Genomic DNA, 57711 nt, shown 5'->3' on the forward strand with positions numbered 1-57711 from the left:
CAGGTTTTGCCTTAAAAGCCCTTCCTCCCTCCCTGAGCTTCCCTGATGTGCCATGTCTTGCCTTTTTTCAACAGGAATCATGGGACTGCTTTCCTGCATGCGTGCTGCAGTACACAGAGCACTGCCATCACCTCCAAAATCACCATAGCTTTTGCTAGCATCTCACAAAGAGGAGGGCTCGCCCCTGCATCCTCCACTTGGAAGAGGACCATCCAAGAGGCTTGCAAGGAGACTGGGACCAAAGAGTGTAGCTGGAAGCAGAAGAGGCACCAGAACCATCCCTGGCAAAAGGCTCCAAGGTTCACAACAGGTAGGGACACAGCGCCTTCCCATCTCATGGCTTTGAGCTTCCTCCTGCTGCAAGCCAAAGTCCACTGAGCAAACACTTTGAATGGAGGGTTGGAACAAGGTAACACCTCTGTGCCACCGGACATCCCTACCACCCACATGGTGGCAAACAGCTCTTCCCTAAGCAATATAAAGCTTGATGCACCCAGCCAGGCTTGGTGTGCTCTGAAGCATGCCAGGCTGGCCCAGAAGCTACCATTTACTGCTGAGAAGAATGGGATCTTGGGTTTCAGCTCAGCAGGTATCACTTCCCTGCAGGGAAGTTATCTCTTGCACGCTGGGCCAGAAGGAAAGGCTCCCTTATGGGGGGGGGGGGGGGCTGTTGTCAGTCCCACAGACAGCTCTCAGTTAAGCATCTCCCACACCACAAACACACACGTGCACCCAAAGGCAGTGGGAGTCCCCTTAAGGAACTAACTGTACCCCACGCACATCGTGGAGAGAGATGTCCTGGAGATAGATCAGAGCATAAAAACCCTATCCAGAAGGGTCTCCCCACCGCAGAGACTCTCCTGCCCAGGGTATAGGTGTAACAGCAGCCTGCTTAAAAGGCTTGGAGCTAAACATGCATGAACTGCTCTGCAAAGATTGCAAACAAAGACCCCAAACAGTGCTGGATGGACTTTTCCTTGCTCAAGCAAAGGGACCCTCCATCCCTCAGCCAGGGTCTTCCCAGGCTCCAAGTCAGTCCCAGCTCCGGAGGGACCTCGTGTACCGCTATCACCATCGCTCACTGCACAGAAAGCACACACTCCGCGGAACCCCGACCCGATCCTCTTGCCGACCCCCGAGGTGTGATGCGCCAGCATTCCCACACCGCAGCCTTTGATCTCCTCGGGGAACCACCGTGGGAGACGGGACCGGCGGACAGCGCTGCGGGTTTACCCCACCGCATCCCTCCTCGGGGCTGGGGGACCACGGATGGAGGCAGGCTCCCAGCGCACACATCCTCCTCGGGGAACCCTCCTCCCGGCACCTTCCCCTGCTCGCCGGGGAGGGATGCGGGGCCGGGCGCCCGAGCCCTACCTGTCTGAAGTCGGCGGTGAGGGTGACGAGGGCGCCGTCAGCCGTGCGCAGCTCCAGGCTGATGCAGTCGGAGCCGCTGTCGGCCTGCAGGCTCTCCTCCGTCACCTGCCCGCCGGGCAGCCGCACCCGCACCCGCAGCTCAGCCCTCGCCGCGGGGCCGGGCGCGCCGGGCAGCGGGGCCAGCGCCAGCCACAGCAGCGCGGGCAGCGCCGGCAGCCGGTGCCGCGGGCCGCGCATCCCCGCCCGCCCCGTCGGGGCACGGAGCCGGGGCCGGCCGCTGCGGGCTCACGGCAGCGCCGGCATGGGGCGGGCGGCGGCGTGCGAAGGAGCCCCGCCGCGGCCCCAGCCCCAGCCCCAGCCCCAGCCCCAGCCCCGGCCCCGCTGGGGTGGCTCGGCGCGGAGACCGCTCGCCCTTTTCATTCAAGCCCTCGGCGGGCTCTTCCCTCGCCCCCCGCCCGTCACTTCCTTCCCCAGGCCCAGGGACCTGCCCCACCGAGGCAGCGCGCCGCCCCGCCGTTAAAGGGCCAGCGCCGGCCCACGGCTGCGCCCGGACGGGGAAGGGAGAGCGGGCAGAGCCCGCAAAACGGCCGGGGTAGGCAGCTCCGGGCAGGGCAACGGCCCCGCTCCCTCCCGTCCGCTGGGTGCGGCGGGAGGATGGAGACAGACGTCCCCTCCGGGCAGCTTCGGGGCAGCCCTGAGCTTGCTTTGGGTGTTTTGCTACGCAACTATCCACAAACTGCAGTCGGGAAGGAGAAGAGAGGGCAGCGTTAACAACAAAGCCCGGCTCTCCCGCCTGTGCAAACGTGCGGTTGCAGTGAATCAAACGCCATTTACATGACTGCCCAGGCAGCGCACCGTTACAGGGCTGCCACGACCCGTGCTGGATGTGTTCCTGCCCCTGAGCATGTAACGTGGGCCACTTCAGGTAGTCTTTCCCAGGCGTGTGGACCTGGGTCGCTTCAGACTCTGCAGGTCACACTCGAAAGGCTCCCGATCTGCCCTTCACCACCATCACCCCCTCCCCGGTTCCGCAATCACTTCCAGATGGGCAGATGCTCGTGAAGGGCCCCTTTGATTTCAAAAGGTCTCTCTGCAAACACAAAGGTCACTTGTGGCAGGCAAGATCAGGCTCTCAGTGAAAGAGCTTTGCGAGGAGGAGCACAGAAATAAAGAGGAAACAACCGTTTAAATCCATGCTTCCAGGCAGAGATCACTCTTCTCCAAACAGTGCTTTTTGTGGGACCTCACGCAAGTTTTAACCCTAAATTTTCGCAGCCTCCTTCAAATTGTCTCCTTGAAAGGCCCTTCAGGACAACGGCAGTGCTAAGAATGAGAGATGGGGAGAGGAAAACGTTAAGGGGTACGCACAGGGGAGAAAAGAAATGGCTCAGCTTGGACGCAAGAGAGGGAGGGCCCACAAGGTAGAAACATACAAAGAAGGCCCCTCTCACAGCGTATTAATTCAGAGGAGATTAGGCATAAAGACAGGAGGACCCCAGCAGGGGCTGGAAGGAGGAGTGCCATGAGGTCAGTGGGCACAAATAACCCTTGGAAGACTTCCAGTCCGTAGGGCTGTACTTGCTTCTCAGCCCAAATCCGGAATCCACTTCCCTGTGGCACAAGGGCTACTTCAGGTCCATCAGCTTGCAGCTAAGCCCCAGGCACCAGAGCACAGCGCGGTCCCCTCTCTGTGCTGGATGTGATGTGATGAAGCACAAGGAGTGAGAAGCCTGTCCTCTCTGCAGCAATACACATTTGTAGGAATACACTCTTTCAGCAGTGCCCACTGGGTACCTGCATCCTGGGCTGCAAGAAATAGTTCAGGAGCGTTCCTCCCGTGTTGCCAAGCTAAGATTCCAAACACTGGCAGGCGAGCAGAACTGAAGAGCAAGTAGCTCTTTGGCACATAGCAGAGAACAGAAGAGTAATCAGGAAGGAGTGCTTTGCTGAGATTTGAAAGAGACCGAAAGCTGACAAGGGAAATGGACAGACACTGCTGGTCAGTATCCCAGCAAGAGACTCTGAACGGGTTAGTGGCGAGTGGAGGTGTACTGAATGGCAAGCACAGCTCAAAGACCCTGGGACAAAGTGAGTGGCCAAGCAGTACTTTACTGGTGTCGCTCAGCCTCTTTATCTTTGCCGTTTGCTAGCGTGGGACAGTTCTTCGTGCACACAACCTCTTCTCTGAACTGCAGGAAAGGTGAAACATGCCTTACAGTTTGATGTTCCCATTGCAGGTTGAGTTACTGAGTTACATTTAGTTTTACTGACTGTTAATGGTCTGGGCCAAGAGTTTCTGTTGCGTGTGCACACTGCAGTGTTTTTCCTGGGAGGAAAATTCCATTAAAATACCTCAGCCATGTTTGAGAGCAAGGTTAAGGGGGAAAAAATGCTGTTAAAACACTCTGTGCTGTGCTTTGTTGTGATGTTCCAGCAGGGCAGTGCGTGGGAGCAGGGATTACAATCTGACACAGGGCTTGCCTTGATGCCTTAGATGAATTCTTTGTCATCCCCAGGGAAAACCGCTGATGTTTGGCCAAGCTACAAACCTTCCTTCCCTCTTCCTCGAAACTTCATTTAGAGAAGCTCAGTGTCACATCAGCACCTTGGAAAAACAGGAAGGATCTTTACCTGGGCTTAAAGACAGCCCTTGCTTACAGCCCTCACAGGCAGGGGATAAACAGAAACGGAGAGCGTGAGAAGTCCGACAGCATCCCACACTGTGGGTAAGCTGCATGCAAGAGCCCTGCTTTTCCTGCATGCAAATACACCAGGCAAACAAAAATGCTTGTAGCCACCCTGTCTTCACCACTTACCACCCACTTGCTATTGCGTCCAGGCTGTCAAACTGGATGATGCATAAATACCTGCACCATCGTCTCCCTTCGTCCGTTCCAGGAATACATCTGTCCTGTTCCTCACCATCCCAAAGAAATCCACAATCAGACTGTTGCAACTCTCTCTTACGCAGCCTAGGATGCTTTCTGCCCAACCAACCCCCTGAATACAGGAGCATTTAAGACCAGAGAGAATGAAAGCCCTTTTCCCTTGCTGTTTCACCCCAATGTGAGTAATCAGTCAATACTCTAGAGGCCATTAGCATCTGAAGTTTACTCTCCCATGGAGGACAGTAATAATGACTGCTACTTTCTCATCAACTTACTGAAAGGCTTTGTGGGCAGTTGTCTTATTATGAGCATGAGACCAAGGTATTTAAAACACCACAACAACAGTACCACCAACACATCAAAGAGTGAGGATGTTTGTTCCGAAGGAGCTGCTTATTCTAAGAAACAATCCTGGTACCCGGGCAGTGGGGAAGAGCACCTGACCTCAGTCCCACACAACTGTGCTGTTGTGGAGACAAGCTTCGTCACTGCCGGCGTGGTTCCCCTCAGACAGCATGCTGAATCAACAACCACAGTGGTTCCCAAGAAGCTCTAGGGCCTCCAGGTTGTCTCTGCTTCTTCAGAAAGGCCTCCTGTTTGCCATTTCAAGCTGCCTTTGTCTTTGGAGGCATCACGCAATCTGTGGGACAGAAATGCAGGACAAGAAGCCACAAAGCAGCTAGGAAGCCCTGGCTCTCAGGAAAGGTGCACCAGTGGGGTTGCACTGGTGTTAATCTCAGCTGAAGCTGGTGCAACTGTGGTCAGGGATCAGACCCAAATGTTCTGCCTCCATCTCTTTAATCTTCCGCCCTTCGTTTTCATGCCAAACTCTACTTTTAAAGCTACATGAAAGAATCATCAGTGCTGTTTGAAGGATTCAGTCAGGGCAACTATTTTTGGGATCTGAACACACAAAACCCAGCTTTTTACTATTGGTCACAGCACTGCAGAGCCAACAGAGCTCTGGGAGAGTTAACTGGATGTTTTTTACTCTCAGTCCCCACCTTGTTGTCTAAATCCCAGCTATTATCAGGAGTATTACTACAGAGGACCTATGGCTTGATCTGAAGCTCTGGGAAAGTATTTGTGTTGTGGTGCTCAGTAAAGATCTTACTGTTACAGAAGGGAATGGGGCTTCAAGTCATTTTTCATTAATTAAAAACTATTCAGCATCCCTTTTGAGTCTTCCCTGCTGCCCCTCCTGAATGCCCTCCTTTTCTTGGCAATTACATAAACCAAGCTTCTGAATGGTGTTTAAAACAGCTTTACTCTCTAAACAATGCCTATCATCTTCTATTTCTGACCTGTTTACGACGCTGTTCTCTGTCTTGGGCAATTAAGAGGCTGAGAAGTACAGCAGCCTGGGTGTAATTAAATGAAGAGGCCCCAGTGGTGGGGCACTGGGAAGTTAACTGAGTGCTCAACCTCCACAGCCCATGCAGACTCTCTTCCAGAGATGCTCATGTCCTGATGAGATGCACACTAATTGAGATCCCATGCTCATTCGTTCAGAGGCTGGATGCAACTGCAGGGAGGATGAGAAAGGCAGAGGAAAGGGGGAGGAGAGCAGTTGGAGAGGTTCTTCGCCTGCACAGAAGGGGTTCTGCCCCTTTTCTTTTGGATATATTCACATGAAGGGGCTCAAAAGCATGAGCCTGCTCCTGCTGTGGTCTGTGTGATAGATAGGGTAGGATAGCGAAATGCCACAGAATATAACACCCGTGAAGGCACAGTACAGATAAGGATCCCATAAGAGACAAATCCTCAACTATGGGAGCTAATGGGGATTGTCCACTAACAGTAGTCAAGATCTGGGCTGCCCTTCCTTGGAAAGGCCACGAGAGCTGGAAGGATCGTGTGGAAAAGTCTGGTATGTCTGAAGGAGAGACTTCAGAGTTCAAGCTGATGGTGTACATCTGGGACCTACTAAGAAACGCTTGGGAAACTCTCCCTCATGATAGACACTCTTCTGTAGCTCCTTATGGGAGCAATAGCTGCTTTTGTGATGCATTGGCTGTGGATGCCTTCTCCTCTTGGATCAGGAGAGTAGAATTTAGTAGTTTTTGCAAGGTCAGTCTTTCTTTTGCACTGAAGATTTGGGCAGGCTTCCCTATTGGTGCAGCTTCTGGAGGCAGAATAGAAGTTGTACCTGAAGAGATGAATTCATACTCTTTTTGTGTTCAACTGGTGTAATGGGGAGCACAGGCTTGGTGCTCCTTACTTTCTCCTGCTCCAGCCTGTTTCTGTCCCGCTCTCACAACTCTGCTCCTTCCTTTAACATCTGGATTCAACTACCAAGCAACAGGCTTTCTGTAACACATTCCTGGCCTCCCTCACTGCTTCATGCCTCATAGGGTTTGTCCTGTTCACAGAGGGAATAAACAGAAAGAGGGGGAGGGCAGAGAGAGACAAAGAAGACGCAGCAGGATGAAGGCACTGGTAGGTGAAAAGCTGTTTTCCTTTCCTGAACCCAGCTCTTGGCCTGTTTGACATGGGCTCCGAAATCCCATATGAATACAGGAATCCTATTCAAACCCGCTGCAGAAGTCTTCTGAACCTGTCCCATGAAAGCTGCCCTGCAGTAATCACTGCCGTTTCCAGGGGTGGGGAGGATGCGATTATCTCACTCAGAGGTTGGCTTTCCCCCGAAGCACGTGGATTCAGATCCCTTCTAGCTGATTTCTTATGCCAATATGATCAGAGCTGGGCAGGAAATACAAAACCAGGTCCTCTGTGGCTGTTAAAAGTGGCTTTCCTCCGGGTGTGATCTTGGCCGGGATGCTGGGGGACAGGCTCTTGCACTGGAGCTTCATGTCCTGCAAGACCTTGGCTCAAAATGAGGACTGAAGGGGCATGGCTTCACCCTGGTGCCTGCTTCCCTTGCACAGATACCATCTCAGGGGTACCAGCAAGTAGAAATGCTGAGGAGGGGGATGCCACTATGGCTGGGGTTAGCAGCTCTGAGCATTCCTTGAGATATGAGTATTTTCCTGGAAAAAGTAAAGTGGAGAAGGGAATGCTTCCTCAACTCCCATTTGCTTCATGGTTAGGGCACTTGCTTGGACAAGAAGACTTGCTTGGAGCCTATGTCACCCAACTGGATGCTGATCCCAGAGTCTTGCATCCTGGGAGAGCACAGTTCTGGTTCCCTGTCATGCCAGGAAAGTGTGCTCAGCTTCCCTATGATGGTGTGATATTTAGTGTACAGGAAAGAAAGGAATAAAAATGGTATCTCACTAACTGGACTTCCACTGGGTATTCTGAGGAATCCAGTTAGCGAGATGGTCTCCATTACATTCCTGCTGGTGCTGACTTGGAAGAGGTTAACTTAAATCAGCACAGTTTGTGCTGGAATGATCCCAGTGGAAATTAGTGGGGGAAAAAGCAGGTGGTGAGTTCTTGCTTCATATATCTAATTGGGATGCTGACCAAAGTCTAGATAAAGCAACATCGGTGTTGAGTTAAGCAATATCCTTTAAAACAAAAAGGATGCAAATCTTCCATGCAAGACAAGCTTAGTAAAAGCGATACTATAAATCTAAGTGAAATCCTCAAACTCCAAAGGGATATAAATCTAATTAAAGTGATATACACTGTAAATTCAGCCAAAATGATATCCATCTAAAGAAAGCAATGCAAATGCACCAGAAGCACCATAAATAAAACCAAAGCAACACGTAAGATGTAACGGAAGCAAGCTGAAGCCTAAATCAAGCGATAGAAATAGAATGATATGAACCTAATTAAAGTGATTTATAAAATGGACATTTTGAGAAGAATACAGAAGATGAGAAGAGCTGAATAGAGGGCCCAGGATAGGTTCACGAGACACAAACACCTGCAGCTACAAAGACTAAACCAAGGTTAATTAGGTGCTGTGCTTCAGGGCAATCTCCAGTTGCAGAAGGGGTCAGGAAAGCTGCTCTTCTCTGAGTACAACACTCGAGTCGCTTCTGACCCACATTATGTGAATGGCATGAAAGGAAAATGGGGACGTTTTGCTTTGGGTAAACGTAACAGAGCGAAGATAATGCCAGCTCTGTTCACAGGAACCCCCGAGTCTTCCAGCCCAAGCTCCTGGGAGCTTTGGGGGGTAGTTAGTTAAGCAGGAGTTCATGGGAACAAGCATAATCCCCTTGCACAGTTGAATGCACTCATCTGACTCCATCAGACCTGACGCAGCAATGTGGGCTGGGAGAGGCAGCCCCATGTTGAGGGTCGGCTCTCGAAACAGTCAAGAGAGATCGGAATCAATTTAAGCCCGGAGCAAAATTGTTCAGTTATGAACAATAAGCCCCTCCTTCCCCCTTTCCCTCCCGTAATTAAAGGCCAAACTGTCCCAAACCTTCTGTGTTTGCACAGAGCCACTGGTTACTATTTTCCCTTTAAACTGCAAATATCTCCTTGGTAGTTTCCATTCCCATAAAGGATCTTTTGCTTTTCACGTACGTGATTTAATAATTGAGCTACTATGACCCCAATACAAATAATTAATAAGGCTGTTGCTTGACTGTGGAAAAAAAAAAAGATCACTTTCAGAGAACAGATCTGCTCAAAATTCTGTCTCCCTTTAGCTAAAAGAAAGCTCTGCCTTTTCATTCTGAATAACAAACCATCCTCGGTTCGGCTTTACAATTGAGCTCTTCCCTTCTAATCTTATTCCAAAGCAAAGCGCCATATGTTTTATGCTTACGATTTCAACATTTTCCCGTGCTTGAATGTAATTTGGCATTCGAGCATCTGCAGCGGCCTGAATTTCAAGTTTTCCAGAAGAAAGGAAAACATCCATTTTGTGCACACTTAGAGAAAAGCAGCAACCCCCAACCCCACCAGTTTGGGTTAGAAATCAGCCTGGAGGGAAATGCAAATATTTCTCTTGCAGATGTAGCTGGAAATGTTTCCTATGCTTTCCTGGAACATTAATGCAGAATCAGGCAGCCTGTTGGACTGATGTGCCCACTGAATCAAATAGCTTTATAAAAACCCCAAGTTAACCAAAATGCCTCTTCACTGTGTGCACGGACAGATGCACTGCATTCAGTGTCACCTAATCTTGCGTGCCTTAAAGCTCATTGGAAATAGCTTTGCAAGCTATTGTTATGTTATATTCTTCTCATCACAGCCATGGGTCTAACCATAAGTGAGGCTGGCGGCACTCACTCCCTGCTGTGGGCTCCAATGGGGGAGAAGAAGGGGTAGAGCTGGTTTGGGTCCAGGTTACAGTGCTAGAGTTGATCATAGCTCTGTCCTAACTTGTGCTGGGGGCTGCCAACAAGTCATCAAAAGAGATGATGGAAAGAATCCCCCCTGCCCTCCTTGTGCCAGCTCCTGCAGCTCCCAAACCCTGCTGCTGCTTTGGCTCCAGCTCCTGGGTGCTGCTATCCCTGCGCGTGGCTCCTGGAAACAATCCACCCTCCCTCATCTCTATCTTCCTTCCCCAAGGTCCTCCTGCCTGATGTCCCCGCAGGCAGCGAGATGGAGGCAGGCCAAGGGACAATCTGTTCCTCATTGAGGTCATCCTGCAGCTTGCTGCTGATGTGGCGTTTGGGGGATGGAGCTAAAGAACTGTGAAATAAAAGATCTCTGCCTCCGTTCCAGCACTGCTGGGGACTGCTAAAGTGCGAGAAGCACCAGGCCAGCAAAGGAAACCGAACTCTTCCAGGTGACCCTTTATACCCCCCATCCTGCTCTCAGACCAGTGGCATCCCACCAGCTGGGCACACTACCAGGACTTAGAGGAACGTTTGCTCTGTCTCTATTCAGTCTTTCCGAGGTCTGTTTCTGGTTTTGCCTCTCCCCCAGTTCCTTCAGAGATGGGGCTTCCCCCACCCCTGCTCCCAAAGGCCATGATGGGAAACTGCCCTTCCCCACAGCCCATTGGAATGAGCCAGCTCTGAGTGCAGCTGCAGAGCTCAGGCAGTTACCAGTGAAAAATCACAGTTGTCTGAGAGTTTCCTGTTGCTTTGCCTCCCCCCCATTAGGAGGTGGGGAAAGCAGGAATGCAAGAGCTTCAGAGCTGGGAAGTTTATTCTTCCCTCCGTTGCATCAAAGGCAAGATGCTTCAGCCTTCCGTTCTGTGGCATGCAGGAGAGATCAGCAGCACGAATTGGGAAACATCCTATACCAAAATCCCGGAGCTCCCAACTCTCCCTCATGAAAGGGCTGGGCTGTGGGTTTCAAATACCCCAGAGTGTGAGGAGGTTTGGCTCGAGCTGTTCCTCTGGAGCTCGGGATGCGTCTTTGCAGTCATGTGGTGGAATAAAACCAGAGCCTGCTATTACATAGCGATTCATGGGAGCAGAGGAGTGTGAAAGAGAACAGAAAGGGGGCACGAGAGCTGGAGGAAGACAGAACTACTGCTGGGAAGACTGGCAAGTCCCCTTTGTGTGCCCAGGGCGCTGCGGCATGGAGCTCAGTGCTTGGCTAAGGACAAAACAAGATGGTCCTGCTTGTAGCTGCCCTGCCAACCCCTTCCAGGCTGGGCAGCAGGCGAGTCCCCAGGAGCGCCAGGCCTGAGGGAATACATCCCACTGCTCATGGGGCGCTGCTGGAAGGGAGCCTGTAGCCCAGAATTAATTGAGCGACTCTCAGCACCGTAGGAGAAATCACATTATATTCCCTTCACAGCTCGTGGGGCAGGATCGCAAGAGAACAAGCATCCCTGACTGGGATGGAGCCACAAAAGGGTCATGGCACTCTTGTCTATATTGGCAAGGAAAGAGATACCTTTTGCTTGAGATAAAAGGCACTAACCCCAGCGGGAGGGAGGCAGAGCCTGGCACTTTGTGCTCTGCCCCTTCAGAGCAGAGGCAGGAGAGCACAGAAGCTCATGAAGAGCATGCTGTACCCTGCACAGAGGGGGTCCACTCCCTGCAAGCATGCTTTCGCAACCCAGGGCTGGATGAGGGAGGAAAGCTGCATCCCTGGTGATGCCAAGCAGGTTTGTGGAACCGTTGGCAGCAAAGCCTGGGTTGTGGAAAAGAAATCTCCTTTTCCTTCTCACTGACACTCCTGCCCTAGGGTCCTAAGGTCTGCCCCAGCTATCTGATGCTGGAGTGTTTCCTGGCCCTGACCAAAAGCTGCTCCCATGGGAAGAGGCCAGCCCAGCTGCACCAGGGGATGAGGAATGACCCCTGATCTCCAGCTCCAGGAAGCCATCCCACTGGTTTATGATTCACGGCTACAGGAGTGTGGAGGCTGGTACGTGCATGTAGGCTCTTGCGTGCTAATCGCAGCTGAGGATGGAGAGGCGGAGAGGTGGGAAGTGTAGGGGGATGAATTCCTGATCCCTGGCATGAAGAGATCCAGACAGCCCGCTGAGTCAGCGCAGGGTCAGCAGGGTAAGGCCAGACAGGCTTTTGAGTCCCCCAGCAACTGGCTTTCAGCTGGTGCCTCCCCACCACCCAGCTCAGCCCTTCGCACAGGAACCACGTGTACGAGGGGAGCTAGCTTACCCCTTCGCCTCCCTTTCTCACCCGTAACCTTAGCTGGAGCCTTTCCCCGCAATCACGTGGAGAGCATGGCTCCGTTTCAAGGGACAAAGTGCAGGAGTTTCTCATTAACAGGGAATGAAAACTGCCTGCTGTGATCCAGCTGCAGCGACTCCACCGAGGAGGGAGAAACAGCGCTGGGGGGGGGGGAGAAAGAGGTAGGGAAGGAAATCAAACAAGCAACTGCATTGCAAAGCCTGAGCCTTGTGGTGCTGCCCCTGCACTCCTTTCCTCGTGCACCCCACTGATGCTAGCATATCGCAATGGAGAAGACCTTGCTTTGCTCCCTGAGCCTCTCAGGGGACCAGAGTTGCAATGATCTCGACTTCTCTGGACACACAACATCTGTCTGGGGCTTCCCTGTCTTGCCCACGCACCTGCAGCCCATCCCATGATGTGGGGAGCAGGAAGAGCACTGCCTTCCCTGGGTATTTAGGAGCAGGGAACTGCCTGAAGAGGAGGAGCAGGAGAAAGGGAGCAGTTGCTGCAGTGTTTACGTCTCCCCCTGTTATGCCCCCCAAAAGAAGAAACTGAGATTTGATTTCCCTGAGGCAGCTTGTGAAGAATTTACCCGGCATTCAAAGGAAAAGGCCTCTTTATTTCCCACCTACAGACTTGGCTGCAGAACCAGCTTCTTGCTCTACAAGAGGAAAAAACCCCATATTGTTAGTGAGAGCCCACTACTGCCAAACAGACAGACCCACGTGGGCCGGGGCTGGGAGTAGGAGTGAGACAGGGAGGGAATGAAGTGGCCCTTTATCTGGTGCCTGCGTTGCCTGGGCTGGGGCTGATGCATAGCTAACATAACTGGAAAGGTCATGTTTTGTAACAGCCTGAAGAGGGGGATCTTCCCTCTGGGGGAGCTAGGGGAGGAATAAGGAGGAGCATCTGATAAGGAAACAGCCAGATGGTCATTGACTTACACGTGGCCTTTTCATACTGCAGGGGAGAAGAGGTACTATGGTAGGATGTGCTGTGTGCCTCACCTAACCTCGTGAAGGGATGGGAGAGTGTCCCAGCCAACCTCCTGCAGCAGCAGCAGATACCCAAACCATGGAGATGAAGGAGAGATGGAGTGGCTGCAGGAGAGATGGGGTGAGAGCGCGGGGCGGAAAGGAAAATGCTGGGTTTGAATAAAGAGGGAGCACTGTTTTCCTTCCACTGCACTGGCTCAGCATCAGGGAAACCCAGTCCCAGGGGGACTGTGCTTGTGATTGTTTATGGTGAAGTGAAAGGAGCTGCTTTCCTTTTACCCCCAACACACACATCCACTCACTGGCACTTTCTGTTAGCGAGCTCATCTAAAGGGAGCGAGGACCTGCCAGCATCTGCTGCAGCATCCCCAGTCCTCCCCTGCCCAAGGGAAGTTACAGACAGTAGAATCATCCTTGCATTGTCCTCCCAGCAAACGCCTCTGCTTTCCCCCAGGAAAAGGTGGTGGTGTTGGCCAGGGTGGCAATACCGTTCCCTTCCCACCTCCTGGTAGAACCTCTTGTTGAGGGTGAAAGGCAGGTTGCAAGAGACAAAGCCCTGATCCTATTGCCATGGAGATGTTAATTCAAGCTGAGTTCAAAGGAAATTTGTTCCAGCTAAAGCTAACAAGCCTGGCAGGAAAGCCCTGCTGTCAGTTGAAAGAGGCCAGCTTCTCGTAAAAGGGGAAAGGAGGTGGGGTCAGAAAGAGGGGCCCCATTCAAAACACAGGCTCCAGATAGATGCAGTCCTATTCCCTGCCTTGGAGCAAAACCTTCCCCCACCACCAAAGCCACCAGCGGGGCAGCGAGACAGCAGAAGATGCCGGGCAGCCTTCCCATGCTTGGAAGCAGCCAGGAGGATGGAGAAGCTCGCAGAGCTAGATCCCACCCAGGGCAGATGTGGCGAGCATGCACGCAGGCTGTATCGTTTTGGTCCCCCTGCTGTGGTCATGCTGATGGTGACAGCAAGCACAAGTCCCAGGCAAGGCTGGCTGCCTCCTGCCGTGCACCAGCAAGCAGCGGAAGCACAGAGGGAACCCCTGACACCAGTGGCAGAGGTTTTGGTGCCACGCAAGCATTAAATGCACCATGTGATAAGCAGGGCAGGACAGCGAAGGGCAGGAGAGCTCTTGCTTAGCGCGGCACTGAAGTCGGTCAGGTTTTCACGTTGCCGATGCAGTTTCAGGGTTAGTGGAAGCATTACATTTGGGGTAATGATTAATCCTGGTAGGTGAGACGTGTCAGCGGGGATCAGCTCGTGTGGTTGTACCGGGCTTTAGGGAATGCTTTGTCTCTGGGGGCTGGTGGTGAATATTCACAGCCCTTCTGAGGATGGGTCGGACTGACCTGGTCGTTGTTTGGCACTGCTGGAGAGCGTAGGGGTCCATACAGAGCATCCGGGGAGAAAGCAGGTGTGCTCTCCCCCTCAAAACACCTCCAAACTGAGGAAGTGACTCAGGGAGGTGCGGGGAAGGCAGAGGGCACCCTCTGGGGTGGACAGGAGAGCGCAGAGCTGCAAGGTCAATAAAGAGCTTTGCAAGAGATGATGAGGCAAAGAGCTGCCAACCCCCTCCCCTGCCCTGCAGGAGCACTTTGAACATCTCCTACCCTGAGTCAGAGCAGGAGCGGGCCTGCTTAGTGCAAGATTTGGAGGAGAATTATGAGCAGCCTAGCTTAGCATTAGAGACATTAACTGTGGTTAGAAATAAAAGAGCAAAACCCCAAATTCAGAACAGACTCTTCCAACTGAGCTCCAATATCTCCCCATCTGCTGCTCCAGTGCCAAGAGGCAAAGCAAGCACTGGAGTCAAACTGCTGCCTGCCAACCAGGACAGCAACAGGAAGAGAGGAAGCTTTTGTCTGTAGGAGAAAGGCAGCCCTGGAGAAACTCCTGGCTGGCAAAGAGAGGAATTAAGGGAGTCCTTTGCAGCTCCTGCCCACTGCTGGACCCCGAGATGCCTTCAGGGCTTGGAGGAAACTGCTAGCTCTATTTGCCATAGCATCCCCTCCCACTGGCCCCTAATCCCCATCTCCCTTCCCCTCCTTCCCATCTCCAGTGCCTTCCTTTGCTGCTTCTTTGCTTCCCCTTCCTTTCTCTTGTGAGCTCACCCCGCTGCCGGGCTCAGAACTACGTGGCAGGGAGCAGTAAGAAACTGCTGACAGCCGGTTAGTGCTACGGGTTTCACATCCCTCTGGTTTAGCAAGGCTTGGGCCCTCTCCCACCTCTTCCTTCTCTTTCATCTTCCCCTGCTTCCAGGCTGTAGCTTGAAGCAAATGCAGGAGGAATTTGCTAACGGACAGCACAGAGACTTCGCACAAATCAGAGCAAGGAGCGTTGTCTCTGGTTCTAAGCTTTTCCTCTCCTCCTCTCATCATCCCTTCCCCAACCCCAGGCTCCTCTCCTTGCCAGCTGGCTCCTCTCCTCCCGTGTCAATGCTGAGAGCACGAGGGGCTCCCTCCCGAAGCAGCGCTGACTTTTGGCCTGCTCAGCAACGTGCCTGAGCAAGAGAAGAGAAAGTAAGGAAAAGGGGAAGGACAGACTCGAGTTACTGCGAGCTCTTAGGGCAGTGAGAGTGCGTGCAGTGAGGCGGATGAGGAGACCTCAGTAACAGCACTGATAGTTGGCATCCCTCCAGCCTCGCTCGTCTTTGCACTCGGACGGGGTCACAGCATGCCCCTGGCTGCACAGCCCAGTGGGAGGAGAGCCAAGAGGAACCCCCGTAAACCAGAGCCTGAAGTGCCTCTTCACTGTGCAGTTAGGAAACCTCCAGACACTGAAGGGCACTGCTGCCTCTACTGAGTCCAACCTGCTCACCCTGCCTTGGACAAGGCACTGCTGAAGGTACGGGCAGCACAGTGATTCAACTGGGAGCCCAATGCAATTAAACCCCAGGGTAAAGCACCTCCGTGGCCACTGCTACCAGCACAGGCGTGCATGTAAGCTGATCAGCAGCAGTGCTTCTCAGGAGCCCTGTCTCCTCCTCCAGGAACAGGAAAGGATCTGCCCAGAGTCATAGGAGAAACTACATCACACACTTGCTTCCTTGAAATAGCTTGAGCTTCATGTTAGAGCAAGTCAGAGAGGCTGGTTATTTCCCCCTCCCCCCTTCCCCAGGCTCTATCTACAACTTGATTTATCTTAGGGAAGAAAAACAACTAGGTAGAAAAACAACTGTCCCTCCTAGGCAGCCATAACCCATTTCATTTTCCATTCACATGCAGCCTTAACTCTTCGAATGAGGAAAGAGGTGGCGTTTCTGTAATCCACTACACCAATCTCTCCCAACCCAGTCCCCCTTTTTACTTGTAGGTATTGAATGAGGTGCTTTGGTCCTGTGATAACTGCACCAAATGAGACGACACGGGGCTGTTAAAAACCCCCATGGAAGAGATGTGATTTCCTCTGCTTTTCTAGAACCAGGGAGGAGAAGGCATTCCCCCACAGAAAGTGAATTCTATTCCTACCAGGAACTTGTCATTTTCCCCTTGAATACCTTCACTTGCCCCTCATTCACCCCTTTCCTCCACTGATGATGAAGTCATCATGAACAAGGCAATATTTAAGACCCTCCTTAACCTCTACCCCATGCTGATTGCAGAGCATCACCATTTCTTCCTTCCTTCCTTGCTCTCTTTGTTCTGCACCTGAGGAACTTAGGGCTAGTTATTTTAACGCCCATTGCAAGGCTAGCCAGGTTGGCTTTTGACAGCTCTCATTGATTCCTCCACACGCCAACCTCCAAGCTGCTGCTTTCTCTGCTGATCTGGCTTGTTTCTACATCCCCTGCAGGCATTCTGGTGGCTGTTAGCATCCTTTTGAGGTGGTTATTCATTTAGCTGGAACTGGAAACCTCCCTTGGAAGGTGTCCCCACCCCCTGCATCTCAAACAGCTTAAACTTTGGGCTTTTTTGACTTAGGAATATTGCAAAAGTCTCCCCTGAGCTCCCGAGTCCAATTTTCATTCCTGTGGATTTCTTTTAGCCAACAATGATTTGCCTGTTTGAAATCCAGAACCTTATTTGCAAGCTTTGTTTATCTTTCCCTTTCAATCTAATTGAATCAGGAGTTAATCTCTGCATCCAAGGCTGAATTTCTCAGTACGGTGCCCTCATTGCTTATCAAAATCCAGGCCAGGGCAATACCTTTCCTCACTGGTTCAGTGAAGAGATTCACCCTCTATCACGTGCCAGAATATGTTCCTTACTGGTATTAACAACACTGATTGTTCATGCTAAATGAGAGACTTTCACTTCCTGAGGAAGAACACACTTTCACTCTGTATCAGGCAATAGACTCTCTGTCCATGTCCCAGTCTGACCCTGGAAATCTACACAATGCCAGGACCAGCCCATCTCTCTTCCCCCACTGATCTTCAGTCTAATAGATCCCTTTTATGGCATGTCAGGACATAGAACTCCTTGCCGTAAGGTTCTGTATTGCCCCTTCTACCACATATACCCCTAGGGAACTGTAATTATTTCAGATCCCATCTCAGAGCAAGGTTTCCAGCTAGCCTGCTGTTTCTGCACCTCATCAGACAGATACTGCAGGGCATGGTGCAATGTATCCGCTGCCTGGAAAGCAGGGCACACTGCAGACCGGGATCAAATGCAGTTCCCTGAAGTAGGGATCCACTGAAACTGGGATTCAGCACAGAATGGACAAGGCTTTTTCTCCTTTCTCATTTCTAATTCCTCCAGCTCCAAAAAAGCAGAGTTAAAAACCAAGGCTCTATGCTTAGAGCACTGTTTCTGTTCAGTCTTCCTCTCAGCTACCATAACAGCAACTACTACATGCATAAGTGTAAAGAAGCAATGCAGGCACAGGGCGATAGTACAAAGCATGCCACGCACCAGTACCTTGCTGTAATGTGTGGCAGGGCTCATGAAGCAACAAAGAAGTTTGCTCCAGTGTCCTTACATCACTGCAAGAAGCAAACAAAGATAACCGGTGCAGAACGCCAAAGGGATTTCCTTTCCTCCCTCTTTGATCTGTATTTGAGTTCCTTACTCAAAATCTTCTGTTTCACCTCCTGATGTTTCTGCCCCTTCCCTGCTCTTTAATGGATTACTTCAGCCTGCTAAGGTGGGCATCAGGCCAGGCTGCTGAACGATACTGTTTGCTTAGTTTAGCACTGGCTCCTGTCAGAAGCAGCCCCGCTGGCTGAACATACCGTTTGTGGCCATATGTGGTGTTATTTACATGGGGAAGGGAAGAAAAAAACCCCATCTCGGTGAAATATGGGCTGAGAGAGAAGAGAGACACAGCAGAGCAGGGTGGGAATGTGCCCGTCTGAGAAAGCCACCCCAAGCCAGACTGTGGGAAGAATTAGCACAGTGCTCATGGAATGGAATGCTGCTCCTGAAGCAAGCTGCGAGGGTCTGCAGCGAAGCCTGACAATGGGAGAAGGAATTGCACAGGCTTCTGGAATCACTGCACGGAAGCTCAGCTACCAGCTGGGAGACTAATTTAGTTTCTGCTTTTTTCCCTTGTCCCCATCCTCCCTCTTTCTCTCTTTGAATAGGAGAGCAATGCAGCCAAGGGCTCAGCTCCAGCCGGATTGTGCAGGCTCAGAGGGGGAAGACTGGGTCACTCAGTGAAGGAGTAAACATCATGGAAAGCTGAAGGGGCTTTCTTAGGCTGCGCTTGAGCTAAAATGCTGAAGAAGAGCACAGGAAGCACTTGAAATCCCCAACAGGTCCCAGCCTGTCTGCATCCAGCTGCGTTACCCGTTGAGAGGTAGAGCAGCCTGAGGACTGCTCTAAATCCCACAGCAGCCATGGCAGGTAATGAAAGCAGAGACAGGCAAGGGCTGAAGGTGGTGAGTGCTCTGTTGTCTTCCTGCTGCTTAGCACAGCAGTATTCTGCTCTTTGAGTGGTGCCCAGCTCCAGCGTTGCAATTGTGCCACCCCAAGCCCAACCAACCTCTTCCCAACACAGCCCGTGTCAGCATCCTGATGTGTTTGCCGAGAGATGCTGTGCCAGCGGAGGTGCCATCCTTTGGAATAAGATGTAAACCCAACTGTCTGACAGCCTGGACTGTAAAAGTTCCCTTGGCAGCTCCTGCCAGTGTTATCTTCCTCCCTCAGCCAAATTCCAGGTTAGAAACCGAACAAAGCAGCAGTGATGAGCTGCCAGTATTTTAATGAGCAGTTCCCACAGACACCTTCCTAGCCCTGCCTGTGATGAAACTCCACAAGAGCAGGTGCACGTGTGTGCTCCCAGAAAGGGAGCTGTATTTACTCCTCACTTGTTCAAACAGCAGCAGTTACAGAAACCCGCTCTCATAACCATCACTCAAGCGGGGAAGTGGCTTATTTGGCAAAGAAATTGCCATCAAGAGCAGTTTGCTGGAGATGTTTACATTGTGTTTCTGAGGGGATAATGAGTGTGCTGATAAGATAGTGTGGGGAACTAGCTGACTCGAAGGAGGGGGGAGTATGTAGATGGGGAAGCTGCAAGCTGTATTCAAGATGTTTGGGAAATACCCTGCTGACACCCTCCAGGGGCAATAGCGTTTGCTCTTGAGCACTGATTTCAGGCCGCTTAGGGAGAAGGTCTTCCCAGGACAGCAAAGCAGGACTGGGAAAGCTGGGATTCCCAGGATTATGTATTTCTCCCCCAGGAAGGAATCGGGGATGTTTTCTCTGCTGTAAACCCAGTCATCCCTTCCCTGCAGCTGGGGCATTCCAGCAGGGAGGAGGAGAGGAAGAGGCACTGGGCAACCCCCCAAGGAGCTGGGTACCTCCTGATGATTAATCATGGATGCACCCGCCCTGTCAGGGACCTTGGCAGGACAGGCATGGACCAGGGGAGCAGCACAAGGAGAGGCTGGCTCCAACACAGGCAGATCATTGCTCCTTCTGTGCTTCGGGACCTGCCTCAGCAGCTCTCTTGCTCCCGAGGGCTGGCTGCGTTTCAATGGCGGTGCATTTAACTCTCTAGCAAAGCACAGAAAAGCCTGGAAATGAGCTATAGTAAAGCTCGGGTCCTGTCCGGACCTTCCCCCTGGCCTCGGGGAAGGCTCTTCCTCCTCCTCCTCCAACCCATCCAGGACACGGAGCGGGTTCCCCCATGCCCGCACTCCGGAGGCTCCGCTCCCGATACCCGTGTGCGGGTTACGGGGGACACCTAGCGGCTGGCAGCCGTACCGAGCAGGGGGCCCCGAGGATGCTCACCCCATGGCACCCCCGGTGCGAGCTCCTCTCCCACCGTTCATCGCCCTGAGCTGCCCCTCTCCATCTTCAGTGCTCGCACACAAACCCCAGGACCACGGAAATCACGCAGGAGGAGGAAAGTGGGGCTCAGCATCTCTGCCATCCTCCCCAGACCACATCCTTGCACAAGCTGGCTGTGTAGGAGAGTATGGTGTAGGCATGTGGCTGCAGAAGGTGAGTGGGGAGGAATAAGCACCTCCCGTGCACATCTAAGCTGGACTTTCACATCTTCCCCAGTACGGTGCAGGGCATGGGGATGGGTCAGAGAGATGTGAACACTGAGTCTGGGAAAAGCTGTGCACTGAAGCCTGCCAAGCGAGCGACATGGGAACCTTCCACGGTGTCCAAGAGATGTTCAACCACCAGAAACACCCTTTTACAAGTCAGCAGCTCTTCAGGGTGCTGGGTGGCATGCACCCTCCTCAGCGAGAACCAACGTGTACTTCGTGTGTGTCCACACGTACACGCTGCCTCGCTCCCTGCTGCCACGGGACCAGGATCTCCAGGAGAGGTACAAGCAAGTGGGTGAGGTGGCCCTGGGTGGCACTGTGCCCCCCTGACATGGGAACTTACCCCAGAAAGCTGTGCCAGCCAGCCCAGAGGGCAGGATCATCGCTGCCAGGGTGCAGGGAGACAGGCAGGGAGTGTGAGGCAAGGGCAAGCATGCCCTTCCCTGTACCAGAAGAGAGCTGCAGCTCCCCCAGGCTTGCAGCTTTCTCACCCCATCTTCCTCCACCCCCTTGGCTTTCCTTCCTGGGTGCCAGCCAGCCCCATGACGCTACGTTAGGCTGCGTTTGGACTTGATGGAGCCTCAAACTTAAACGCAATTAATGTAACAAAGGCCAGCAGCTAGCGCATGCATGGAGCCAGCCGGAGCAGCAGGGACAGCTCCCCGAGTTGCCCAAGCTCCAGGTGTTCCCTGCCCATGCACAAGCAGCATCCTTTCTCCACTCCCTGGCATTCCTGCAGCCCGCAGTGCTGCAGTGCCAGCACATGGCTCAGAGCTGCCTGGGAATCTCCCCCATTAGTTTTCCCTCTTTCACAACTATACCACCAACGAGGAGGCCAAATCCTGCCTCTCTGCCAGTGCTCGATGCTGGAGAAGCAGGCTCTGCCAGGAGGTAGCGAGGTGGGGAGTCAGGAATGCAGGAGCTCTGGGCCCTCTGGGTGCTGGGCACCTTCCAATGCTCACATGCAGCTGCAAGAGCTCCCCAACCTGACTGCCCTTCCTGTTCCGCAGGGCCAGCAGCAGTGACAGTGCTGGCTGGCATGCAAGGCAGTGTGGCAGATGCCTGGCCTGAGGCTGTGCCCCTTGCTGCTACTGCCAATGTCCAGCCTGCTACCCTGCACCTTATTATGGGCACTTAACTGACCACACAGAGCTGCTACCGCAGTGACAGAGCTGCCACCAAGGCCAGAGGAGAGCTCCACATGCTAGCCACATAGAAAGCCCTGCCCTGGGGAGGTAGGCAAGAGGATGAGATGGACAAGCAGGTATCCATGGGCAAGGATGCAGCGGGTGGCCGTGCCCGGGCCACCAACAAGAGGATGATCTCCCCTGACTTTGAGTCAGGTCCAGGGTTCTGGAGCTAGAGAACCCTGCACAGGTTTGCTTTGTTGGGTAAAGATGGAGAGAGGAACAGCTTTTTCTGCCACCAGACCACATAGGAGCGAAGCAAAGAGGTCCCAGTTGGCAGGAAGATGGAGGCCGGTTAGAGGGTGGTTGTGAGGGGGGATTCAGGGTGAAGGGGACTCTTCTGGGCTGTTCAGAGCAGTGAGGATACATCTGGAGAGAGGCAGTAGCCAGAACAGAGAGCTGGGATGGCAGGATGAGAGGTGAGCCTGGAGCTCAGTGGGGCTTGGAGGAAGGTATAAACAGGTGCTGAAGGACTGTGAGCTCAGTGCCAGTGACGTGAGAGCTACCGTGATCAGCATGTCCCCAGCTCCTTTCCAAGGCAAACATCAGACATTTTCCATCAGACGCTGCTTTCTTTGCATGCCAAATTTCACTCCCATTTGTGCAAGCCAGGGCCAGTGTCCACATGCTCCTGTTGAATGGCACATCCCTTCCCAAGCCCCAGACACTGAGCGGCCGCTGACAGAAGCAGATAAGGGACCGAGGAAGACAAGCTGTGTCAAGGACTGCCTTCCCTCTACTCCCATCTCCATCTGAATGCCAGCAACCCAAATACAGTCTTTGTACTGCTACCGGGAACAAAAGCAGCCTTGCTTGCTTCCCTGCACCTTGCTGATCCTGTTGCTGTCCCCTGGAGATAGGGATGGCATGACAAAGTCATTTACCAGGCAGTTGCCACCACCCTAAAACCAGAGGGTGGGATTCAGCTACAGAGGGATAATGCTGACCAAGGGCAAGCAAGCCCAGGCAAGGCACGCAGCGCAGCACTGCTCCTGATGAGTAAGAGTGGTGGATGCTAACCCTCCTCGAGGTCTGGTCCTGACCCAGCTTCTGTCACGTTATCCTGTATTCATGGCAGTGAGCAAAGGAGGCTCAGGCCCCAAGTTTACTCTTATCTAGGTTTTATACTTCTCTCCCAGGGCTGTTCTGATATCTTTCTCATTCCTCCTTTTCCCAGTGTTTTCCCTCTTCTTTGTCTCTCCCCCTTCACTTCTGCCTCGTTTTTCTTTTGCTGTCATATTTTTTTCCTTCAGTATTTATAGGGGAAGAGGGGAGTAAATCAAGACACACACGCACTGGATGTTTGTCTTGCTCAGTCACAGAGTGAATAAGCGCCCTTGTTTCAACATGTTTTCCTAGTGAACTTCCCAGGGGCTTTTCAGAATGAGAATTCCTCTGAACAACCAGACGCAAGAGCTGAGCTCTCACTCATTTGCCCTGCGTGGTGGCCTCATTCCTCAGGCTTCCCCCTTGTCCTGCACTCCTGATTTCCAGGAACCCAGCAATGACACAGAGCGGGGCCCACCCACCGCCTGCCCTAAAGCCTCCCTGGCAGGTAGGGAAGCCCAGTGAGGTGAGGCTGCAGCTTCCCAAGTGCTGAGCTGTCTCCTGGTGTGATGGAGCAGCAGGTCTCACATGGGCAAAGCCTCCAATGGAGGTTTCTGTGCAGGGAAGAAGCTATGGGCAGCCAAGACCTTGCCTGCTGGGGCTTTTCCACATCTGCCCTGGGTGGGTGAGGGCTCCCCATCCCTCTAAGCAGCATCCCTCTAAGCAGAAGGGTCTCTGAGCCTTCAGCTGGGATCCGACTTGAGACACTGAAGCTCTTGCAAGAGGTGAAGGAACATTTGGGAGGGATGACACTTCCTCTTAGCAAGGAAGACACTGACCTAGAGCTGATCCAACAAGCACAGGGGCCCCTCAGCAGCGCCCGGACTGTGAAGAAGGACAGGGAAAGAAGCATCTACCCCTTCCTTCACCCCGTTCTCACTCCTGCTCTCCCATCATGCTGGGTTGCTCAGTGGCCACGCAGACCTGGAGACACCTCAGGAGGGACAGAGCCACAGTTTCTGTCTCCAGGGCAGGCCATGGCAAGGGGTGCTTCTCCGTGCACAGCTCTCCATGCTACCCTTGCTAGAAACAAGCACTGCCTGGAGGGAAGCTTGGCTTGATATTGCCAAAGACAGGTGATTTCAGAGTAGTTTGAGTGTTAGGGAGACTTGATTAATAGCTCTCTGTCCTTTTTTCTGCTCCTTTCAGCATTTCTTGCTGAGATGCAAACCTACAGAGACCTGCTGCTGTGGACAACAGCAAATGATGCTAAAAGTTACTGTTTCCAAGCATCAGAAACTAAAAAAGAGCATCCTCACAGAAGAGTACACTAAGAGATCCTGGGGGCTATGTGCTAACACCTATACCACAGGTCCCAATCTTTCCTGGAAGGAGTATAGTCTGTTGCATCTATTTGGGTATCAATAAATCCTGTTTTGCCAGCTGCTAAGCGTGGAATGTTTTATTACTTCTTCTCCAGTCCCAAAATCATGAGATGATACGAGCTGTCAATTTTACATACATAATATCTATCTCTTGTAGTAGGCTTTGTTCCTGGAGATCCCAGAGCACTTGAGAAGATTATGAACAGGTTGGAGCAGAACAGAGAACTGAATCACAGTCTCCCGAGTTTGCCTGTGGAACCATCCATGAAATCACAACCGTGTGGTTACTGAGGCTGACTGTGCCCAGGCTGCCAAGAAGCCAAAAAGGAATCTGCTGGCCTACAGCAGAAGGTAACACAGCTCCACACTGGCCATTGCCAATCCAACCAAGGAATATTCCTTCCCGATCCCAGATTTGGAGATGGGGTTTTTGTGCTGAGCAGACAGCTGAGAGGTGCACCCAGCTCCACCCAAGCTCCCCATCTCCGGTTGTGCCAATCTCCAGCGCATGAAAAGGAGGTGGAAAAGAAAACAAAAACTGAAAACCAACGACACAGAAACCAAGTTAATCATCAAAGAAGGGGGGTGGGAGCAGGAAATCCTTCCTGGCCTCTACAGGCAACCAGCAGAAGCCTTGAAACACAGGCTTAATTAATGAATTAAAACCAAAATGGACATGGCGCAACAAGCCTTGTAAGCACATTGAAGGCATGCAGTATCATCCATACAGTTAGGCAACGTGTTGATGACTGCAGCAAGCTGAATACAGTTCAGATCCTGGTGCCCAAGACTGTTTCAAAGGCCATGCCTGAGCTATGCCCCTGTGATGTCTAGAAATCTTCTTCTAATTTCTAGCCTATATTTTTACATGAACAGATTTACCCTGCTTGATCTTACATGAGAAGTGCCCTTTGATTCAAACAGATGTTCCTCCTTAGCTGGTATTCCCTTCCTTGTCCTCCCTCCGAATTTAATGCTGAGTAGTCATTTTCCCCTTCAGCCCTTTCAAAGTTGAAGACTCAGCATAACCACTAGAAAGGGGTCCTCCCCCAGGCAGCACATATCCTCCAGTTAATGCCTGTGTCCTGTTACACACCCTCTCACTCCTTCCGTGATTCACCCTCCTCCTGCACGCTCACTGAGTATCGTTGTTACACAACGGGCACTTACATCGTGCCTGTAACTTGTTCCAATAATTAAGATTCCCCGTGGTCCAGCTCATAGCCTGCAGGCCTGATATAAGCCCTGGGAAGCTTGTGATTGTCCTGTCATGGTACCCTGCAGGAGCTATTCAGAGGCTCATGCTACCCTAAGAATTCACACCCTCGTATCTGAAGCCAGGTCCTGACCATCTTCACTGAGCTCTCAATGCATGCTCCCTAGCATGAAAATGCATCCCCCTAACAACTTGGTTCTGTTTTCCTTCCCTTCATCGCCTACCCTGCAACACACAGCTGAGTATCACATGAAGGCGGTCAGCCCATGTTGTCACAAGTACCTGAATGTAATTTTATGCCATATAAATTGAGTCTATCTTCTATAAATCACCTGTATGAAGCTCTGAGAGTATCTGTAGATCTGCTTTAAGCACACCTGCAGCATTGTTTTTTAACCCTATATACCAGGGTAGCTCTGCTGATCTATCTGGATGCATTGCTGACTGAATGTGATACGTGTGAAAGCAACACGAAGCCTTGAACTTGTTTTGCCTGCTCTGCTCTTACCCTGGGAGCTGGTTAATGCATGGGCATTGCTCAACGGTGTCTACATGCTTGATGGGTTGATTTCCTGTGTTTTCTTGTAGCAGGAATAGCCAGCACACCATTTTCTGGGCTGTGGATTTGTGTTATATAAAGGTGCAAGAAATGAGAAAGGACTGAAAATATGTAGGATGTGAAAGGCAGTGTGGATTAGTGGGTAGAGCACAGAGAAGGCAATTAGTAGGCAGGTTCCCTGCTCCTAGTTTGGTTGGAGTTACTGTGAGAACCAGGGCCAGTGAATCACGGGCTGGTTGATCTAATTCTCTGTGACTCCCCATGACTTCATCAGTCACTGGCGTTTGAAACTCTGCTCCGGAGCCTGTCTAAAGGAGTGCCCCAGGCTTGGCTTAACTGTTTCTATTCTATTTAGTTTGAAATGGACCCAATATTTTCACTTTTTCCATCCTGGGGAAATTTTTTCTAGCCACGAAGATTTTTGTGAGCACATCACACAATGGAAACACTTGAGTACAAGCAATAAAGTACTTAAACTTACTGGTTAACAATGAAAAAAGAACCCAGGTTCAAAACAAGAACAAAAGCATCAGCAAAAACATACCGAGGATTTAAAGGGGTCACAAGCATGAGAAATAAGAGAATGAACCAACAAAAAGGCTGCATAGCAACTTCAGGCAAAAAAAAAAGTGTCACTTTTTCCCTGAACCGTTTCAGGCGGTTCCACAGTCCATGCCTCAGTTTCTCTAATTGCTCCATGGGGTTAGCAACCCAGACCTATTTTGTGAAGGTGTTGTCAAGTTTAATTTGTGAACCTTTGAAAAACGCTCCGATTTTTTCAGATGAAAGGCACTGCAGATGCCAAACGTGGGTGGATGCTCTGAGTCAGAGGCATAGACATGGGCATATTGTGTGATCGGCTTGACGCAGTGCACTAGATAGGAGACAGTTGTCTTCTGCGGGAAAAGTAGGGATAGCTAGCACAGAAATCACAGAAGATGCTTACACAAGTGTGAACTCATGCTACAGAAATCAGGAACCTCCCTCCGGGAGGCGGAAAGATAAAGCCTACAATAAAGGAACGTCCAGTCTGTACTTTGGCTTCTAAATTGCCTGAAATACACGTGTGTGCACAAGTCTTCTAAATAGGGTTGGGAACCGAAGCACAGGTTGTCTGAGAAACTACCCTTTAACTAACAAACTGCCCTTTAACTGCTGTAGTCCTCCTGTGATTCCCAGGCAGAGTTAGCCAGCAGTGGCAGTGGTTGCAAGCACCATGTGCTCCTCAAATCTCAGACAGGCGTGAACAGCAGATTTCCCAGGCCAGAAATAACAAGAGAGACATGAGCAAACAGTCCTTTGTCATGAAAAAAACCACCACGATAAGGTGTGATGAAGCGCAGAAAGAGGCTGGGGAAAAGGTGGGCTTGGCCTTTGGCTACAGATCAAAGTAGCAGGGTGAGTGGCAGCAGAGGTGATGCACTTAGCTCTTGCTGGTCACATGTGGGCCTGCCACGCTGTCACAGGTATTTGCAAGCAGGACATGCCCAAGGCACTAATTCCAGGCACGCGGGATGCTTGAGAGTGAGCTGAGGGTAAAAGGGGACCAGTGAAAGTGTCCCTGATACTGATAGGGGATGAGAGGACAACAGGGCTGGGAGGATGACAGGCGGAGGGAGGCTGACATGCCATGGGAGGCCAAAAGGGGGTGGGAGACCTTCAAGGAATCCAGTTCGCACTTGGCTGCATTAGTCTGCGTGTGTGATATGTACAACCTCCCTCTTTCTGTCTGACACAGCATTTAAGCTGAGGATACTCCAAAACTAAACAGCAAGGACAGATGCCACCCCTTCAAAAGCCAAAGAAGGACCTGCAACTTTATGGAACATACCAAATGTTTTAAAGGCAGACAACAGCCCATCTGATTCTGACTGGAGCAGCAGATGATAAACATTACAACATCTTACATCTCAAGCATGGCCATACTTCACCAGTACTGTGACAAATGGAGGAGCTAATACCGTGGCTGGCATCAGGGTAGGTCAGGCAAAGCACAGCCATAACCTGACTTACTGCAGGGTGCCAGGCTATATGTGCCTCTGCATGGACAGGAGAATCAATAATTAACCTCCTCCTGGGTCCAGATACTCCCAAGCCTGCCTCAAGTAACAGGATTAAACTCATTTACTCTGGATTTGCATCAGTAAAACCAAGATGAAAAAATTCGGTCCTTAATCTTTTGACTGCCTATTCCAAAATCTTCACAATCTTTCCTGCCAGGAAAACAAGAGAAATCAAGGCCACCTTCTTCCAAGTTAGACATTTTATAAGGTCTTAAGTTTTAGCTGTTTTTCTTCCTTAAGTATTAATGCTAGTTTGGAAAAGCTCTGCTGATTCTCTTCTGTACACATGAGAACAGGCAGCTCCACCCTCCAGGGTTTTTAATCACTTGGAGATCTACAGGACTGTTAATGCTATGAAGATCAGCTCAGCCCAGGAAGCTGGGGGAAAGAAATACGTGACTGTCAATCAATGCCTTCCTTGTATGAAATTTGTTTTGAAAAAGTAGCATTGCCCTTTGCTATGCCATAGAATGAGGAATGACTCACAAAAGACTATGGTCCTCTTAATAAAAAACCTCTCCATTCGAAATTACTGAAGAAGGTGTGGCCTTTTCCAACAACTATTATCCAAAAAAACCACTGTATACTCAATCATTTCTCATATATAGAGAGCTATAATGACATACAGCCTGTGAGAGGGACAGGATCTATGAGCCAGGGGCCCCAACCACATTTCTGTTGAAGAGGAGAATGTTTTCTCTTTCCTTATCTCTTTTTGCACAAAGCCCTTAGAAACTAGATCTGTTAGACAGGCGCTTCCTGGCTATCTCATTCTCATATCAGACCCAAAATGTATGCTGCTCTTGGTTGGGGTTGCACCTCTATTTCTTCCACACCTCAAAAAGTGGTGCTAAATGTAAACCTGGCTTTTTACCTCCAGTACTTCAGACACTTCCAGCCAGGCTTTTGTTACAGGTTTAAAAGGAGACATTATTAAAGCCGGAAAATCATATTCTCCAGCAACACCACCATTGCATTCTGTGACAATTAGATTAAGCATAAATCTTAGGCATGCTTAATTTACAGGCAGGGCATTAATCTCAGAGCAATCTCTCTGAAATTCAGAACATAATCTATGCTAAATTGATACGATACGAGTGGAAGATCAACCTCCTTCTTTTCAAGATGATGGCATTCACAGTGCTCGTAAGAAGCCTTTTCTTCTGAAATCTTCTGTGAGTCCAACAAGTTGAACATTTCCCAGGAATACAGCTACTGGAGACAAATCTATTTTTAAAACCCTTTCCCAGTTCTTTTTTCTTGCAAGAAATATTTTTTGCCTCTTTAGCTGTAAAATATTTCTCCTTCCAGGTACGTTACAGGTGTGTCTCAGTTCAGTAGACATTTATGGGAAGAGCTACATCAGATACACCTGAACCCTTCCCTCAGCGAGACCATACAGTGAAATAGGGAATGGGGGGTTTTATTCTACTCATCACATTAGTGGAGATTACATGGCCTGTGGGAAAAACAGCACTAGCCCATTTTAAGTTCAGGTCAGGCTGTGTTCTTCTCTGGTTGGGTTATTTCTAGGTCTGGATGGACGGACCTTGCACAAACCCAACATCAAAATAAATATAAAGGTAATAGGGTCTTTTAAACCCAGTATTATCCCTGTGTTTCCCCTCCCTGTCCTACTGAATGCAGTAAGCCCTCAGGGGAATCGAGTTTAAGAATGCTTTATTCTAGGCGTTCATTTTAATTACAGCCATAATTATTTCTGTGCATGGGTATGACCCAGTTAACAAACCCATCTTCTGCATCTCATGGTCTCTCCGACCCTGCCCATCTCTGCGAGGAGGTAACCTCAGCTCCTGGCAACAAGGAGCAAACTTATTTTTGAAACAAGCGGTCGAACTGGTTGCTGCATCTTAATGAAAACGATTTTTAAAGAACCCAACACATTTCTATGTATATAAACAGCCCTTCCTCCCAAACCTGGTTAGACAAGAATGTTCCTGGGTGTGGACTGCCTTGTATAATTAACTGCACAGCTGTAGCTTCTGATCCCTGGTAACTTCTTTCTTTCTCCCTGCGTCTCCCCAACATAATCCAGGCGTTCTCCTCCTCCCTGCTGGAGCTCCAGGTGCGTCACTTGGGCAGAAACTTTCCAGCATTCTATCGTCATTCCTTGCTGAGACAACGACTGGGCAGACATACCCACTTGGGGCTGAGAGGCAGGAACTGGAGGATAGATTAAGTGGTGAAGCTCATTTGCCCTGTTCAGACGATGGAAACGGGGAGCGCAGCAAGGACAAATGGTACCACTGGGAAGCCAGAGGATGTGAAGAGCCCATCTGCCCCCAAAAAGGAAGAAGAAGTGAAGAAGAACACAAACGCTAGTGGAGGCGAGAAGGAAGCTCTGAAGGGCACCGGCAGCGCATCTTTGGAGACAGGGCAAATCAAGAGCTCCCTTTTCTCCGGGAGTGACTGGAAGAGGCCCATCATTCAGTTTGTGGAGTCGTCTGACGAGAAGAGATCAACCTACTTCAGCATGGATTCGGCAGATTCAAAGAAGATGCAATATGCCAGTGGACAGATAGGGGAGATGAGGAGACCACCGCTCTCCTTTGCAGAGAAGGGCGATCTCAGGAAGTCCCTCTTCAATTTGGATTCCAAAAAGAGCTTCCTGCCTAGCGAAGGGGAAGGGAGGAAGTCATTGTTCTCTGGGGGGCAGATGGGGGACCTGAAGAAAACTTCCCTCCCTCTGGTAGAGACAGGCGACCTGAGAAGACCCCCCTTCAACAAGCCTGACAGAGCAGCCGGGTCACGGCCCAGGGTGAAGCTCGAGGATGTTCTGTGCGATTCCTGCATTGATAACAAGCAAAAGGCTGTGAAGTCCTGCTTGGTGTGCCAGGCTTCCTTCTGTGAGCTGCACCTCAAGCCCCATCTGGAGGGAGCAGCTTTCCGGGACCACCAGCTCCTGGACCCCATCAGGGACTTTGAAGCAAGAAAATGCCCTGTGCATGGGAAGACCATGGAGCTGTTCTGTCAGACGGACCAGATGTGCATCTGCTACCTCTGCATGTTCCAAGAGCACAAGAACCACAGCACAGTGACAGTGGAGATCGAGAAAGCAGGAAAAGAGGTAATGCTCTTTTTATTGCACGTTGCCATCAGTCTTTCCAATGCACCTCAATATTACACCACAGCTTTTGCTTTCCAGTCTCTCCTCAAATCATGTCTGCAATGTAATTCTGGGATGCAGGGGTGGTGGATGGGAAGTGTTTACTGGAGAATGGGTATTGCCTCGGTTCTGCTGCCATGGGGTCATTGTTCTAATGGCTGGTTACAGCAGCATAGCACTGGACTGACGGGGTGGAGAACCTGGCTTCCACCCCTGGTTGCAGCACTGACTTTCAGCAGAAGCTGAAGCAAAGCCCAACGTGCTAAGTTTTGCTTAGTGATCCGCACAGCCAGAAATGTGGGCACGGCTCAAGTTCGGGACCTCCAGAATGCAGGTAACTGGAGGGGTGGCTGCTAAAATTACTACTGGCTGCTAGGTTACTATTGGAAATCGCCATCTCAGCTACTTAGAATGAGATGATGGGTGTTTGTTTTTTCTCTTCTGTTCTGGATATAGTAGTGCCAAGAGCACCTATGGGAAGAGTATTTTGAAGCTTAGGTGCAAATACAAAACTCTGTAACTTCCTCTGACATGTTACTAAAATAGGTTTAGAAGATGGATATCAAAGGAGATGAGGCTGGTGTGGGGGGCAGTGCTCACTAATCAAGTCTTCCACCTTTGTTTGCTTCAAGTCTCATGCTGTTTGATTTCTGGGTGGACATATGATTAGTCCACTAGATGTAGTAAGGATCAGGGTCTCACCGTGTTTGGTGCTGTACATCCCCATAGTAAGAGCATGCTTAAAAACCTTCTAAGCAGACAGGACAAGAGAGATTACAGAAAGGAACCCCACGACATGCTAATGTAAACCAATTTGCCTAGAGTCACACAGCCAGTCCACGACAGAAACTGGAAGGGCACTGAGTAAGATCTGCTAAACCCTACTCTTAGGCACAGCGCTCTGATGTGGTGAGCAGGCAAATAAAAGTGCCCGCTACTAGAAATTCCAGAGTTATCCTTAACTTGGAAGAAGGGTTGAACTCTCTCTAAGGTGGTAGGAAGATGTATGTCATAAGGCTGAAATAACACCTTCTGCAGAGCTTCCCTCCGTCTTCCTGTGCACGTATTTTGTCTCTTCTTGCAATGTCATCTCCAACTTGCAGACTTACTGAAACCAGACAACATTTCTTCCATGTCTCAACCAGTCTTTCATAAAGAAATTCCTGCAGGGCTCGCTAGCCTGCTGTTTGTTTCATAATTGCTTATTCTTGTGTTTTTGATGTCGGCTCTCAACATAGCATATGCTGACTCTCATAAAGCTGAGTCTGGTGTCTGCCAGGTCGTCCAATTCCTCTTAGCTGTTTTACCGAAGTTAACAGCTGCTCCCTGAGGAACCAGAGCTAGTCACAGCCTTCTTCCTGTGGTTGGATGGACCTAGAACACCTTGCTCTTAAAGGAGCTGGGCTTTACCTAAGATTTAAATGATGTTTGATCTCTTTCTCAGAATCCTTTTGCCATTCTTGTTAGCTCCATGCTTCAGTTCCTGTGCTGCCCTTTGCTGTTTCTGCTGCTGCTAAGCCTAAAGGATTTAGGGCTTTATCAACATGAATCATACACATGTGCAAGTTTCTCCTGACAGCGAGTTTTGATCATGTTGTGACTTGAGTATTCACTCAGACAAAAACAATTAGCAGGATAGCTGCTGCTTGCAAATGTTTATTCCTAGCCCCGATTTATTCACCCTAGGTGGAGCCTTAGCAAGAACCAGAAAGAGGAATGAACATTTCCAAGTCCCTTTTTTCCCCCCACCTATTCTTTTCCAGTCTTGCAAATCAGCTGAACCGGGATGCGACCACAAATTGGAAGAGTGGCAAAGTATGGTTGGTGCTGCTGGCCTTTGTGAAAAGAACAAACGAAAACCCCACTCTAGGTCACCCCCGTCCTTGACCCATTTTACAGCTTGCATCCAAGCATCTCTAGGGTAGCTTTAGTACCTCCAAATTCGCTAACTGTACCCCTGGCTGGTGACCAAAACACAGCGTTATCTACAGAGGCCCTTTCACACAGTGTGGGTTGTCAAGGAACAATAGGTTTATCTGCAAAGGTTTCCCAGTCCTTGGCCGTGCTGCAACTCCAAACCTGGAGAGGATTCCAGCAGAACTTGGTGTGGGGGGACGTATGTGTGTGTGCTGCGATGCACCTAAGCCTAACCCTCAATCTGGGTGCTCAGCACAAAACTGTCACGTAATAAGGTGTAACAAGCTTGTTTTAGGCAGATCTATTCCTTTCATATGGCAGAATTAATGCAGGTTACAGTCTCTCTCATGAGTCTACCTTTGTTATAGGGCCTGTAGGGAAGAAAGGTGCTTCGGTTCAGGGTTGGGAAAGCAAGGGATAGTTTAAGATCCTTGTGTAAAATTAGGTAACTCTGCTTGCTCCACAGTGCAGACAGAGACAGTACAGCTTAAGAGAAAAGGAATGCAAACAAGCCAGTAAACAGACACCTACTAGTTAGAGCATTTAGGCAAGCAGTGGAAAGACTGATTTTTGTCTGTGAGACAGAGGGAGAATGCAGCAGCATATTCCACTTTTCAGGAGCCTGGGGTAAGAGGCACTCATCCCCCTTTTCCTGCTGTGCTGACAAGACAAGAGTGAAAGGCACAGGGGGTCAGAGACAGCTTGGCAGGGAATCCCAGTCTTTTTTTTCCTGATTTTCCACACAATGGTATTTGTGTTTTTTTTTACCCAGCAAACCCTTAATGCCTTCCCCAGAGCCACTTTGCATTAGTTTCCTGTTACAGATTTAGAAGCAAAGGAACACCCCCACCAGAATCAGCACAAGAGACAACCAAGAAAAAGGCTGTGAGGCTGGGTAATAACCACACACACAGCTGAAAAGTGGAAACTGTCAATAGCAGCTTGTACACCCAAATAAAACCCTCTGGCCAGCTTGATTTATCAGCAGAGCCAGAGCCCCCCTTTTGGACAGCATCCTTCATTTTGAAAGGGGATCCTTCATTCAAAACCTGTTTTACAGGCCTAAGCTCAAAATGAAACAACTTCACATATGCCTGCCAGTCACAGAGCTGTAAATAACCTGTCCTTACTATCCAGCACCAGCCTTAGTACTCAGCACGTCAGGTCAGTTCTAGTGAAAAGCACTTTGATTCTCTTCCTTAATTCTTTACCTTGAAAGCAAAGTTCACATTGCAGAGCAGGTTTAAAGAGGCAGCAGAGAACTGCTCTGCAGAAAAGGGACCTGGGTGTTCCTGCTTTCAACAAAGCCACTTTTAAAAGGGGAGAATTCACAACTTGGGCTTTGGAGTCAACCATCCACAGACATGCACCCAGAGGGATTTCCATCTGAGCCCTCTCTGTATTGCTTTCACTGTCTGAATAGAGAGCAAACACGAGTGTGTTGGCCCTTCTCACTGATGCAAGGTTAGGGGCACGATGTGGCCATGAGACCTTATCTACACAAGTTGTGGTTGCTGTGTGGACACAGCTTACAGTAGATGCTCTTTCCACAGTGATGGTGCAAGTTACCTGCAGGACGTTCTTCCTAGCTGGAAGGCTGGGGAAGCTGACCTGCTGCCAACTGATCTGCCTGTTTGCCTGCGTTCTGCATTAGTGCCACTGCAGATAGGGCAGAACACAGGGGAAACCCACCAGTTTGTCATTAAGGAATTCCCTTCAAACGGTGCAAAGCAGAGAGCCTTTCCTGGCCTCCGCTCATGTCGTGACTAGTGGCATTAATGCAGGATGCTGGCAGAGTCTACAGAGACTGTAGCCCCCTGACACCCACCTCTGCTTAACAAAAGCTTAGACAGAAAACTGCAATGGCAAAAGCAGCAGAAATAACGTCCCAAACAACTTGCTGACTTCTCAGCGTGCAATTTCTAATACAAGCCCTGTATTAGGGCAACTGGTTTAAACACTTCTCTAGCTTCATTATTGCATCTGGTTGTTGCTGTCAGGTAATTAGCATAGCTCTCCCAGGCTGGTGACACAGGGGTGTTCCCTGATTCAAGGCCTGGGTTCCCAGAGCATTAAGGCATGATGATGCTTGTATTGCTGCCTTGCAAAAATGAGTCACATCGTGATGCAAGACCCATAATCTCTAGGTCCTTTACAGCACAAGGGCTGGGTTCAGCTGTGGATGTACACTCTGAACTTTCACTTAGGCCTCTTGACTGTCCTAATTAACCTAGACTCTTACAGAGGATTCTCTCTTAGCTCAAAGACTCTCAGTGCCAGTTTGCTGTAGTCAAACCAAATGCTCTAAAACGGTATTTCCTACAGCTTCTTCACTGTTACTTCTACACTTACAGTGGGTGGAGGTGCTAGATCATCACCTGAACACCAGGTCTCACCCAATGGATTTGTTCTGGATGGTCCATCACATAAGGGGATCAGGAGTTCTTGACCCTGGAAAATCTGAGAAATATGAAGGAAACTGCGAGAGAAGTTTCTTGATAGGGAATAAAGTGGAGAAGTGGACAATACCTAGTACCTGTAGCCAGCCTATTGTAAATGTAACATAGGATGTGCATGGACAGCCAAAGCAATCTTTCAACCAGTGCCAGACTGATCAAGGCCTTAAAAACATCACTTTCGCTTAACCCCTTATATTGTGGTCCATTTCTAGAGCACCCCTACTGAATAAGCCTCCTTGTACCCACATCACCAGTTCCTGCACTATTCCACAGCCTCCCTGAGCCTCTTTTTAGCATCTTTTATGCTTAGGCTAGTTTAAATGTTTGTACTACAGTGCAATGGAACACCTCCCTTGCTGGTGTCTGTGCTAGTGTTTCCTTTTGCCCTCATTATGGGCGTTTTAACCCATGTTGAACCTGGGTGACTGTGGTGTTTGCATTCTGGGTATTGGAACTACCTCTGTAATTTCCACTTGCAAATCACAATTCTCACTCTAAATGGTAGTGTGGGTCTCTTAAATAGTTGTTACATCCCATCCCAGAGGCACCCAAACTGCCTTTCTGGGTGAAGGGATATTATAACTGCAAGTTAGGAGTTAGCATCACTTTTGAGCAAGTAATAGTTTACAAAACTCCTTTGATACCCATCTTAATTAAAAATTACTATAACAGCATAATATTGCTATCAACATCTTTCCATCCACCACCTGATTCTTTATCCTGTTACCTTTCTTTTCAAATCCCTGTGTTTGAGAGTGTCTCAGAAAAATTCCTCCACTCCTCCTCTGTATGATTTCACTCATATTCTTGTAGTAGGAATGCCCTGATATTTAGGGATGAGGAGGAAGGAAGACCTCCCATTGCCCAGGAGATGCGCTTTTTACTTTGCTAACAATTAATGCCATCTTCTCTGAACCCCTGTAGAATATGAGCTTCAGCTCATCATGGTATTTACTTGACTGTTGAAGGCTGTCAGGGTGTATGGAGAGTATTTCGAGGGCCAGTGCTCTCCACAAACAAGGACAATCACAACGGCAATGTGAGGATGCAGCTCTTCTGGCACTGAGATACCTTTGAGTACATTTGCCTTTTTTGTTCCCCCTTGCTTTTGTTTTATCAGGCAATACAACAACTATCAGATTGTTTTCCCTCTATAAATAGAGATTTTGCTAAATTGGAACAGCTAAAGTCAATGGCTCTCAGATGCAGCTGTGCATGATTCAAACTTAAGAGGATGTTCAGACACTATGGTGAATGGCACCAAGACAAGAGCCCTGATGGGCTGATTTCCTTGGTCTGAGCTGTTTGACAGCTTGTTGCATGCTTTTCTTCATCGTGTGGTGCTGTTTTCTACTCCTTGAATGGAGAACTGAAAACCTGAAAACTCCCACCCCAAGGGAAGCCTCAGGTTTTCATGCTGTGCTATCTTCTTGAATGGCAGCAAAGCGGTGGGAACTACCACTTGTGTTTTAACCGCAGGGAGACCTCACTGTGTCACTTGCTGCAGGAGTGGATTTATCCATCCCTATCTCCCTTGCCTCTAACTGTTGGCCTAAATGTAAGTGCTTTTGGGTAATACAACCATTTGCCAAAGGATCCCACATGAACAGCAGGTTTGCAGGACTTTCCCAATGCGACCCAGCTCGGTCGTGGAGCACAGGTAATTCCTGCAAACTGCATAGTTCCTAAACAGCTCTTGGGAGAAGTGCTCCACTGCCAGATTGCCTGTAGTTACAGCTGTGCTGTGACCAACCTGTACACACATGAAACACAGAAAGGTCTTGAAATGCGTAAACAAAGGCTTTGTCATGATCTGTTGGGCAGGGACGTGGTGAATGTGAACGACCGAGGGAGGGGTTGCCCAGAGTTAACGGCGCAAGGCATTACCAAACAGCCAGCTCCTGTTTAGTAATGTCCAGAGACATGGCATGCACACCACCCGGCATGTTACATCAGTGCATAGCTGCCCAGCCCTCCATGGGCTCCAGTTCTATGAACTGCCTTGCATGCAATTGTCTGGTCTGAGCTTCTCTGGGAAGCCGGTGCAAAACGAAATGCAAATGAATCCCGGTGAAGTTGCTGATCTAAGCCAAGCAATGGTTGACTACACCTCCTCCCTCCTCCTTCTCTGTTTTTTATTTTTTCCAAGCATTCCCCAGCTTCATCATAACATGAAAGCTCTCAATTCAGAGCAAATTAATCCACAATCCTGTCTAAACAGAATTCCTGCCGGAGGCATCGTCCTCTTGTTGCAACACCCGTCAAACGTCATTCCGTAATTACATGAAAACTGTTATTGCTGCAGAGGCACACCCTGGGATGGGCCCTTCACTGCATACACAGCTGAATTTTGAAACAGGCCTCTTCCCCCTCCAGCTAATGACTCTAATGTGATTAAAAGCGGCACCATGACGGTAGCCTAGTAGGTGGGTGCTTCTGCTGCTGTCTTTGCTGAGGGAGCTGAATGTCTTGACCCAGCGAGAAGCTCTGGGATGCTGTCCAGTGTCAGCACATGATCTCCATTTCAAGCAGTGCCAGGAACCTGTACCTCCCAGCTGTTGTTGTTCAGGGCCAAATGCATAAGTGGGAGCAGAGCATCTTTGAAGCAGGCCACCCTCAGCCCCAGTTCATGAGACTCTCCTCTCCTCACAGGCTGAGCTTTCACTGCAGAAAGAGCAACTGCAGCTGAAGATCATTGAGGTAGAAGATGAAATCGACAAGTGGCAGAAGGAGAGAGACCGCATCAAGGTGCGTATGGGATATTTGTTTCAGTTCACATCTCTCTTTCTGCTGTACTTGTCGCTTTCTTTTCCACTCTCTCACATCCCTCTCCTCCTTTCCCCAATTTCTCTGACATAGCCAGCTCTTATTCACTCCATCCCTTATCCTCACTCTCTCTCATCACTCTCCAAAATTCACTCATGCCAAGTCTTGGAAACAACAACTCCTACTAAATTACCATTGCAACATACCCTGCAGGAGATCAAGAAGAGGCAGCAGAGCCTTGTTACAAAACGATCCAAGGCACCTCCCTGCTTTCGGCCCCTTAGAGCTCTATCACTGGTAGCCAGGCTGATTCGGAAACAAAGGTGTGCTGCTAGACCACACACACAAACCAACTCCAGAGGGGTTCTGGATTGCCCAAACAGAGATAAGGCAACAAGAAAAGATGCAGTCACACCAGCAAACACCTGATTTATGGTGGAACAGCTCATTTCCATACAGATACAGGGCTCTATTATAATTCTTTCATCACGCTAAGGGTTGGACTATAGTCGTGGTGTTATTTTTGTCATTTATACCCTAACTGAATGGAGGAGTGAAAACACAATTTGAAGACACCCCAGAAAATCTGCATAACATTAATAAGCAAAGCCATTCTTCTCCCTTTTATGTGGTACACGTACATTGTCTTGCCAGTTCTGCTTTTCGTCTGCTTTATTACTATTATTACGATTATGACTATTATTACTATTATTACTGTTATTATTATTGGAAACCTGACCTAGAAATTTTAACTCTGAACAGAGTTACATTCACAGTCCTTCTGAGGGATGTTTCAGAGGGACCTAGAGGTGAGGTTTGTAAGAAGTGTTTTAGCACCTTTCACCCTTGGCAACGGTGGGAATTTGGTCCTCAAGTTCTTGAGGAGCCAGAACCATGATTTAGAAAGTTAAACAGTGGTTTTAAATATCACCAAGGAGTGCAATTCAGGAACTGAAATATATGCTCTGATTATAAATCAGGAAGACAGCGTGCCCTTTAGATTACATACACGCAATTATTGCAAGAACAAGTATTACTTCTCTGGTGCTGAGACTGACATACCCAGAGTCTCTGTAGTCACAGTCTAAATGGGAATGCTTGGACATATCTCCCCTACTCTGTTTCCCTCTGTCAGATGACTCCCTGAGAAGTTTAACACGTTATTTCTCCTGCCTCTTTCCTGCTGCCTCCTCTCTCTGACCCTTCCCTCTGCAGAACTACACCACCAATGAGAAAGCAACAGTGGACCAGCATTTCAAAGAGCTGATCCGTGACCTGGAGAGGCAGAGGGATGAAGTGAAGGCTGCCCTGGATCAGAGGGAGAAGACTGCATCAGAGAACGTGAAAGAAATCGTGGATGAGCTGGAAGAGAGGGCAAAGCTTCTGCGGGAAGACAAGGAGAACAGGGAGCAGATCCACCAGATCAGTGACTCCGTGCTCTTCCTGCAGGTAACCAAGATCTCAGTTTAGTTTTCTTTCTGTGAAGACAGTATTTGTCCCAAAGACAAATCCCAAGCTGGTGTAAGATGCATTAATCTCCACCAGTTCAATGCACATTTACAGCAGGAACCTACCCTGATATTCAAAGCTGTCTCTGCTCTGGTAGGTGAAGAATGAGCCTCTGCATGCCACCTCCTGGTGCTTTTGTAGGTGGCTGGAGCTCACAGGCAGAACATTTGTCTGCCCCCTCCATCTTCCCTGTTCTCCTTTGCACTTCATACTATTTGGAGACTAACCTTAGCCAGTTTCCTAGGATCTAGCCTCCAGCTCTTTATGTTCCTCAGTAACCTCTCTTCCCTTCTTTTTGGCAGGAGTTTGGTGCTTTGATGCGGAATTACGTCCCCCCTCCATCTCTTCCAACATACAGTGTGCTGCTCGAAGGGGAGAGCATGAGCCCATCTATGGGACTCCTCAGAGATGACCTCCTAAATGTCTGCATGAGGCACGTGGAGAAGATCTGCAAGGCAGACCTTGGCCGCAACTTCATAGAGAGGAACCACATGGAGAATGGTAGAGTATCTGAGATCTACCCCTTCCCTCCCTCCCTTGGCAAAGCCTAGCACAGAGTCAGAGGTAAAGTGTGATCAGCGTGCTCTCATAGAGCAGAAAGTAAGCAAAGACCTAGTGGGAGAAATACTACCAGTAATGGGTTAGTACCACAGCACTGCAAAGAGTCTTCTGAGTCTTGCTTTCCATGTCTCCCAACTAGTTCTGCAGAAAGAACTTGTCTTGCATCAAGCTTACACATAATTTTAGGGGGACAGGGAACTAGAATGGGATTCCACAGCCGAGTTTCACTTCCTAACTCTCCCACAAAAAGCTTCTGTAACCTTGGGCAGGTTAATTATTCCCAAAAGATGACCTCCTGAACTAAGAATAATAGGGATTGCAATTAATAGTTATCTCACCAGGCCGCTATAAGGATATAATCTATTAACAATTGTGGAACCTAGATACCAGAACAATAAAGGTCAAGAAGCTGGATAGGTAACATGAAGATAAATTGCACCCTGCTGTTCAGGAGGATGTGTGACTCAAAAAGATGCAGGGATAATCTCAAGTCCAGTTCATGCAATACAAGCAGCTGAGGAACTCTGCTGCAAACCTGCAAGACCACTGTTGTTTCATGCAAATTCACAGTACTAATTCCTGCCATATTAATACACCACCTTCTTCCTCGGCAAAAGCCATGTAAAGCACTCCAACTTCCTTCCAGAAAAGACAAATTCACATCAAAAGATGATATGATAAAGGAGGAAGGGAAGAAACAACCAAAAAAAATATCCTCTAAACCAAAAACCCAGACAAAAAGCAGCCTGTTGAAAAGATGCACAGCAGTCAGAACAACGTGGGTTCAGTTACTGGTCAACATGGCAATGCTTTTCAGAGCCTGGGTTTTGTGAATCAGCCTGCCTGCATTCACAATCTAGAGCAGTAAGACTGAAGGTGACAGGGGGCCAGAATACATTTAGATCTGTAATGAGAATCACTAGTATTCATCAAGTGACAGCCTGCTGCCTCCCTACATTAAGGAGAGAAAGAGTAAGCCCCTGGCCCCAAGGAGCCTGCACTGCAAACAGTTCATTAATGTTTATCTAGTGCTGTCAGTCTCCATTAGACATGAATTAGATGGAGCAGATTCTTCTGGTCAGGGGAACTGAACTTCTTAGTTCAAAGTGCTCATGATACATAGCTAGAGTTGGATTTTTTAGCTCTCCCTACCCTTCAAGTAGCACCAGAAACTGAACATTACTCGTCTTCCAACATTTAACACTGCCACGTACCTTGTTGGATTCTCAGTGCTCTCTTTGTGCCAGTCCTGAAGCAAATATATCTGACTTGGCTATTTGTACAACCCAACAAGCGTATGCTCAGTCCTAATGGCTCTGGATAAAAACTGACTACTTCTTGATCCTTTTTAATCGGGGCCCCTTCCATATTACTGATGTCAGAAGTCCTGTGGAATTCAAGTGGCAATCTGTGGGATTCAAGTGGCAAAATATGAGTGGGGCAACAATTAACTACTGCCAGAAAGGTGGGCACTTAGGGCAACTTTACCAGGGATTTAATGGACACAGCTTGGAGTCTGCCTAATGAGAACAACAATGGTATCCACTCAGCTGGGAAATGTTATTTAAGGTGAGTCTCAGAAGCTTCAGAGCTCTCCGTTTTTCAACCCACAGTTACACTTGAAAGAGGACAGCACTCTGCATCTAGTGACTGCAAGGAAATAACTCTGCAATTACTTAATGGATTTAATTAACTCAGACTCCCCCTGAGTCACTGCAACAAATTCATTTGCAACTGGCTTGATCTTCTAGTGTAAAAAACTTCCCAGGAAGAAATATTGTATTAATGGAATGAAACCAGCTTAATAGCAGACTCCAAAGGGAATCCACTTTCTTTTAGTTGTCATAACAGGTACCTACTTAGTAGTGTGGCAAGGAGGAAAATAATCAGAGAACATCCAGGGATTTTAAATAACACAAAGATAAATGGGAGAAATCATATAAAAGTTTGTTCAATCACTTAAGAAGCAAAGAATGGAACTATTGAAACACAGGAAACAAATTCACCCCCTTGCAGAGAATAATAGGTTTATAGAACACTTGAGGCCTTAAAAGAAAGTATTTTTGTGAGCATCTCTACTGATAGAGCACCAGATCCTGTGGGTCAGTGTCAGAAAACCAAAACCAGGCTGTGTAATACCTGGGAAAAGGGTAGGTTTCATCTACTTTGCATGAAGCCTGAAGCAAATATCCTTGTCCGAGAGCCCAGGAAGTCAGAGCTGTTTGCAGCTCAGGTTTAGCATTGTGCTTTAAAAACTGAAGAAAGCAACTGAGCTCTCCTGACACTGATTTTCTTGAGCTTTGTAGCACTTGCAGTTCAAGATCTGCTGGTTGGAAGCCAGCACTATGCGTAGGTTAAACACATAAAAGAAGCCAAACCACTGCTTTTGAAGTGGGATGCAGTTTTAGCCACACGGCAGTATTTTGGTAGGAAAATGCCTCACCCTCAAATCTCCCTATGGATTTTCAGGAGATAGTGTACCTACTGAATGGCCAAATGCTTCAGCTATGCTATGGCTCTGAGGGAGCTTTCTCCTTGCTCCCAGCTTGGACCTCTGGGCAGCTACAGCACTGCTTTACCTCCCAGCCAAATAGCCCCACAGAGGTATTAAGAAATAACAGATAAAGTTGTTTTCGAAGAGCAGAACCGTCTCTCCTGCAGCACTTGAAGAAGCAATTCCAATCTGTTATCCCCTTCCCCCTATTCCCGTTCCTATATCAAGATCACTCAAGAGCCGCCTCCAGCTCATGCCCTCCTCTGCTTCTCCAGGTGACCACCGGTACATGATGAATAACTATGAGTGGAACCAGCCTGACAACTTGAAGAGATTTTCCATGTTCCTGTCTCCCAAAGGTATGGCACCCTAATGGTGGCCTGGCTTCCTCCAGACTGGGAAGCAGTGAGTGCTCAAAGCCTAAGCAAGGCAATGCCTTTAGAAACACAAAACCAGGAAGGGTAGCACAAAATAAGTAACCAGATTTCCTCTGGGCTCTAGACCTGGATTTGCCAGGTGTTTACAGCTGCTGTTCTGCAAAGCTGGTGGGCAGTGTGAAGGGATATGCCAGCAGTTAGCCCTGGCACTCCCCTGAAGGCACATTTGGAGCGCAGCGTTGCCCGCCCTCTTGTTAGGGTTCCATGGGGATAACCCAGATCCCAACACTGAGCCCTTTGTCTGTATTTTCCGCTTTGCCCTTCTCCACTGTTCCCAGCCCATGCCTGGCAGCTCTCTGGCAGCCCTGCCTGGCGCCATGGGGATGAGGATGTCCTTTGGAGCGGAGGCAGCATTCCCAGTTGAGCATCAGCAAGACTTTAGCTGGACTGGTTCCTGCAGGCTCCCCAAGTTAGGAGACAGGCTCCTCATCAGAGACTGCAGGGGGGCATTTTGCCAGTGGTGGGTTTGTTTTGCATGGAGCCTGTCTCCAAACACTGCCCGGATGGTTATAGCTGCTGTGCTGCCCCAGCTGCTTCAGAGCTTTACAAGCCCCGTGCTGTCAGGAAAACACATGTTCTGCTAAGTGGAGCTGCAGATGCTCGGGAGAGACCACAGGCTCAGCCGTGCATCCAAAACCGTTTTCAACCTGAAGGGATTGGCGGTAAGTTAGATCTAAAATTGCATGGTCTGAACCCATCTCCACCCAACTTCAGGTTCAGGTGGAAACAGCCCATCGTGCATTAGAACAGTGTGGCAGGGTATGATGGGAGGAACACAGTAGACAATGCTATTTTGCCATCACTGCTCCCACGTGTGTGAAACCTGACATGGCAAAAGGAAAACCAATTTGTGACAGTGCCACTGCATGGCATAGCCTAGCTGCTCACTGCTCCAGATCAGAGCAGGGACTTCCTTCTTTTCCTCCCTGGATAATTAATTGCTAAGACCTAGGAGCAGGGGCTTACTGGCTCCCAGCTGGGATCCAGCATCCCAGCTTCCTGAAGGATGTGCCTAGAGAAAGGAGGGATGAACAGGAAGTGCTAGATAGAAGGTATCTTATTTAACGCTCTTTATTGGAGCCAGTGGGGACACTTGCTGGATGCAGTCAGCTAGAGCGTAGTGTACAGCAGCTTGCAGTCCAGTGGGCCACTGGTCCAGCAATGGGTTTTTGAGTATACACATAGTGGGGGAGCACTTCTGCCTATGCACATCTACCTTTTCCTCAGGGCACAGACAGGTTGCCTTCCAAAACTCCTCATTCTATGTTTTCTACCAACAAAGTCACTTCATCAAAAACAAAACCTAAGCACAATCTCTGCTGAAATGGGGTTTGAATAGCACAGGGTTCTCTTGCCAGGATGAGGACTCAGGCATGACAGAAAGGAGCCAGCTGCTGAAACCACACTGATGGGGTGCTTGGGAATGGACTGAATCAGTAGGCAAACAGGAGACATGATCCATTTAGCTTGCATGCTGCCTAGCAAAGGATTATCTGATGAATAATGTGATGTACCCATAATCATTTAACTCTCTGGAGATTTCTGTGCACTATGTGTCATGTAGAAGTCCAGCAATGCCTCCCATTGCATCTTTTCTGAGGAATTCCATAAAACGGGATTTTAAGAAACAGAGGACCACCCTTTGCATTGCACAGTACACAATATCCTTGAATATTTCATGATAGCTTTGTAACACACCCTTTTTCTCGCTAGGTTGGATCACTGCAAATCCTGCCTGAAGCCACAGTGGCAAGCGTGTTGGCTGCATTGAGGAAGGCTCCCCAAGCTGTGCTCTGTGCTAACCACAGATGCCCACACTAAGAAACTGCTTGGATTTGAGTTGAACCTATAGGGTTTTTTAAGCCCTGCTTAAATTCAAGGAGACTTTACTGTCCTAGTCATTAAAAACAGTATCACAGAGCATCCGCTTGCAGGGTGTCCTAATGAGGCAGAGGGGAGACATAAAAGATTTCAAATGCTGCCTAAAAGACAGAGGAACAATCTGTTCCATTGCTCGGCACTCCTTTCTGTCCTCTCCACTAAGCTTTCTTCTCCTGATGTGGCAAACAGCTCGGCCAGAGCCAGGAGGAGGTTGGAAAGATCACCTCGTGCCTTTGGAAGTCTTTGAATGAAGAGTGGAAGGGATTCGGGCCCACAGAGGGAGAGCCAACTGCTTAAACAGGAGCATTGCTTATATAGGAAACAGGCCACAGGATGGCAGCATAACAGCTCCGAGTACTCACCTCTTCCATCTCCTGGGAGTCCAGTGTCTCACTAAAGGGGTACAACAGCGCTAGTCTCCATCACAGGATGATGCGTTAGTGAAACCCTAGAGTGGCTGAGACAATGTGTGCTGGAGCAGGAAATGTTCCTCTCTTGTGTCTCTTTGAGCTCCAAACCCCAGCCTCTGCCTGCACGACTCTTTGCAGAAGAGTCATGTTGAGTAGACAAACCTGAGTTGGCAATCTAGTGCAGCTAAAGACAGTTCCGTGGTGGTTAGAGTGCTTTGTTCTCTAAATGAGAAGGCTGTCCATCATTCCCTAGAACCCAGAGAAAAAAAGACCAGGCTTTTCTCTCCTCCATGGACCCAGATTTCTGGTTTGGGGCTGCTTTCCAGACTGGTGGGGACTGTTCCATAGAGCAGTGCCAGGCACAGGCCTTTGAGAGCCAGCTCATCAGGAGCCAACTGCTGAACTGGATGCTCTTGTTTTACAGCCAGTTTCAACCCACGATCATGGGAATTTTCCTCCTTCCAAGCGACTGAGGAAACACTTGGTACGGGTAATTCCGACTTGAGTGTGAAAGGATCTAACCCCCCGTGCCACAGCTTTCTAGCTGCCTAACCAAACCTCTGCTTCCCCTCTCAGCTGTCCTGTCATCTGTCACTCACTGTCTCACAGATCCATCTCTTAGCTGGGTTATCAGCACTGTCTGCATAGACCCAAACTCAGGATCTCACTGCTCTAGATCCAACGTATACAGGAGGGAAAGGCATCCCTGTCCTCACTGTTCAGACAGTGAAAGAAGAAGATGGAAAATACAGATGCCAATCTGTAAAGATCCTGAGATTCCTCACCAAGTGCCATCAACAGGAGTGCCAGCATCATCCAAAGCAACCAGTGGAGGATGTGGTGGATTCCAAGCACCCACAGCCAGTCTCAGGAGCACAAGGCAGCTCTTCTCCATCAAACATACACCTTTTGCTTAGCTTATAAGAGCCTGCCCAAAGCTGACTGTACAGCATCCAGCACGATGAGGAGGGGATGCTTTGAGCTAGTGTATCAAGAACCCCAGCAGCTGCGAGTCATGCCTTTTCTTCCCAGATTCCCACCTTCCTTTTCCTTGCCTGTATTTTCTTTCTTTGCTTTGTTCATGCTCAGAGGGTCCTGCCTTGCCTTTCATTCAGAGGCAGCCCACAAGCATCCATGCCCGCTCTACCTGGGGTAGCTCTGGTGACTCACAACCACACCTAAGTTGTTCCTGCTTTTCACGCCACAGGCAGGGCTGTTTCCCTCTCATCATCCTTGCTCTCAGATTCATTCGGGCAGCCGGGGCCTGACCCCAACGAGGGGAAGCCTTGCTTTAATTTCTATGGGCTTTGAATAAAGCCTCAACTGCTTGGAGGCAAGGGAGCTTTGGCAGTTACACGGTTTTGCCTTGTTACTCCTGTCTCTGGAGATGCAGTTTGCCTGCCAGGGAGCTGCTGCTCTTCAGTCACACCTGCACTCTGGGTCTCTCAAGAGAAAGGCTCTTCCCTGCCTGTCTGGAGCACTGGGATCAATTCACACTTGCACACTGTGTACACTAGGACCCCACAACTGACTGCACTCATCTGCCTTTTCTTACCAAGAGAAAAGGGACAAAGCTGTTAGTTCCCATTTCCCCCAAGCCAGTTGAAGGTAGTTTTACAGGGTGTGTTTTGAATTGCTTAGGCTTCCCCAGTGCAGCGTGCAACACCATGGACTAACACAACCTCTTCTATCTTCCAGTCGGCAATGGTACTAAGCTGCCTTTTCAATTCTCCTCGGTGGGACAGAATCCGCCTGGTGACTTCAGCAAACAGTCTGATGGGAGCCTCTTCACTAAGACCGGTACTAGGCATTTGGTATTTTATCCCTTCCTTCTTGCCCTTTTTTAGGTGATAAGACATTTAATCCTCTTCTTGCTCCCCCAGAGAAGGCCTGGAGCAGTCCTGCACCTAGCCCATATCTCCTGTCCTGACTGTCAATCTCTTAGATACACACACATGTTCACACGAGCAACTTACTCTGCTGAGCCAGGGTAACAGGAGTTTGTTAAAGAGTGTTAAAAAACATTAAAAAGTTATATCTAGTGATATCTAGCTGAAGTGGTCTTAAATTTTGTGTGCAATGGGTAAAGATGAGAATTTTAGGTGATTTTAGAGGCACAGGGACCAGGGAAATACAATGGGAGGCGATGCTTGTGGGCATTTACCCCTTTTGCTTCATCAGGGTTTTAAAAGAGCTATCATCCTGAAAGAATAATAGCCACTAAGCACAACCTTTAAAACAATGTGCAGTATCTGCCCGTTCTCCTTCATCTGAACCAGAATCCCCCATTCACCATCCCATAATCCTCTTTTCACTACTCACTAGTTCAAGGGCACCAGAGGTGGAATCCAAGAGCATCAGCACCTGCCAAGCAGAGCCAGGTCTGATTAATCTCTGAATGGGAGATGGTGGGGAAAGGCCATTGTCTGATAGGGCTGGAACCGGTTGTGATTCAGCAGAGCTGGTGTTATTTTTGAATCAGAATGGAGCTGCTGTGGTAGAAGAGGGTTAGGACTTATCACACTGCCAGAGGGACTGTCATTAATTTCTGACATGAAACCCAAGCCTTGGATCCTTGCGGTAATTAAATAGCCTCTAGTGTTCTTTGCAAGAGTCAGAATGCTTAGCTCGGGACTTGGCCTAAATTTAACTGGACTGATTGCATTCCACCTCTCTGCACTCCTCAGACAGTTTAATTAGGCAGACCTTCTTTGCTTCCTCTTCCTAACTGATTGGGTGGTGGAATAGAGATCTGTCTGATGGCTGCTGCGTCCCACACCCCAGAAATGGCTGCATTTCAATGTTAAGCAATGCAATACTAATTACGTGGCACTTCCAGTCCTGCTACTCATCTTGACGCTCGCAAGGGGAGACGGGGATGGTGGCAGGGACTGATCTATAACAGGTTGTTTTGTGTTGTCACAGCTTATCCTTCAATAGTGAGACATCAGTCTGCAAAGGTGACACCACAGACATGGAAATCCTCTAAGCAGTCTGTCTTGGTAAGAAATATACCCTTGGTGTGAAAGCATGTGCGCAGCTTCAGCAAGACAACTATCTGCTTTAGGGATACCTGAGACTTAAGAGACCAGGGCTTGGGTTCTTTGGAGATGGGAATGTGAAAGCTCCAAGGCACAGCTTCTATTATTTTTCCCCTGTGGTTAACTGCATCCGCAGAGGGATGCAGGTTAACACCACTGCCACCACAGCTCTGGGTTGTAGGAATAACCTATACTTCAAAATGACGTATTGAAGGTATTTTGCCCTGGTCTAAAATCTGATCCAGGCTTGTAGAAGCTATAGAAATACTATAGCACACATGCTGCAATCTGTAGTACTTTTCCTCCCCGCAGGGATACCTTATACCCTTGGTCCATGACATCTAGAAAGCACAGATTGTGAAAGTGACACCATATAAGGGTATCTTGCTAGTTACATCCTACAGTGCACAGATGCGATATCAAAACTGAGGGGTCAGACTATGACCATAAATCACTAGAACATCTGTAAGTCACTCGTAACAGTGCATTATCAGGGGCAGAGAATAGTGGTATTTTAGGTCTTATAATCTCAAACATACAAGGTTAACAAGCAGTTAATGCATAGCCACAGAAACACAAAGTTCATCTATTTTTCTTAATGTCCATTCACACCGTGCTGCATTAAGATCTTGCATGACCTCAACTGAGATTTTCAAGCTTTTGCCCCCCGTCTCCACAGATGAAATCTGTGTTTTGAATTCTGATTCTACATTTGTGAAAGATTATTTACTGTTACTGTTCCCTGGAAATAAGGCTTGTAAGAAGCAGAGGGTCAAGAACTGAAAGCATTCCCACACTGAAGGAAGAAAGCAGAGGAAACACGTAACAGTTAGAAAGTGGCTGGACTGAGGTTTAGTCTGTACTAGCTTCTCAAGGCCCTACCAGGGGATGAATGCCTGTGAAAGGGATGTACCTGGGTAGACTGTTTCACAAAATCCAGCCTTGAGTCTCTGGATGTGCTACAGCAAAATGTATCTCCTAGGAACAGCAAGGTTTTGTAGTGTCTTCTGTCTTGTGTTTTGATCACTGCCTTTCTAAAACATCATCTGCTTCATCATGTGTGTGCTCAGGTGGAGGATCTTCCCAGTGATTTTAGATACCAACCTGCTTCCTAATGGTGGTGGTATACAGGGAAGTCTGGTCAGGAAAGTGAAGTCTCTATAGCACTGGTGGATGCGAGTAGGGTGGTCCTAGCGATAAGCATCCTGGTGCATGACAGGCAGCATGCTGTGCTTCATGAACACAACCCATGCTTTCCTTAATCCCCACAGAGACAGCCTGGATAACTTCTGCCACATCAAGTCATCAGGCTTTTTCTTTCTCCCTTTCTCTCTCATGCATACACTTGTGGTGGTTATTTTAGTTTTATAGTCTATATTCACCAGATAGCCCTGAACTTAACAATTGACTTGATAAATATAAGCATTAAAAAAAGTCCCAAAATAGAAATACATGCTCTGGACTGCAGGAGCTCTGCAGGAGCTTTTATGGTCTATTGGGCCAATAATCGACCTTTTAAAGAGTCTTAAATATGTATTTAAGTAATACACATTCGGAAAGTGTCTGTAAACATGAATTTTCACAAAGGACTATACTGTTTAAGGAGGAATGTCTTTTTAACCCACAGGGAGTCCTTTAAAATGAAGCCTCCCTCTTTCATATCTTAATTATATTGGAAATTAAAGCCATAAAATGAAAAGAGCTTCAACAAAAAGGAACATTGAGCACGAGGTACGGGGAGTCAGCACTGAGCAGGAAGATGGGTTGGGCTGGGTTTGCTCTGCCCTTGCTTCCAGCCTCCTGCCATGCCCGATATTAACTACAGCATTGCACAGAATGTTCCTGTGAGTTCTCTCCCACCTTCTGTAAGCAAGGTCTGGGCAGTGGGTCAAACCTAAGACAGATAAGACATTACAAAACCACAGCTGTTCCTGTTTACCGTGGGCACCATTTCACCAGTGTAAGCGTATTCTCATCCAGGCTAGAGATTTTGCCTGGAACAGTGCAACCAGGTACCACAATCAATTAATGGGCTTTTGTGTTTTGTGATCATCCCAAGCCAACACTAAGCTGTGCAGCACAACTTTGCTTATTAGTAATGGTGCAGATAAGAATGGAATTCCAGGGGTAGGTCCTGATGAGAAGAGATATTCGGGACTACAGTAAACAGAGCTAGAAAGACAGCAAATGGCAATTGCTTTAGGCTCTGCCGCTATCTCTCCCTTTACACAAGCGTTCTGTACTGGGCCCTGCAACATGTGCCGGTGTGAATACACAATACAGCATTGTGTGAGGGTTTCCATGCACAAGAGTTTGGGCACGAATAAATACCATGCGACTTAGTTGATTGCTCACATAACTGTGCATGGCTTTAAATGTGAAACCTCCCGAGAGTTCTCAGGTTAGTGAGCAATTAAAAGACACTGACAGAAGCATAAAAATAAAGGTGACATTCCTCTTCTCCGAGAAGCCTCTCATCAAGCCGTGAGTCACAGTCTGAGATTTTATACGATGCACAGACTCATTTGGCTCAGGAATGAGGTCCATGCAAAGCATGTGTATAAATCAAAAAGCAACATCACTTGCATTTGATCACTTCAGCACCTCCAGTAGTCAAATGAGGCAGTGATGCTCTGCAAGTGAAAAGACTGAAGGTGTTAAGCTATGTATGGTTGGGCTACTTAGGAGGGTGAAGAATAGGTGGTCAGAAAAAGAAGGTAGGTCAAACTCACATGCCCCAAATTCTCCATTACAGTCACATTACCGCCCCTTTTACGTCAACAAAGGCAATGGAGCCACTTCCAACGAGGCACCTTGAGTCCTGAAGATTTAGGGAAGAGCTGGCAGCACTTGGAGTGAAGACTCAGCTGCGGATTTTCATGGATGTACCTGCTACTATATTAACCTTACTGCTCTAATCTCTGCCAGGGAGAGGGAAGGTGCAGAAGGGAATAATAGCCTTTACTAGAGGAAACAAGGACTTTTTCCAAATCACCTAATCGCCTTGAAAGCTCCGCAGGCCTTAACAACGTAACCCCATCCTCTGCTGTCACCTCCTTATTCCGTCTCTGTCAATGCCCTTCCTTTTGCTTCTGCAGAGCAAGCTGCTCTGCTTCTCCTGGGAAGCATGCATGCTTGGGTAGCAACCCCTCCAACTCTATTGTACCAGTTGTCCCCTTGTCCTAAGCGTGTTTATATGACCATAGCCATTAAGTTCTGATGAAGGTCCTATGCTGGGGGGGCCCAAAGGTCTTCCTGGAATGAAGAGGCCCCAGCCAGCCACTGGGACAGGCTAAAGCTCTTCCCTTTCCCCCTTTAGCCTGTCACTCAGAAACAGGGAAACAGCTCTCACTGGCATCAGGTCCAGTGCTGCACCTCCCCAAGACCCCTGCAAACTCCCCCTCCAGCCCATGCCAATGGCAGCACACTTCCTCAGAGCCCTTCATCAGCTGAGCTCAGCTCTTGCTGCCTACAAAAAGCCATCCAGCAGGACCCAGTCAGAGCTGCTACAGCCCAAGGCCAGCTACTGGTGGAGGGCAGAGAGGCTCTCTATCCCATTAAAGTACCCCCCCAGCCACCTTTTCAAATTCAGGGATAAAAAAGAAAATCCATCCTACTAACATAAGATTGATTAGATGCCATAGGTGGTGGGTGCTTTTTCGTTTCGTGTTGGCTTTTTTTTTAATTCCCCTAAACCAAAATTGATTAATACATTGTGGTCCAGGGCTTGTTTTTGGATTTTTGTTTTTTTTTCTGCAATGGGCAATGAGAATTAGTACCACAGCTTTTTGCTCAGGATAGACAAACCACAGCAGCACCCAGCCTGCAAACCAGCCGGGGCTGGTTAAGCTTTCCATGATCTCACCGAGATTATTTTCCTTCCCCTTGGACAAAGCTGAGAGGTTCGGTCCATGCTGTGTAGAAACCTCCCTAGGCCAGGCACTGGGAGCAGATGGCCCATTGCAGGATCAGAGCCCTCACACAGTGATGAGCAGTTGCCAGAGAAACAAGCCCTAACAGCTACTTTTCATGGTTTGCTCTGTTCAAGCAGTTTTTGGAATGGCTTCCCCCCACCTTTCCTACCCCCAAATGCTTGCAATACCTTGCTGAGAGGTCACACCTATTCACTCTCTGAAGATGACTTTCTTGCTGGGCAAAGATAGTGCTTTTTAATGCAACACCTCAGAGAAAGCTGGTTGCTCCAGAATACCTGAAATGGCTCTCACCATTTTGTTCCTAAATGACAAGAGGGGAAGGGGATAGCATGGCAAGGAAGGATGTGAAGAAAAGGAAACTGTGATGGAGTTGCTAGGAAATACACTGAAGGGTTTGAGTATGTGTGTGAAAGGATAAAATAAGTCCTTCCCCAGATCTCACTGCTTGTTTTGCCCCTGAGCAGGCATCCAACAACCACTTGTGTCCCTTATGTCCCAGTGAAACCTTCTACCGCCTCCTTTCATTTCCCAAAACGTGGGTGTGATACTTCCCTCCTCTTCCAAAACCTGGATATTAAAGTCCACCCCTTCTTTCCTGCCCTATAGAAGGCTTTTTGCAGTGCCAGCTGGGAGCTGCACTGCTCCTCGCCCAGCACTCAAACGGAAGAGTGTCCCCTTGTCCCACTGCCCCATCCCTACAGCCTGTTTGCTCCCTGTCCTCTCCTCACTTCAAGGGCCTCACTCAGACCATACACACATGACTTTCCACACCGGCACATTCCAGCAACAGGAATGGAGCTGCTCCCTATTTGTGTAGCCTGGGAAGATGCCGGAACCCCCTTCCAGCCCCACTGTACCTCACTAGGGAACCAACAGCGTGGCTTCGAGGTGTATTGTGCATGAACTGTTTTTATCGTGTTTGTCTTGATCAGCAAAGCAAGAGGAATTCCACCTCCTCAGACAGGACACGACTGCGCTGATGTAAGTGAGGCCCTTCACGTGTGCAACATACTGCAGAAATAAAGGAGAAAGCTCCATGTCTGACCAAAACCAATGGGGATGAGGTCTGTCTTTGGTGTTTGTGTGCTTGCAAGAGCCTCAGTGAAGTTCAGCCCCTTCAAGAGCCTCTTTAGGCGAGTAAAGGGTTTGGAGAACCCGTTTTCCTAGAGGCTTTCTTTTCACAGCCTTATGGATGAGTCAAGGTCATGTCAAACCATCCCACATCCTTGAAGGTCAGACTGATGGATGCAATTGGAGTATAATCCTTTGAGACTACCCTGCAGATATTCCCAGCTAGGTCATTTCCCAAACAAGTCCTCTCCCCTGCCAGAGTTAAACCTCACCAGTTCACACTGAGGAAAGCTCTTGCTCATGCATGTGCTGGCCGAAATCAGCTTGGAAAAGACCAGGCTAAGAGGAGACAGGCTGAGGTGCTGTTTTGCCCCAGCCTGAACCTGAGTCTCCCTGAGAGGTTGGTTATGGGCACCACTGGGGCCCTATATCCCCTTGAATCCTTGTGGAGAACCAGACCTCCGTTTCTGCACACCTCACATTGCTTGCCTGTATCACGGCTTCTCTTGTCTCTGAAGAAAAGAATAAATCTCTTGCGGGATGCTCAAGATGTGGGTTCAGGGCCAGACATGCATAGATGTAGCCCTGACAGCCACTTAAAAGAGCAATTGCGCATGTGAATCTGTGGGGATAAGAACAGAGGCAGGCAAGGTTTATTCATATACCCTAGATACACATTCCAGAGGATGCCTGGCATATTTCTTCTCCCAGGTACCACATACCAGCACTTTCTCCCCAGACATTGCTGACAATCATTGACAAAGAGCAAGGATACTACCAATTCACTCGAGAAGCCAGTAAATCCTCCTTGTTTACCCCACATGGGAGTTACCAGGGAACAGAGCTCAGCTCTTTCCCATCAATTCCACTCACTGCCTCTGTTACTGTTATTACTGTGATTAAAAAGCAATCAAAGAGAAATCTTCTTCCTGTCCTGAAATTGCTGCAAACGTCTCAGTTCCACCATTTAAGCATGAGAAGAGCAAGTTACAAGCACGCTCTGCACTACTGGACTCTGCAACACTAGAACGGATAATGGAGCTCATCTCCTGAGCAGTCAGAGGCAGTGAGCAGGACTGGCTGTGCCGGTGGCATGGGGATGGAGTAATGAACCTCGCTGCTGCAGGGCTGGATGCCTGCTTAGGGAGTCTAGTCAGAGCAGCCCCAGACACACATAATGAACTTCAGAGCCTGGAAGTGTGGCCTGAGCTCAGCATTGCTGCACGCCCAGCTCGGGGGTCAGGCATGAGCTCTCCATCCCAATGAGATCTCTGGGAAAAGGGGTGGGAGTGATGGGTCCCTCTGGTCCAGGCAGAAGGATGGAGGATGCCTGGACACCTAAAGCTGGGCTCGGTGACAAAATGTACAGTCAGTGTGACTCAGAGGGAGAAGTGAGCAGCTGTGACACCTCTTTAGAGGGCCTGGATGCTGATGAAACCTCTTTAACCCTCAGCAATTTGTAGGGGCCAAGGCGGCCGGTCTCAGTGAGCCACAGTGCTTCAGAGCCTGGCTCTGCTGCCGTGCTGCCGAGATGCAGGGCATGGTCCTGTGCAATGGGCTACCTGCCTGTAATCACAGCCTTCTGGTAATCAAAAAGGACTGACACTGACTATCAAGCAGATAAGAGCAAGCTCATGCTGAATTTTACTAGGCTATCTGTAACTGCGGGCTTCTGAACTAGAACGATGTGTGATCTGTGCTAGTCCAAGGGAAACGTAGATAACACGGGGACAGACCCCCTTCTTGGATGTCAATTGGCTTCAGCAGTCAGTGAAGAAGCAAAGCAAGTAGCTCCAAAAGCTGATCCTCACTAATCACCCATTCAGCTCACTCAATCAGTTCTGTCACCACGGCAAGACAGGCAACTGTTTTATCTTTGTACATATCAACCATAAAGTTTTTAAACGAACAATTCTTCAGGGGCATAAACAATAATAATAAAATCTAATTGCTTGTGAACCTTTTAGGTTTTGCAGTATTTTAATGAGATAAATTTGCCACTCTCTTGCACAAAGATAACACAGAAATAAAGGTTTTGAATTTCCTAATTAGCAAGCGTAGAATACAGGGACATGTTCTTAATAAAACTATTGGGATGTTCAATCAAAGAGCACGATAGCGTTTGAATTCTCATTGCTAAGGATCTGATCTTTAGACTTGGAGCTTTTCAGGCTACAAACCTTGAAATGATGCAGCTTTACAAAGCATTTCCTCCAGACCGTGATGCACTGGACCAGCTCACCATAGCTCACAGGCTGACAGGTAGAAAACACTCTACTGCCCAGTACAAGCGAGGTCCATGTCTCGATACAGACACCCATCCATAAAACAACTATAAATACAAACCTGGTTCAATATGCTCCTTTTCATCCCAGCTAAAAATCCTCTAACTTGGATTTTGAAACAACTCTTAAATAACTCAATAGAAAGAATTTTTTAAGTAATTCTAAACAGGAAGAATTGCAAGGAAACCCCTTTTAGGTTAATGTTTTCCTTAAGCTGGGAAATAAAAACCTTTTAAGCCAGATAAAACATGCATGGATAGCTGTGGTAATTAATTTGCACATTTTACTGCACTTAAACTAGTAATCTTACATACTTCCATTAATCATATATTTAGTCCTGGCTGGCATAGTTGCTACGCACTGTCAGACAAGGCTTCCTGCATGTTGCAGTAATGAAGGATAAACGTTTTGCCCTTTCTATCACTCGTTATTACAAGATCTTCAGTGGCTTGGAAATATGAGGTTTCAACACTTTCTCCCTGGGAAAGTAAGCAAATATGGCCTCACCAGGAGACACAGGCACAGACCAAAGGGAGCAGCTTCTCCTGTGCTGCTGATGCTGAACTCTGTGTTTCAAGGGGGATTTAAGGCAGATTTCATCAAGCTCTGCCTCACCTATTGGCTGGCCTAATACAGATGCTTTACAACAGTCTTAGCCAGTCTCCCTTGGATCGCAGTGTTGGACAATCTTCCTATAGCTGGTACCCTAAACCTGGTTAGCCTGATTTTGATGAGCTTTAGGAAAACCTTGACAAGTCCTAGGTGGCCCCAGCCCCTGTTGAAGCTGGAGCTAAATAAGCCAACAGATCCCGAGTCTCTGGAAGTGTGTCTGCTTTGCTGCTGTCAGGAGCTGCTCATCAGCCCCTGCCTGCATCAGCAGCATCAATTTGCACTGGTTTTATTAAACAGCTCAGCTCAGTTCCTTGTGAGCTGCTTTTGAGTCCCTGCAACTCAGGCTCCTTAGGACAGCATGCACAGAAGGTCTTTTTGTGGGATCTTTGGGAGAGACCTGTCCCAAACCCCATGGCAAGGGCATTAGCACTCAGGAGTCCAGCCTTGCGTTTCCCTGCTCCAGCAGTTTGACAGACCCCATTACCTTTTCACATGCCATTTGGCTGCTGTCAGAAGGAAGAAAGCTTCTTAACGGGGAAACCTTTAAAGGCCACAGCCTGCATATGTGTGCTCTTTATGTGGAGCCTCCTTCAAAGGAAGGATTTACTTCACATTTTCTCTTTCCACTCAGGACCTCCAGGGGACGATAGCTCCATAGCCATGCTCTCCTGCCTGCTTAAGGATTCTGTGAGTACTTTCCCATTGCAAATCCTGGAGGATTTAATATCCACTCTGTAATCTACTGGCACCAACAGGCATTATCTAACTAAACCTTAAATTGAAAATGCTAGTCTTTCTATTTTCCCCAAGCAGTTGTGAAAAAGTCGGGTTCTCATAGTCCGATGTAATTTACTCTCACTCTAATTAAAATACACTACACAGCTCCTCCTGGCAAGATACTCAGCTGGCTGATGCTGGGAATGTCAAAGGCACATCAGGAGCTGGCGGGTGGGACAGCAGTGCCCTGGGTCTCCCAGCCTGACTCTGCTTTATCAGACCTGCCTCTATTCTGCTTCCCCACCGACAGCAGGAGCAGCATATGCTGAATTCTCCACTCTGTTTTGCTGAGGTTCTGGTCCGTCAAGTTTTGGCTCTACTTAGCCCAAGGATTTTCACTGAGAGCATCCAACTCCTTGTCCTAACCTATTACCAAACTTGGCAGCAGTGATCAGCAAGGAAACTCTTCGGTAAGTGGTGGGAACTGATCGGTGTCCACAAAAACACCCTCCAGCCAGCTCACTTCCAGGGTGTCTGATGGCAACAGAAGATGCTACCTGGCTAGGCTAGCAAATACACATGACTGGGCTTGCAGTGGTGACCTGGTGGGGAAGATAAGGCAAGAGGGACCGGACATACACATTTAATGCAGACAGACAAAGGGCAATGATACAGACTCGTGACCTTGACCCTTCTGTACTGCCGTGTGTTTCCAAGATAAAGAAACACGTTAACTGTAGCTCTTTCTCCCTCTCATTCATCATACTCCATTTTGGCTAAATCACCAAAGAACAAACTCCAAGTAGCAATATTCATTTACAAGTCCCAGTTTTATTAGGAAAAAAAGAAAGGTTCAGTCCC

General features: G+C 48.8%; 2 protein-coding genes across 4 annotated transcripts in view; one reads left to right on the plus strand and one right to left on the minus strand.

Annotated features, from left to right (window-relative positions):
• The window catches only part of OAF (out at first homolog), an 8193-nt gene extending 6567 nt beyond the window's left edge, over positions 1-1626 (minus strand). The window contains exon 1 of the mRNA XM_061476013.1: positions 1375-1626. Within this exon, the coding sequence (XP_061331997.1) occupies positions 1375-1611 (237 nt within the window). The 5' untranslated portion in view covers positions 1612-1626. The remainder of the gene's footprint in view (positions 1-1374) is intronic.
• A 27720-nt stretch (positions 1627-29346) lies between these two features.
• Positions 29347-52025, plus strand: TRIM29 (tripartite motif containing 29). Of its 3 annotated transcripts, XM_061476080.1 has the most exons (9): positions 29347-30716; positions 37784-37879; positions 39113-39346; positions 39709-39907; positions 42737-42820; positions 45614-45673; positions 46888-46989; positions 48115-48191; positions 50986-52025. In XM_061476080.1, exons 1-9 carry the CDS (start codon positions 29859-29861, stop codon positions 51046-51048), a joined length of 1773 nt encoding a protein of 590 aa, XP_061332064.1. In that variant the 5' UTR covers positions 29347-29858; the 3' UTR covers positions 51049-52025. The 3 variants fall into 3 exon arrangements, with proteins under 3 accessions (XP_061332064.1, XP_061332065.1, XP_061332066.1); XM_061476081.1 differs by lacking the exon at positions 45614-45673; XM_061476082.1 differs by lacking the exons at positions 48115-48191; positions 50986-52025 and adding an exon at positions 47073-47193.
• Positions 52026-57711: the final 5686 nt, after the last annotated feature.

The sequence above is a fragment of the Pezoporus flaviventris genome, unplaced genomic scaffold (genome assembly GCF_033815535.1).
Source record: "Pezoporus flaviventris isolate CSIRO_AGI_PZ_B2104156 unplaced genomic scaffold, CSIRO_AGI_Pfla_v1 ptg000093l, whole genome shotgun sequence".
Taxonomy (NCBI): Eukaryota; Metazoa; Chordata; class Aves; order Psittaciformes; family Psittacidae; genus Pezoporus; species Pezoporus flaviventris.

Excerpts from the sequence above, each read along its gene's own strand:
- TRIM29 (XM_061476080.1), top strand. The coding sequence starts at position 29,859 with ATGGAAACGGGGAGCGCAGCAAGGACAAATGGTACCACTGGGAAGCCA. Across the intron at positions 39,908-42,736 it reads GAGGAACCACATGGAGAATG|GTGACCACCGGTACATGATG; the intron begins GTAGAGTATCTG and ends CTGCTTCTCCAG. Across the intron at positions 42,821-45,613 it reads CATGTTCCTGTCTCCCAAAG|CCAGTTTCAACCCACGATCA; the intron begins GTATGGCACCCT and ends CTTGTTTTACAG.